This window comes from Cervus canadensis, chromosome 10, assembly GCF_019320065.1.
Source record: "Cervus canadensis isolate Bull #8, Minnesota chromosome 10, ASM1932006v1, whole genome shotgun sequence".
NCBI lineage: Eukaryota > Metazoa > Chordata > Mammalia > Artiodactyla > Cervidae > Cervus > Cervus canadensis.
This window is the reverse complement of record NC_057395.1, coordinates 79761224-79829415: the sequence shown is the minus strand read 5'-3', so window position 1 is coordinate 79829415 and position 68192 is coordinate 79761224. Positions and strand designations below refer to the sequence as shown.

The window sequence follows — 68192 nt, the reverse complement described above, 5'->3', positions numbered from 1 at the left end:
AACGGAGAGCCAAGGGCTGAGGGGAGAGCAAAACCATCCAAGCCAGCCCCCAAGCCCGCCCAGCACGGCCACGCACCACCCCTGCGTCATAGTGAGCTGCAAGGGTTACAGGTATGAATGCAAAGAACAGTCGAGAGAGAAGCGATAGCTCAGCCCTGCTTAATGGTTGTAAAGCCTCCAGAGGCATCATGACTAATCTCTGGAGAAACACAGGGTGATTAGCAAAGGATGAGACGGAAGACGGCACGGCAACCATCGCTGTGAGTCGGTGACAGCGCTTCAGTCTTTCTTGGAGCGAAACACTTCACAGACCCTGAGACTGAAGAGAGGAATAAGAGGAACTCCCCGAGGGTTCGGCCTATGAAACTTTGGTTTGGTCTTCCATGACTTCTAATCAAAAGAGTGGCCAGTGATACATTCTGGTGACATGGGTGTCCTAACAGCTCCTGGGGCAAGGGCTTGCTGCAGGGAGTCGATCTGGGGAAGTGGTCCCGGGGAAGGAAGGGCGGGGTTCAGAAAATTTAAAAAGGCGAGGATGGGAGGCGGTTCCGAGGGCTCGCCCTGAGCTGGTTACCCCGAGCGACCGGAGACGGTTTCTCCAGGAACTCTTTGGAGAAACTGCACCACGTGTCTCAGAATGTTCTCACCGCAGAGATGGCATTTCTCCGCTCATCCTTGTCTGGTCAAGGTTGCCCTGCGGTGTCCACTCCCTTGCCCTTTCGGGATTGTTCTTGCCTCCTCCTGCCTGCAGGAGCGCCCTGTACAGTCTGCGTGAGCGCTCAGTCACTTCCACTGTGGCCAGCTCTTTGTGACCCCGTGGACTGTACCCACCAGGCTCCTCTGTCCGCGGGACCTCCCAGGCAGGAAGACTGGAGTGGGTTGTCATTTCCTTCTCCAGGGGCTCTTCTCGACCCAGGGATCAAACCCGCGTCTCCTACATGTCCTGTGTTGGCAGGCGGGTTATTTACCACTAGTACCACCTGGGAAGCCATCAAACAGCATGAATCCTTATGTGGACTTGAAGCCCCATGAGGGCAGACACGATATGTTCTTTTTTTTCTTTTTATTGCTAATCATGCCTGAAGATTAGCACAGAGTTTGACCCCACAGATGACATTCCCGGGTCACGTGTGACCCATTTCACACCGGGCCTCTTGTTCAAAAGGTCCCCATGCTTGGTTCAATGCTCTACCCTTGCCATATTGAGATTCTTAATAATGATTTTTTAAAAACTTTTTATTTTTTATTGAAGTGTAACTAATTAATGGGCTTCCCTGGTGGCTCAGACCGTAAAGAGCCTGCCTGCAGTGCAGGAGACACAGGCTCGATCCCTGGGTCACAAAGACCTGGAGAAGGGAATGGCAACCCACTCCAGCATGCTTGCCTGGAGAATCCCATGGACGGAAGAGATTGGCAGGCCGCCGTCCACGGGGCTGCAGAGTCGGCACGGCTGAGTGACTGACATTTGTGACGCTCGCAGCCGATTAACAATGCTGTGATGGTTTCCGCCGAGGGGCAGAGGGACTCCACCACACACGCGTACCCGTTCTCCCCGTGAAGAGAGCCGAGCGCCGAAGAACTGATGCTTCTGAACTGTGGTGTGGAGAAGACTCTTGAGAGTCCCTTGGCCTGCAAGGAGATCCAACCAGTCCATCCTAAAGAGATCAGTCCTGGGTGCTCATTGGAAGGACTGATGCTGAAGCTGAAACTCCAATACTTTGGCCACCTCATGCAAAGAGCTGACTCATTGGAAAAGACCCTGATGCTGGGAGGGATTGGGGGCAGGAGGAGAAGGGGATGACAGAGGATGAGATGGTTGGATGGCATGACTGACTCGATGGACATGAGTTTGGGTAAACTCCGGGAGTTGGTGATGGACAGGGAGGCCTGGCGTGCTGTGGTTCATGGGGTCACAAAGAGTCAGGTACAACTGAGGGACTGAACTGAACTGAATTGATTCTCCCCCAAACTGCCCTCCCATCCAGGCTACCACATAACACTGGGCAGACTTATATGCTATGCAGTAGGTCCTTGTTGATTAACTGTAACAAATGAACTTACAAAACGGAAAGAGACTCACAGACTTATTAGAGAATGAACTTATGGTTGCCAGGAGGGGCAGAATGAGGGGAAGGGGTAGTGAGGGCGTTTAGGACGGACATGGACACACCGCTACATTTAGCATGGATAACCAACAAGGACCCAGTGCAGAGCATAGGTAACTCTGCTCAGAGTTACCTGTCAGCCTGGATGGGAGGGGGTTTGGGGCAGGATGGATACATGTCCGTGTACGGCAGAGTCCTTTTGCTAACCACCTGAAACTATCACAACATCATTAATCGGCGGTACCCCAATGCAAAATAAAATGTTAAAAACACATTATTACAAGTCTTAACATGGCAACAGCAGAGCACTGCAGCAAGTGTGGGCACCTTCTGAACGAGGCAGCCCAGAGCACGTGTGGCCCTGGGCGTCATCCACAGGGTCAAACCCAGGCGAAGTTTCAGGCATATGTCAGCTAAAAAACACATATGGCACCTGTCCTCATGGGGCTTCAAGTCCAGGCAAGGATTCATCCTGTTTATTTCATCAGTATCCTTTCCTGGGTACCTCTCACAGTCTGAGCGCCTCCTACGGTGAGTTTGATTCTAGTAATGACTTTTTTTTCATGCAGAAAACTCACTAGAACTTCCGGAGCCCAAATGAAGAAATGCTAGTCCGTTCCAGGGGAGGAGTGGAAGGGGCGGGCAGGCCTATGGCTGCGGCGAGGGGGGAGGGGGGCAGCTTGGAGGAGGGGGGTGCGTCTGTCTCCAGGAAGCAGCTTCGAAGGGCCCGTCAGTATCATCTTAGCATCAGCAGTCAACAACCGTCGATTTATACTCTGGTTTAATCCTAAATGCCGAGTGTTCTGAGGCTCCAAGGAGGCCCTAGCTCGTTGCACAGGACGCTCCCACCCCTGCTTATGGCCTCAGACCCGAGCGCCTGGACACAGCCACCACCGCGTCTGCGCAGGACTGCTGAACTCCTTCATGGAGTTGTTGTTGTTTAGTCGCTAAGTCACATCTGACTCTGCGACCCCCTGGGCTGTAGCCCGCCAGGCTCCTCTGTCAGTGGGATTTCCCAGGTAAGAATACTGGGGTGAGTTGCCATTTCCTTCTCCAGGGGAACTTCCCCACCCAGGGATGGGACCCACGTCTCCTGCATTGGCAGGCGGATTCTTTACCGCTGCGCCACCAGGGAAGCCCCAAATCCTTGATCCTCACGTGCTAATAGTTACAATATTCCTCAAGTTTTTCAGAGACGCCTCTCTACTGCTTCAGAGGCTTGTGGAGCTCCAGAATCTGCACAGGGATCCTGAGCGGCCAGAACCACAGCCCTGGCTAGCTCCCCTGAATTGGGAACAAAGGGCAGCCGCTGCCTCGGGCGTTGGAAGGGGCTGGGGGCAGGAAGTACCCGCGGGGGTTCAGGTGTTCTTAGGCGGGGACTTCCTGCTCCCGCCCCGACGAGGACGACACTGTTTGCACAAAGGGAAGGTGTATTTCCCGTCACTGGGTTGGCTGAATCGCCCATATCATGTTCTTACCTGTGGACGTTTTCACTTTTGCCTGTGTTGTAATGGGTTCAGTGAGTTAATGACTAAAATCGTAAGACTCCTCTGAAGATCTTAATTCTAAAGGAGTATCTTCATCTCCAGGAAATGCTAGAGCAATTCTATTTAAAATGTAACAAAGGAAGAGAGGGTACATTTGTACACTTAAGGTGCTAGCTCATGCAGGAGACTTAATAGACAAAGGTTTGATCCCTGGGTCGGGAAGATCCCCGGGAGGAGGGCATGGAAACCCACTCCAGTGTTCTTGCCTGCAGGATCCCATGGACAGAGGAATCTGGTGGGCTGCAGTCCATAGCGTTGCCAACCAAGAGTCAGACACAACTGAAGCGACTTAGCACACGTACATCCGATGCCCGGGTCTATTTTCCAAACGATTATATTTCTCCTCTAAGATGAAGACAAGGATTTTGACAGTCAAATGATGCACACATTTTCATTTTAGAGGAAAGCTGTTTTATTAAACTACTCATTTCATGCTTTAGACTGCAGACAAGATTTCAGAAAGTGTCAGTAGCCCTGTGGCCTAATCATGTTGCTGAATAGCAAAATGTCTGAGTCACTTATGTGGAAGACGCACCTGAGCACCTCTCTTTGTGACTCAAGTGGTTTTGAAATCAAGTCACAAGCTCGGGCATGAGAATAATATATTTATTTATGTTGGCAAGATGAACTGATTGTGAATGTTGTATATTAGAAGTAAAAGTGAATGGACAGACACTCCCAGCCCGTCAGGGGGACACTGTTAATGATGAAACACTCATTGATCACAAGTCTCAGAGCAGGGTGTGTGTGTGTGTGTGTGTGTGTGTGTGTGTGTGTGTTGGGGGGGTTGGTCATGGTGGTGGGAGGGATGGGTCGTCTTGTCCACTCCATAAAGTGCCTATGTATTTCAATAAAAAGTATTTTCCCTCCACTCCCATACCTTCAGATAGCTTTCCAAGTGTGAATTTAAAGTTTCTGCATTCTGGTGCTGCCTTGACCTTATGGAGGTGGAATTCTCATTGAATTCTATGAGTAGAGATTCTTCTGCCTCTGAAAACACCCTGTGACCTTCTAGGAATGCCTCAACTTGCCTTTGCTGAGGCTGCATAATTACAGAAGGGGCTTCCTTTGAGAAGACACTTGAGGGCGAAACCAATGCAGAATGAAATCAATAAGCCCTACCAGATTCCTTTCTGAGAGCTGATTTTGATAAAAGAAAGGGTCAGACAGCGAGTGTGCATTACATGTGATGAAACAAACGAAAACAGTGGAATCTGAAGCTGAGGAGCCTTTACTGCAGGTCCCTGCAAGGAGACAAGAGCCTCAAGCCCTAAAAAGCCTCAAGCTCCCCCAAGGGTTTTGGCAAAGCCTTTTTAAAAGCCAGTTGATGGGGGGTGGGGGAGGGGGGTCACAGGACACATGATCAGCTTGTGCACGGTTGGTTCTCCGACTGGTGATGGGAGGGAACAGGCGGCATCACAGGGGTTAACTTTATCAGTCCTTCGGCTCCAGGAGGCCTGGGGCTTTGTGCTCCTCAAGTAGTTAACATCTTCCACTGGGGCGTGGGAGGTTTCACATCTGCAAAACAACTCAGAAAGTGTGCACCAGATACTGCTATCTTGGTACTTCCCAGTACTTCCCGGAGGAGCTGAAGCAGAGGACGCAGGGGAGACCTGTCCCCCGACCCAGGGCGGCCCCGTGGGGCTCTGCTTGGCTAGTCTGATCACACATACCCGCTTTATCTCGGGTTTCTAGTAGGGAAGAGCTTCCCTGCTGATGACTTCTTTTCTAGTAGATTAGGGAACTGGACTTTCAGAAAGTCTTACACAGTTGAAAAGTGGCAGAACAAAGACCCAATCGGGCCCAATCCCGAGCCCACGTTTGTAACGACCTCTCAGCGGTGAAGAATCCGCCCGCCAGTTCGGGAGACGCTGGTTCCATCCCCGAGTCATTGAGAAGATCCCCTGGAGAAGGAAATGGAAACCTGCTCCAATATTCTTGCCTGGGAAGTCCCACGGACAGAGGAGTCTGGCAGGCTACAGTCCACAGGGTTGAAAAGAGTCGGACATGACTGAGCACCCACACACTCCGTCCATTCATGACTGTGTTTCCCTGAACTGCTCCAGGCCAGAAAGATTAATTCCTTTCCTAGTTCTGGATGATTTTTCTTGTTATTAACATTAGGAACATCTGATAGCAACATGATGTGTTGTGTAAGTGCACTAGTCAGTACTTCCTAAGACGCAAGAGGAGAAACCCTGGTCAGAATGGAATCAGCAAACATGAGGGGTGTGTGGTCAGGGGTGGGTGGTCCCAGGTGATGCCACCAAGACTTGACGGTCTTTCTCACACCTCCACTTAGCTCTGCTTTCCTGAGTTGGCTTTGCCCTTAAGGCACCTTCTCTATCTACATGGGGGGTGTGTGTTCCTGATCAGCCATGCGTGACACTTTGTGAGCCCATTGATTGTAGCCCGCTAGACTTCTCTGTCCACGGCATTTTCCAGGCAAGTATACTGGAATGGGCTGCCAAGTCCTTCTCCAGGGGATCTTCCCCACCCGGGGATTGAACCTGCATCTCCTGCACTGCAGCCAAATTCTTTCCACTGAGCCACCTGGGAAGCCCCACCTACAAGGTTCAGTTCAGTTCGGTTCAGTCGCTCAGTCGTGTCCAACTCTTTGCGACCCCATGGACTGCAGCACTCCAGGCCTCCCTGTCCATCACCAACTCCCGGAGCTTGCTCAAATTCACGTCTGTCTAGTTGGTGATGCCATCCAACCATCTCATCCTCTGTCATCCCCTTCTCCTCCCACCTTCAATCTTTCCCAGCATCAGGGTCTTTTCCAATGAGTCAGTTCCTTTTATCAGGTGGCCAAAGTATTGGAGTTTCAGCTTCAGCATCAGTCCTTCCAATGAATATTCAGAGTTGATTTCCTTTAGGATGGACTGGTTGGGTCTCCTTGCAGTCCAAGGGACTCTCAAGAGTCTTCTCCAACAACACAGTTTAAAAGCATCAATTCTTTGGCACTCAGTTTTCTTTACAGTCCAACTCTCACATCCATACATGACCACTGGGAAAACCATAGCTTTGTCCATAGGGACCTTTCCTGGCAAAGTAATGTCTCTGGCTTTTAGTAATGGCTTTACATGGTGGTGCTCAGCAAATCTGGGCTCTCAGTTACCTCTTCCATTGGATTCATCTCTTTCCCAGTTACTTCAGCAAAAGTCCCAGGGTTCACTAATTTGACTGACTTGAATCCTGGATGCACCCCTGATTGGTCATAAACCATACCGCCCCCCCAAGGGGATGAGATGAGCCCGTATAACCAGGAGACTGCTGGAGGAGAGACAGCCCTTCCGATGGAAGTCAGAAGACAGTCCGGATACTGGATTCCAAGCCCACAAATGCTCATCACGTTGATCCCATCTGTTTTGTTTTATTTTAAACACGCATCCTCAGAACAATTATACTTCTCAGGGCCTGGAGGACAGGCAGCCACATGTCTCTAAACTTATCAGTGCTCAAGAACATTTTGTGCAGTGTTTGGTTGATCAAATGACTCACAGATAACTTCCACATGCAACATTTGGGACCCTGAAAAAGTGACCAAAGTTCACCCCTTCCCAGTGATTACCTTACAGAAGCTGTTTCCACCTGTGAACTGGCGAAAGTATGGAAGTTAGCTCTAATACCATTATTCAGCTTAATTCTTATTGTAAGCAACTCTTGTATATTTACAGAATTTTAACTCTCACATCTGTGTCACCAAACAAACACCCTTGAAATAATAACACGCCTCTGTAATATCAGAGCATGGCAACCAGGAAGCATTGGATAATTGGGTTTGGAGAGGACAGTAGAAAATACTGTCCCTTTGTCTTTGGGGTGAATAAAAGATATGTGTGCTTCTGATCAGGATTCCTTCTGTGATTCTCTGCGTGGGTCTCCTTAAGCTGTTAGCTGTCAAGGGCCTGTCCCTGATACCCCAGATCTCAATGAGTCCAACTGCTTCTCATAATTTAAGTCTAGGCTCAAATGCTAGTTCCTTAGGAAGGCCTTTGCAGATAACTGAAGTATAATAACCATTTGTCGTTCTTGTTTAGTCACTAACTCTTGTCTGACTCTTTTGCAATCTCATGGAGGATATCCTGCTAGGCTCCTCTGTCCCTGGGATTTCCCAGGCAAGAATACTGGAGCGGGTTGCCATTTCCTCCTCCAGCGGTTCTTTCCGACTCAGGGATGGAACCTGCATCTCGTTGGCAGGTGGATTCTTTACCACTAGCACCACCTGGGAAGCCCATAATTACCATTTCATCTCCGTCCCATCTCCCTGCTTTATGCCTCTTTGAAATTGTTCTATTTCTTTGATTACACATGTGTTGTCTGTCATGTGAGCTCCAAGAAGTCAGAGGACTTGTCTGCGTTACGTGCCATCGTATCTCCAGTTCCAAGACTGGAGGTGCTCAGTAACCATTTACAGAATGACTCCACTTCCAGTGAATTCCATTCTATCTGAATTGAATAGAAAATCAAGAGATCAGTGGAAACATATACTAAATTATCTTTTCATGGAAAAGCCCATTATTTGGGAGGAACCTCAGTGATCATGTGCACATACAAGATCCGAGGCCCTTCTATCTGGGTCCCAGTGGGATTGGACCTTAGCTGACTTTCGCCTCCCATGCTATGAACAGAGTCGTTTGATAGCACCAGGAACCAGAATAAAAGAGTTGCTTAGCCACCCTCTGTCAGTGGGAGAACCAGGATGTGAGATCTAAATGGCGACAGCTATTTGGCATTTACTGCTACCCAAAGGCTACCTGAGTCCTCTGTTAGCTAGACTGCCCCCCACCCCAAAGATAAAAGGACACTTCTCTAGTTCCCTTGTTTTGGGATTGCTCGCCTGGCCCAATTCACAAACACTGACAAACAGTTGAATATCTCCTTCCATTCTTCCCAGAGTTGCCTCACCCGGACAGCACAGGTACTTTCCATCGTTCCATTTAAGGTGTGAGTGTCAAGTGGAAGTACACGTGTGGAGGTTCACATTAAAGCTTTGACAAACACAATCAGAGCAGGATAATCCTTCACCCGAATCAACAGCCACAGTGAAATGTGTCAAGGCAGGCTCCTGACAAACAGGAGTGAGACAGAATGGATTCTGGGTCCAAAATAATTAGCAATAATCATCCTGCCACGGAATTTCCCCAATTTTCACTCTGATGGAATTAGCCAAATTATATCATTCAAGAAAGCATAGAATGGGGAGCTATGTGATGATGTAATTTTAAAAGTTAATTACAAAACATACATGGTACTAATGGAATTTTTCAAAATCAGTGGGTTTTTTTTCATTAGCCAGCTTAATTTGACTCTAGAGCAGACAGATAAATCTAGATCTTCCTTCCAAAATTAGTAAGATTGTAATATTAATAATAATACCCTGGATATGTTCCAGTGTCTCCTAGTTTATAGTCTATGGGAACTTGAATAGAATTTGTATCCTACTGTTGTGTGAAAATTGTATACATTTTAATTGTGCTGAATTGGTTCATACTGTTTTTCAGTTCTACTGTATCCTATTTTTCTGTATATTTATTCTATTAATTTTTGAGAGTTTGATATTGAAACTCCAACTAAAAATCTTAATTTATCTACTTAAAAAATAATTGTAATATATAGCAGAACTATATGTAACTTTGTTCTGTTTTTTCCAAGTCTCCTGTAAATGTGTTGTCATACTTTCATAATTTAAAAAATAAAAAAAGAGAAAAATCATAATAATAATAGCTAATACTATTTACCAAGTAAAAAGTACTGTTCAAAATATTAACTCATTTAATTGGTGTTCTCCATTTTTAAGTGGAGATGCTCTAAAGAGGACACATCTTCTACATACAGATCTCAATTTCCTCAAACATTATTGAAAAAAAGAAAAAATGAAATAAAATATCTCTTTATATATAAGGTTTGTGATTAAACACAGGAACTGTTTCACCAGGATCACAGAATCAACCAAATTGAACACGAACAGCTGTAATACGACAAGGCATTTACTTGTTGTTATTTTGCAATACATTATTTGACAATTATTTATTGCGCACCATGACTAATTCAAGCATAGTTATGGCTTAAAGCTCAACATTCAGAAAACTAAGATCATGGCATCGGGTCCCATCACTTCATGGCAAGTAGATGGGGAAACAGTGTCAGACTTTATATTTTTGGGCTCCAAAATCACTGCAGATGGTGATTGCAACCATGAAATTAAAAGACGCTTACTCCTTGGAAGGAAAGTTATGACCAACCTAGACAGCATATTAAAAAGCAGAGACATTACTTTATCAACAAAGGTCTGTCTAGTCAAGGCTATGGTTTTTCCAGTGGTCATGTATGGATGTGAGAGTTGGACTGTGAAGAAAGGTGAGCCCTGAAGAATTGATGCTTTTAAACTGTGGTGTCGGAGAAGACTCTTGAGAGTCCCTTGGACTGCAAGGAGATCCAACCAGTCCATCCTGAATGAGATCAGTCCTGGGTGTTCATTGGAGGGACTGATGCTGAAGCTGAAACTCCAATACTTTGGCCACCTGATGGGAAGAGCTGACTCATTGGAAAAGACCCTGATGCTGGGAAAGATTGAGTGCAGGAGGAGAAGGGGACGACAGAGGATGAGATGGTTAGATGGCATCACCGACTCAATGGACATGGGTTTGGGTGGACTCCGGGAGTTTGTGATGGACAGGGGGGCCTGGCGTGCTGCAATTCATGGGGTCGCAAAGAGTCGGACACAACTGAGCGACTGAACTGATCTGAGCTGACGGCTACTAAGGATACAGTGGAGAACAAGACAGACGTCTTCCTGCCCTCAAGGACTCCCTGGAACAAGCTGGAACCCAAGTTACAAGACAAAACTACAATGTGACAATAACATATAAGAGCCACTATTATTATTCCCATTTTGCAGGTGAGGACAAGGTGAACTACCTCGGTAACATGTAGCAAAGTAGATTTGAACTCACGTCTGGCTTAACCACTGTAAGAAACAAGTTTACTTACACAAAATGGGAAATAATACTTACCTTACAAATGGTGTGGGTAGAGACACAAAAAATCTGGCAGACACATGTTAGCTCTTCAATAAATTATACTTTGTCATAATAGTAAAAATGACTCATAAACTTGAACACAAACCCTGTGTTTTTCATATCCTTAAAAATGGAGCTGCTCTTTTAATGAACTTTTACTAAAGTTCTCCCCATGTAACTGCATTTTTGGAGGCTTTAAGATACATTTTTCATAGTATAACTTTAACTTACCAACAGGGCTGAATTCTACTCAGAAATCATCAAGCATATACAGGAGTCAAATGGATGTCTGTGAAGACACTGGTTGATGGTGCTTCACCTGGTATTTCAAATATTCATCTTAACTTTCCTGAGACATAAGTAAAGTAACCCCCAGTTTGATGAATGAGGAAACTAGGCTCAGAGAGGTTGAGTAATTTGCCTAAGGCCACACAGGTAGTGAGCGGTAGAGCCTTGGCTTCAACCCAAGCTGTTGCGAGCCAAGCTATTCTTTCTGCCATATAGAACTGCTTCCTATGTGACACCCAAATAAAACCCTCTGTATCAGAAAACAAAGAATGTATTGACACAAATCCTTCTCATTTGGCAATGAGGAAATCATCAATAATCAATTGCCTATTATGTGCATAATGGATGCTGGCCAAAATAAACAACAGTGTGTCATTTGCTCTAGCAGAGACAAAAACAAGGAAACTGATGTCTGTAATTTCAACGACATTTTTCTGCCTTATTAGACAGAAAACCCAAGACCAATGCAACAGAGATTATGACCATGATTTGAGAGCCCAAACCTTGTTCATTCTTAATATTAACAACAAACATTTCAGAGCCTTTACTGTATGCTGGGGATTTTCGGAGCTTTGTCACCCTCAGAAGAACTCTTTACTAGGTAGGTACTCTCCATTATGAGCACTTTGAGATGAGGCATCTGAGCCCCGTGGCTCAGACGGCAAAGAACCGTCTACAGTGCGGGAGACCAGGGTTTGATCCCTGGGTCAGGAAGATCCCCTGGAGGAGGGCATGGCTACCTGCTCCAGTATTCCTGCCTGGGGAATCCCGTGGACGGAGGAGCTGGTGGGCTACAGGCCATGGGGTCGCCAAGCACTGGACACGACTGAGCGGCTCACACACACCCCTGAGCCTTAACTAAGATAAAAGTAAACAGTCTCCGGCCTGATCTGGCTCCTAAGTGACTGAGCGGGGTTTTGCACTCACCAGCATTTCTCTGCTAGTCCCCCTCAATTATACAGCTCCCTAAGTCAAAATTCCACTGTTAAGCTGAACACTAGGAATAAGGCCGGGGACATCTATGGTGCCTCTCTAGTGCGAGGTCTGCAAAAAGCAAAAGCAAGGCACACCACGGTGATATTGTAGGTAATGTTTACTGAGCATCGGTCTAAGAACTGTAGGTGTCTCATTCTCACAGCAACCCCACTGGATTGGCCCTTTTTATTACTGCTCTTTCCAGGAGGCTTGAGCTTTGCTGTGTGGTTGGTTCTCACACCGTCCGTTCGACAGATGTGGAAATTCAGTCCTTCCAGATTCCACAATCAGAAAGGAGATCTCGGAGCTGAGCCAGAGCTTTGAAGCACAGAACTGCGTATTAGCGTGTGATACAGTTGAGAGTTCTGTGATTCTCAGCACAGAGGACGCAGCCATCGCCTCACCCTCATCACACAACAAAGTCACACGCATGCGCACACACATACACACAGACTTTGTCATCTGCGGTCGCTTGGTGTGAGGGCTGGAGTATAATTATCCGTTCAGGACTCGGTAAGAGTTCCCAGAACAAAACAGAGGGCCCGGGCCTGTCTCGGTAATGATGGTGGGCATTTATGAGGCGCTCCAAGATCTCTCATTAGTGATTCCCAGCAGCATCCCTGCCGGGGTGACTCACCCGGGCCAAGCCAAGTGAGAGCGCGCCGCTGGGACCGGCTCAAAGGACTCGTTTTGCCCTGAGCTGCATCTCATCAAGGATGGGTAAGTGTGGATGTCAACAAAGGTTCAAAGAACCAGAACTGTTTCCTCTGCAATCCAGACTTTTTCCAATGGACAGGAGAAAACAATTTCCCCGAAATAGAAATTTTTTTGCGGCTATTATGAGGTCAAGGATTGCCTGCCCTTCTAAGCATCTACTCGGCACTTATAAAGCAAAATGATGCTAAACTCATGTGAAAACCCTAGCAAATCTGAAATGCTTTTCCTCCCTGCTTAAGCATACACGCAGAGAGAGAAAGAAAAGAAAAAACGGGGGGGGGGGGGGGGATGGGTAACGCAATTTAGCTGACAAAACAACAGGATTCAGCATTTCCTGACCACTTACTATGTGCAAGCATTGCGCCAGAAGCCAGGCACACAGTGGAGAACCAAATGGTTCTTCTTTTGGGGGCTATTTGTTTTATTTTACCACCACTGGCATATGAAGCAACATTTGCATCACACAGCCCTACATATACTGATCCCAACCACCTCTCTTTTGGAGATATTTGCATATAAGAAATATTTCCAATATTCTGAGAGATTACTGGTTCAAGAAAAGGTGATATAATATAGCATGTTGTATATGAATGTTCATAGTAAAGGCTACAATCAGAAAATTTTGACCTGACTCCTACAGGAGCCTAAGGTAAGGTCTGTGTCACAGGACAAATTATATAACTCTCTAAATTTCAAATTTCTTTATTCATTTAATTTTTGTCATTGGGCTGAAATAGGAAATTCTATGTAAAATGTTTAGCTTAGTGCCTGGCTAAGTCATATTAAAAAGCAGAGACATTACGTTGTCAACAAAAGTCCATCTAGTCAAAGCTATGGTTTTTCCAGTGGTCATGTATGGATGTGAGAGTTGGACTATAAAGAAAGCTGAGTGCCAAAGAATTGATGCTTTTGAACTGTGGTGTTGGAGAAGACTCTTGGGAGTCCCTTGGACTGCAAGGAGATCCAACCAGTCCTTCCTAAAGGAAACCAGTCCTGAATATTCATTGGAAGGACTGATGCTAAAGCTGAAACTCTAGTACTTCGGCCACCTGATGCAAAGAGCTGACTCATTTGAAAAGACCCTGATGCTGGGAAAGATTGAAGGGAGGAGGTGAAGGGGACGACAGAGGATGAGATGGTTGGATGGCATCACTGACTCAATGGACATGAGTTTGAGTAAACTCTGGGAGTTGGTGATGGACAGGGAGGCCTGGTGTGCTGCGATTCATGGGGTCACAAAGAGTCGGACACGACTGAGCGACTGAACTGAACTGAACTGAAGTCATAAACCCTTTGTTGTTGTTTAGTTGCTCAGTCGTGTCTGACTCTTTTCAACCCCATGGGCTGTGGCCCGCCAGGCTCCTCTGTCCTTGGGATTCTCCAGGCAAGAGTACTGGAGTGGGTTACCATTTCCTTCTCCAGGGGATCTTCCCCATCCAGGGATCAAACCCAGGTCTCCTGCATTTGCAGGTGGATTCTGTACCACTAAGCCTCCTGGGAAGCACATCATAAACCCTAGAAAGTACACTATGTAACATATGGTATACAAGATATACTATATTACATATAGTACATAATCTATAGCATGTGCTATATAATATGTGCTATATAGTATATATATATAGATAGCTATGTAGCTACATTATATATAAATTATATTCAGATATCATATTACTTATATTAACATGAGCAGTCACTAAACTGTAACCAAGACAAATCTGAAATGACGGAGTTCAAGTTCTAGTCCGACTGTAAAAGATTTCTGGAAACCAGCTAAAAGGTTACAATAAGCTTGAAACTTGCCAGGGAAGTTTAACACTAGGGATTTAAAAAAAAAAAAAATGCAGTCATGTAACTGAAAAGCCCTGAGAGGTAACAAAACTTCCCTCACTTCTTCCTTGGCGGTAGTTTTTGTACTGGATCAAAAGGGGGCAATACGAACCACTTTAAAGCAGTTCAGCAAACTTCTCTTCCTCGGTTAGTACAGAGTTCAACCCCTGCCGGCCACGAGGACTCTAGAAGTGGGCGTGTGTGTGTGCGCGCGCGCGCACGCGTGTGTGTCCCCGCGCTCGCTTAAGATCGACTTTGCAGGGATGGGTGAGGAAGGTGGGAACCGCGGCTCGAAGGTGCACAGGGAGGTCGGGGTCCAAAGAGTCGGAGGGGGAGACGGAGCCCCGCCTCAAGGGCAGGCCGCGCTTCTGCCGCCATCCCAAAACCTCCCGAAGAGGCGACGTCGGGTGGAGCGCCCCACGGACTATGTTGCAGGCGCTTCACTTGCCTTCATCCATTTCGTCTGCGTAACAAAACGGGGCAGTGGGGAGGAAATTTGCGAAACTCTGCGCCGAAGTTAAGACCCGAAAGTGAAATTACTTCCTCGGGTGCCTTTCACTAAGTCTCAAACCCTCCCCACCTCGGGAGGTGCAGAAACCCAAGCTTCCTCCAGAGGTCTGCCCGGGCTGGCAAAAACTGCTTTGAGGGGGCGCGCGGGTTCGCGGGTCCCGGCAGGCGCCCGGAGTCGCCCTGGCCGCACTCGGAGACCTCGGCCGCCCGGCCGCGCGGTTGTGCAAGCGCCGGGCGGCAGCCGCCGGGCGAGGGCGGGGAGGCGCGCAAGGCGCAGCCCCGGTGAACTCCAGTGAGCCAGCCTTCCCCGGGACTTATCTCCGGGGTGGAGTCTGCGGCGTTCCCGCCCGGAGAGCCGCGCACCGGTCACCCGAGGCCCGGACGCCCTCGCTCACCTCGCTGACTGCATCCTCTTCCCACCCCCAGCCACCCCGCCCATGGCCCCGCGCCGCTCCCGGCCTGGCCAGCCGCAACCCGGTCCGCCCCACCGAGCGCGCTCATTGGCCAGCCGGGGCGGCCGGCCTCCATAAATACATGGTCCCCGGGGATGGAGCGGGACCCGGGGAAAGCGCAGCGCCCGCAGCATCTCTTCCATCCTCCTGGACACCTCCATTTCGGCTCCAGAGCTGGAAGTAAGACTTAAAACCAACAGGCGAACTCACGTCCGTCTTCCTTCTTGCAAGAGACAGCCATCTCCCCACTGCGCTCCTCCAGCCCCGGTGGCCAGCGCTCGGTGGGCATCCGCTCCCTGAAACTGCAGCGCGGTGCCGCGTGGAGCATCCTCGCCCCGGGTCCTGACGGCTCCCTGTCCCCCTTCTGCCCTTCCCGCCGCACCTGCGGCTCCGCCTTGCCCCTCTTTCTCCGTATATCAAGCCCCTGCAGCTCCCGGCGCCTCTTTAACAACCTCGCCCTGCCGAGTGTCCACCTTCCCAGGTGCCCGGTGTCCCCCGCAGCCATGAGCTCACCCATTAGCAACAGCCGCTCCCTTGCCGCCTTCCTGCAGCAGCTTCGCAGCCTGGGGCAGCCACCCAGACCCGTGACATCGACGGCGTGCTCGCCCCGTCGGCCGAGGGAGGTGCCCCTCTGCCCTGTGATGGAACCGGGCGAGGCGCAGGACCCGGCCACCCTGCCCGGTCCCACCAAGTGGCCACTGCTGGGCAGCCTGCTGGAGATCCTCTGGAAAGGAGGCCTCAAGAAGCAGCACGACACGCTGGTAAGTGCCCCGTCGCGCCACCGGCTCCCCGGTGCCCTCTCTCCTCCGCGCCTCGCTCTCCAAACCCTCGCCGAGGCGCGCGGCGCGGTGCGCGCGGCTGTCCCGGCTGCAGCGGTCCGCGGTCGCGGAGAGGAGGGAGGCGGGAGGAGGGGCAGCGCTCCAGGGGATTTTTGCGCGCTGACCTCGCGCCCCGCCCGGCGCCTGCAGGTGGAGTACCACAAGAAGTACGGCAGGATTTTCCGCATGAAGTTGGGGTCCTTCGACTCGGTGCACCTGGGTTCCCCGTGCCTGCTGGAAGCGCTGTATCGCAGCGAGAGCGCGCACCCTCAGAGGCTGGAGATCAAACCTTGGAAGGCCTATCGCGACTATCGCGAGGAGGGCTACGGGCTGCTGATCCTGTAAGTCCAAGAGGCAGGATGGGGGCTGCCGGCTGGAAGTGGGGAGGGCGCGGGAGTTAGGGTTCCCTGGGGCTGGACCCGCCTGATGGAGCGAGAGCACGGAAGCCCCTACCTGCTGCGGTCGCGGGCTCTGGCGTGGACTCGAATGGGTTGACGGACCGCCGTGCTGCGCACGGGACGCTCGTGTTCTTTCTGACAAGTGGGCGCGCCAGCCCTTTCCCTCCAAGAAACGCCAGAAAGTTATGAAGACTGTGATGTCCGGACCCCTGGGCAAGATGAGACTGTCAAGTCAGCCTGCCAGGCAATCATGTTACACAAACAAAATTACCCCTTGAAATTCCGTGACCCTCTCTTGGTAGCCCAAAGCCAGACCTTGGTTTATAAATTTGAGGCGTTTTGTGCATGTACCTTTCAACCCAATTCAACGGGTTGAAAGAAGACAGAATTTTCCCTCACACAGTTCTGCGTTGCTGGTGAGGTGAGTAAGTGCCCACTCTTACTGATGGGAACTGAGGCCACTGGCCTTCCAGTTTAAGCCCCGCAAGGGCACCCCAGAAGCCCTGACTTCATTTTTCTGGCACAATCTTTGGCTCAGAGGAAAGGAGCTTATTCATCGTATTGTCAGACCAGCCCCCAATATTCCAATGCTAATATCCTCTGGCTATTTCTTGGCACGATTCTGTGTTCATTTGATTATATAGTTAATGCACTTACAGAGCTGGAGGGATCTCCGCTTCTTCATTCTTTTCCTTTCAATTTGCTCTAAATGTAATTCTGCTTCTCTTCCAGGGAAGGAGAAGACTGGCAGAGGGTCAGGAGTGCCTTTCAAAAGAAACTAATGAAACCAGTGGAAATTATGAAGCTGGATGACAAAATCAATGAGGTTTGCAGACTGGGGTTCACTTTCCTGGTTTTCCTGGGGATGGGGGGATGTTAGTGGAGCTTCAAGCCACAGCCGCAAAGTGCAGAGGAAAAAGCAGACAATCTGGATGAATCAGGACTCTTCTTTCTTCCTCATTCCTCGTCACTTCCTCCGCCTCCAGAACTTTAATTCTTCTTGCCTGTCTTTTAAAGTAGTGTCTCGGTGGCGGAGCAGTTAGGAGCATTGACTTCGACACTCTACAGTCTTGGATTTGAGAGCCAGTCCTGCACCCCCACCCCAGCTATGCAGCCTAACTGTACCATTTAACTTCCTCAGTCTCCCAGTCTATAAACTGGGAGCTCACAATTCCCACTCCATAGATTTCTGTGCATGCGTGCTAAACCACTTCCGTCATGTCCAGCTCTGCACGACCTATGGCCTGTGGCCTGCCAGGAGCCTCTGTCCATGGGGTTTTCTGGCAGGAGTACTGGAGCGCATTGCCGTAGCCTCGTCCAGGGGATCCTCCTGACCCGGGGATTAAATCTGTGTCTCTTAGGTTTCCTGCATTGGCAGTCTCTTGCACTTACCGCTAGCACCACCTGGGAAACCCCCATAACTTTCTGTGAGAATTAAATGAGATGATGCTATAAAATTCCTAGGTAGTGACATTTGAGCTGGGTTTTGCAGGATGAGTAAGAGTCTGCAAGCCAGAAAAGGTGGAGAAGGGCATTCAGGCAGATAGAAAAGCCTGCTGGCAATATGGAGGCATGAGATGGTATGTTCAGAGAATAATACATTTAGGGCAACTGAAGTGAAGCTTTGTCTGAAGTGATGCTGGGCAGAGGGCAGGTCTTAACAATATTTTTGTGCCGTGCTAAGGTATTTAGGCATTATCTTTTAGCCAACAGAGGGCCAAAGCGGGAAGGATTTAAGCAGATAGAGAACTCTTTTTACTCCTGTCCACTCTGGGTATTTATTTTGAACTGAACCCACACAGGATCATGTAGGTGAAAGATGACAAATTTAAACGCTTCCAGGAACCAAGTGATTAATATCAATGTGTAAGGCAGGCCCGGTAGGGATTTTAGCAAATGGAATAGTACACTCCCTTTCTAGAGGGGACAGCTGCCCCAGCTCTGGCAAATGCCTGCCACATGGAAATGTAGACCCAGTGTCACCAGATTCATTCATTATTATTCTTTGATGACTCAAGTGAGGTGAAAGTTGCTCAGTCGTGTCCAACTCTTTGCTATCCCAGGGACTATACAGTCCATGGAATTCTCCAGGCCAGAATATTGGAGTAGGTAGCCTTTCCCTTCTCCAGGAGTTCTGCCCAACCCAGGGATCGAACCCAGGTCTCCTGCATTGCAGGCGGATTCTTTACCAGCTGAGCCACCAGGGAAACCCAAGAATACTGGAGTGAGCAGCCTATCCCTTCTCCAGGGGATCTTCCTGATTCAGGAAACAAACCAGGGTCTCCTGCATTGCAAGTGGATTCTTTACCAGCTGAGCTACCAGGGAAGCCCCTTTGATGACTAGTGGAAATTAATATGTTCACATGAAATCTCTGGATTTTTTGATGGGAGCAAATTCAAAGTACTTTTTAATGTGCTGTGTGGGATACCACAACATGCCTATTAGTTTCATCTGTGGGTTTTCTAGTCACTTGTACCCTATTTCAGGGCTTCCCCGATGACTCAGTGATAAATCCACCTGCCAATACAGGAAGTGTGGATGCAATCCCTGGGTTGGGAAGGTGCCTGCAGAAGGAAATAGCAAAACCCACTGCAATATTCTTTACTGTCTGAGGCACCAGGGAAACCCCGTAGCCCACTCCAGTACTCTTGCCTGGAAAATCCCATGGACGGAGGAGCCTGGTAGGCTGCAGTCCATGGGGTGGCTAAGAGTCAGGCACGACTGAGCGACTTCACTTTCACTTTTCACTTTCATGCATTGGAGGAGGAAATGGCAACCCACTCCAGAGTTCTTGCCTGGAGAATCCCAGGGACGGCGGAGCCTGGTGGGCTGCCGTCTGTGGGGTCGCACAGAGTCGGACACGACTGAAGCGACTTAGCAGCAGCAGCAGCAGCAATATTCTTCACAGTCTGAGCCACCAGGGAAACCCCGTAACCCACTCCAGTATTCTTACCTGGAAATCCCATGGACAGAAGAGTCTGGCAGCCTACAGTCCATGGGGTCTCAAGAGTCAGACAAAACTTAGTGACTAACCAACAACAACAGCTTACCCTGTTCCAGACCCCAACGTGGCCACTTGTACGTGTCCAGGGGAGAGCGCCTCAGTCACTCTCCAAGCCTCAGTCTCCTCTGTTACTAGGAGATGGGAGTGTTGAGAGTACTTTCTGCATCATGACGTTGTTTGAGGATCAGCTGAGATAATACCCTTTGGACAGTGCTTGGGTCCATACGAGCCTCCTTAAATGCAAAGCATTAGTCATCTAAAATCCCGATTGTGGAAACTGGCATTTAGGAACCTTCCACGACTTGCCCAAGGTGACAGAGCTGTTTAGTGATGGCACTGTATCCAGAATTTACGGATTTCCTGGCTCTAAGCTTGAAGTGCTTAATACAACACCAACCAGTAAGGAGACGTCTGTGTGCCCAGCTCTGGAAGTGGAAACCTCAGGGCAGCCAGAATCCTTGACATGCTGCGCCCACAGAGACACTTGGCCAGTTAGTTCCTCCTTCGCGGTTTATTTTCCATTCTGATTAGAAGAAATGTTTTCCTTTTCTTAAATTTAGATCAAAAGCTGAAACTTAAGCTCCAGGAAGGCTTCAGGGAAAGCTCAAGAAATAACCCTGTACCAGGGTGTCGGGGCAGGACGTGAACACTCAAGGAGAATATATAATTAGTGATGATTCAGAATGAATAACATTATGGGCAGTGAATACACAAGGTCGGAAAACCCGGAGCTAGCTTACTGAACCTGAAACTTGTGTTTCCCTTCAGTGACTGAGATGTGTCTTTATTGATTTCTTTCTTTTAAGGTCTTGGCTGATTTTATGGGTAGAATAGATGAACTCTGTGATGAGAGAGGCCGCATTGAAGACTTATACACGGAGCTGAACAAATGGTCTTTTGAAAGTAAGTTGTCTTCAGATCTTGTCCGTTTGGTTTTGCAAGTGACTTTGAGGACCAAGGTAGCTCTGCTGACCACCCTTCTGTAATCACACCCTGTTGCCGACTAGGAAAGGCCGTAGCAGCCCTCTAGCTTTCAGGCCCTTCACGCTGCTATGCCCTCTGGATGGTTTATGGGGACGTTCAACAAACACTTAGTCAATACCTGCTAATGTGCCAGGCACTGTCCTGGGGATGTGGCAGTGAACGGGGAACTCAGATTTTAAAAGAGGTGACAACCAACCAGTACACATACTTTAATGTATCCTCTGCCAAGGAATAAGGGTGTCAGACAGAATGCGGCTTCCTGGTCAGGCAGGTCTGCTTGGTAAGGAGACGTTTGAGGTGAGGCCTGAAGGAGGATGAGGAGCACGCCACCAGCGTGTCTGTGGGGAGACTGTTCCGACCGTGGAGACAGCAGGTGCAAAGGCCCTGGGGTGGAAGCGTGAGCAGTGGCTCTGAGGAACTTCTGAGGATGCTGGCTGGAGTGGGTTATGGGGGCGGCGGGGGGCGTGCAGGGAGAGGAGCTGAGAGAGATTAAGCCTGAAAGCCCCCAAAGAACTTCTACTTTAGGACTTCCCTGGCGGTCCAGTGGCTAGGACCCCACACTCCCAACGCAGGGGACCCGGGCTCGGCCCCTGGTCAGCGACTGGAGCCCACATGCTGTGACTGAAGGAAAAAAAAGGTGATACGTGGCAACTAGGACCCAGGGGAGCCAAAGAAACAAAATACATTTAAAAAAAAGAACTGCTTCCAGTCAGAGGTGGAGCCATGGTTCATTCTGAACAGAAGGGAGCTGGGTCACTGGCTTTGAGGACCACGCTGGGAATAAAAGCAAAGCCCTCCCTTGATGTGCTCGCCTCCCGGTGGGGACAAAGCGGGGGAACAAGGCGCCTTCAGTGGAACGGGGAGCACCTGACTGAAGGGGCTCAGGGCTGGCGGAGGGTCCCAGAGGCTGTCCGCAGCTGAGTGTGGTCAGGGCTGCTGCAGGGAAGTGGGGCCGTCTCAGCCAAGGCCGGGGATGAGCAGGAATGCCCCAGGTGAACGTGTAGGAGGGGGGAGTGTTCCAGGTGGCAGGAGAAAGGAGGGGAAAGAAGGGAGTTCCGAGTGACCGAAGCGTGTCCTGCAAGGGACGCGGGCGGCACAGCAGGGGATGGGAGGAAGGCAGGGGCCCGCTCACAGCTGTCTGTGTAAACCGGGGGTGGGCTGTGGTTTTGAGCCCAGAGTCCCTGGGAGCGATCGTAGAGCGCTTTCAGCAGGAAGGTGCCACGGTCCGACTTGCTGGAAGGAAGCCTCGCCCTTGGCTGTCAGTGTGAGTGGCTGGAGAGGATCCCTCGTTCAGAGGCTTTTGTCCTGACCTGTCTCCCTGATCAGATCGACCTCGCCTTAAAGTCACGGGCAGTCATCTTAGCACACAAGAAAGCTCCATGCCAATAAGAAATCCACAGGAGGTGTTCAGGGAAAGAAAAGTCAAGAGAGGGGATGATTACAGAGGAGAGAAGCGTATGTTTTGGAAATTGTCCGCTGGAAATACTGAAATTAAGGAGTATCGGATGCACTTCTTTGCAAGTCAAGGAAAACCTGACCATGGTGGTTTACAAATCATTGTCCAGCGTTACGAGAAACCCTGAGGAGGCCAGTCCACGGCTGGCACTCAGCGGTGTCACTGGGGTCCAAGTCTGTTCTGTCTTCCTTCTCATTCATTCGGAGCGGGTTTGCAAAACGGCTCCTGCCTCTCCTGGTCTCACCTCTGCGTTCTTGGCGAAGGCAGGAAGGAAAGAGGGAAGAGCGAAGCTGGCTGCACCCGTCCCCTCTGCCAGGAACGCAGAAGTGCCTCCGGGAGGCCCAGTGGCTGCCTCGGGAAGCCTGGGAAGTCGGGGAGCGGGATTGTCTGAGATCAATGCTGCTTACTGCCTGAGGATGCATACACTGACAAGCGAAGTAAACCAGGGTTCTCTTAGGGAAGAAACAGGGAAGAGTGACCATGGGGCAGTCCTTAGCAGTGTCTGCTGCATATGGTGTCAAGGGTAAAGTGAGAAAAGCGAGGCATTACAGGAGAGGTTCACTCAGGTATAAAAATGGTTGTGTCTTCACAGTGGTTTTTCTGATCAGGAGGTTCTGCAGAGGACAAGTTTTTGGACCTGGAGATAATTTCTAGAAAGAGAAGAAAGTCATCAAGCCCCTTGGCCTGAGACTCTTTGCTTCTCTGTTCTTCGAAAAGACCTCACTTTTATGGGAGACAGGCTGAGCCTTTGGTAGCCTCTAATCATAGACTCCAGTGTCTCTGTGAGGGGGTAACAGTGTTGATTACTTTAAATAACAGGCATCTGCCTTGTGCTGTATGAGAAGAGATTCGGGCTCCTTCAGGAGAACGCAGGAGAGGAAGCTTTGAACTTCATCACGGCCATCAAAACAGTACGTGTCCCCTGGGGAGAGCATTTTCCTTATTAATTGTTTACAGAGCCCAACAAGCGTGCATCCCAATGTTTCCCACATATATTTTATTATAGTAGTTAAGTGTTCATCTTAAGGTATGTTGTGTATATTCATGAATGTATGTGCATATATTGTTGTTGTTGAGTTGCTAAGTTGTGTCTGACTCTTTTGCGACCCCATGGAGCCCACCAGGCTCCTCTGCCCATGGGATTTTCCAGGCAAGAATACTGGAGCGGGTTGCCATTTCCTTCTCCAGGGGATCTTCCCCACCCAGGAATCGAACCGCTGTCTCCTGCAGTGGAGGCAGATTCTTTACCGCTGAGCCACCAGGGAAGCACGCCTGCATATATGCACATGTAATAAAGAAGCATGTTAAATCACTGGCAGGCAAAGTGAAAGCAGAAGTTTCAATTAAAGGTCAGTTGATGAAAATAGTGTCTTAAAGAATCTGAAAATTTTCAGATTAAAAATTTTTGGATTGTTTAGGTTGTGTATGGAGGTCGTAGAGACTGTGAAACCGGTTTCAAGAATGACTAAAGTTTGGAAATTATTGGAAGTGGAAGTGGATATGAGGTCTATAGTTTGTTGTTTTTTTTCACATGTAGGTCATAAAATCAATTTTTTTCTACTTGCTATGTGGTTTGTGGAATCTTAATTCCCTGCCCAGGGACCAAACCTGGGCCACCACACTGTAAGCTCAAAGTGCTAACCACTCGACCACCAGGGACTTCCCGCAAGATCAAACTTTTTGTGAACCACATCCAGTGGGAAAGTGTCCCAAAGCCGATTTCCACGTGTCTTTAGCAGGTGGGGACTGGTGCCAGGAGCCCGGGGGCACCCCTGGGAGTCCAGCCTTCGGGGAGCAGAGGATGTGCTTGCGTAGGACACGTCACTCGTGGGCTGCAGGCTGTCTGTGAGACAGAGAGCAGGGGGCTGAAAGGCACTTGTGTCCCCACAGATGATGAGCATGTTTGGAAAGATGATGGTCACCCCAGTCGAGCTGCACAGGGGCCTCAACACCAGGGTCTGGCAGGCGCACACGCAGGCCTGGGACACCATCTTCAGATCGGGTAAGGCGGCCGCGGGGGCCCAGCCGCCCTGGCTCCGGGGATGCTGCCGGGGGTCTGGGTGATGGTCCTGGTCTCAGCGCCCCGCCGTGGCTGGAGCCGCTCCTGGTGGTTCTTTCAAACTTTGCAAACGCTTGACTCTGGGGATTGCCTTGGTGCAGATACATTCTAAGAGAAAGGCGGGAGGTAGTTTTCTGTAGTGTTTTTTGAGAAATCGGAGTGATTAAAAGCAAGAGCTTCGGAGTCAAAGATTCCTGAACTCAAGTTCCAGCTCAATCATTGGGCATAGTGGCTTTGCCAAATACACTCTTTTTCTTTAAAAAATTATTTTTAATATTTATTGATTTTTATTTATTTATTTGGATGCACTGGGTCTTAGTTGTGACATGTGGCATCTAGTTCCCTGATCAGGGATGGAACCCAAACCCCCTACATTGGGAGCCTGGAGTCTTAGCCACTGGACCACCAGGAAGTCCTCACTCTTTTTCATTCTCAGTTATCTTGTGTTTAAAATGGGCTAATAATAATAGTAGCATTAATAGTATCTGTAGTTAGTAGTATGGATCTCAGTGCAACTGTTTTTAAGTCTAATAAGGATAATGTGAAACCTAGCGTAGCACAATGTCTCAATGGATCAGAGCTACTTCTGGTATGGTGTGGAGGGAATATTTGGTGCTAAGAATTAATGTAGGATGACACACACACACACACATTCACACACACATACACAGATACACACATGCACACATACACACGCACACAGATACACACATACACACGCACATTCACACATACACACATGCACACACATGCACACATACATGCACACATGCATTCACACACATATTCACACATACACATTCACACAGACACACACATGCACACATGCACAGAGACACACACACATTCACAGATACACACATACACACACATGCACACATAACACATACATACACACATACACACACATACATGCACACATGCATTCACACACATACATATACACATACACACATATTCACACAAACACATTCACACAGACATATACACACTTCACACATACACACACACATACACACACATTCATTTAATTCTCACAAAAATCCTATAAGATGGGTCCTCTTATCAGACCCTCTTATCAGAAATGAGACACAAGGAAATTAATACCTTTATCAAGACTGCCTGCCAGGTGATGCCAGAGACAGGCTTTGAAGTCGGACAGAAGGACTCTGGAAGACTCGGCCCTCACTGCTGTGCCATTCACTAATTCTACCATTTCTGCCGTCATCACTGTGATTATTACTGTGATGGCGGCTTCCATAGTGGGTCGAAGGGAAGGAGATGTACGTCTAGAATGGACTTTGCGAACAGCAGAGACGTCCGCCGTTACTGCCGACAGGCGTGGGCTCCGCCCTGGGCCTGCAGGTGTGCGCGGCTGTTTGCTGCCAGGGGAGGGGGTTCTCCTCTCTGCTTTGGGAGCCAGGGCCCGCTGCCTCTGCCAGTGACTGTGAGTCCCGGTTCTGATCCCGAGAACGGACCCAAACCCCACCCCTGTCTCACGATGGCCTCTCCTGAACTCTCGGCGCCCCCTACTCGAAACACAACCACAGACCCAGCGTCGGCACCACAGGAGGCCTGCTGGAAACAGGCTTCCAGGCCCACCCTGGACCCCTGAATCAGAGTTTGCATTTTAAGAGGATTCCCAGGGGACCCTTGTGCTCACGTAGGCGTTGGTCAGTCCTTGGTGACTTAGCAACAAGGCAATATTAGCTTATCTAACAAATGGTCAGATTGCCCGCAAAGAGCCTTTGGACGTTGCAGGGAGAATTGGATCCTGGGTTCTGCTTCGTTCTTTTCCTCGTCCTGACTTTCAGCTGATTTCCTCCCCCCTTTTCTCTCCTCCACAGTCAAAGCTTGTGTGGACAACCGGTTAGAGAAATACTCTGAGCAGCCCAGCATGGATTTGCTTTGTGACATTTATCACCACAATCAGCTTTCAAAGAAAGAGCTGTACGCGGCCGTGACGGAGCTCCAGCTGGCTGCGGTGGAGACGGTAAGGGTGGGCCTGGCTTGGGTTTACTAAATCAACGGGCTGTAAAATCTTTTTCACGACAAATCGTACATGGTCATTCAATTCACCCATTCCATAAGGATGCGCTGAGCGTTAAAAGCTTCGCAGAAATAAAACGTTTACTCGAATGTGTGGGAGACCCCGTGCACAGCCTGTGTGCGTAAACATGTGATAGAAAAATTCATGCGCTTTAGAGACAAAAAGGGCTTCCCAGGTGGTGCTAGTGACAGTGCAGGAGATGTAAGTCGTGGGTTCGATCCCCGGGCCGGGAAGACCCCCTGGAGGAGGGCATGGCAACCCACTCCAGTATTCTTGCCTGGAGAGTCCCATGGACAGAGGGGCCGGGAGGGCTACAGTCCATGGGGTCGCAAAGAGTCGGACACGAGGGAAGCAACTTATCACACATGCAGGGAAAAAAATCCAGAGCAGAATATCAGTGTCATGAAAAATATGAAAGCTACTACAGGAATTCAGAAGCAGCAAAATTCTACACTGTAGCAAGGTGGATGATCTAGGTTTTTAAAAACTGGATATATTTTAGGTAGTTTTGCCTCTTACCAAAGTGCCTCACTGTGGTTGATATTTAGTCTAAAAATGCTGAAATAGTCTCTGCTAGTCCGATATTTGTTTTCCACTTAAAATTGTCAACAGAGGGAGCTTGAGAAAACTTGATCTCAATTTCAACGAAGCAGCTAATTTTATTTTATTTATTTATTAGGTTTTTTAAATACTCGTGTATTTTATTGTTGGCCGTGCTGGGCCTTGGCTGCTGCGCGGCTTTGCTCTGGTTGGAGCAGGGGCTCCTCACTTCGTCTCTAGTGGGGAACGCCGGCTCTTGTGCGTGGGATTTGGTGGTTGTAGCAGATGGGCATAGCTGCTCCTCGGCATGTGGAATCTGCCCAGACCAGCAGTCAAACCCGTGTCTCCCGCACTAGCAGATAGATTCTTAACCACTGGACCACAAGGGAATTCTGAAACAGCTAATGTTAAAAGCCAAAATTCTGTTCTTGCTATGGTTGATATTCTTGGTAGGTACACAGTACAGCCAAGCTCCAAACACAAATACTGACGGTATTCAGGTGAGTTTCAGTATCTCTGACTCATCTTCTGAGCCATCTTTGGAGGCGTAATATTAATATTCCTCAGTGGCCCAGCACCTCTCACACAACTGTCATCTCGGAGAAAAATGTATACCAGGTCATTTCTGTTCCATGTTCCATGGTGTCTCTGATCTGAACAAAAAGTAGGATTTTCTACATCAGGGAATAGCAAGGTTCTCATTTCTCCGCATGCTCCAGAAGACTGAAAAGTGGGAACTTCAGCTCATTTTCCCATTAGCTCTCTTACTCTGAGAGGCTCCTGAAAGTGATAACAGTGAAGCTTCCCCCTTATTCTTTTTTTCCATCTGGAATGTGAGTTCCATAGCAGCCATGACTTCGGTTTTTCCCCTGCTGTATTTCTAGGATGTGGAATAGAAGTTGGCACATAGTAGGTGTTCAGTAAATACTTGTTCAATAAATGAAAGCATTTAGGAACTATTGAGTATCTGCTATGTGTCAGCACTGTTCCGGGTACCTGAGAGACCACAAAGAACCAGTTCCCCTCGTGGAACTTCAATGCTGTGGGGAACCGACAATGGACATGTAAATGACCAGTGAGATAGCATCACTTCAGATAGTGGTCCAGGCCCTGGGGGAAGCCATCAGGGTGACGTCATTGAGAGGCAGGGGAGGTGGTCCCTCTCTGAGGATGTCATAATGGAGCTGACGCTGGAATAATGAGGAAACAACCAAGGGAAGAACTGGTGGAGGAACACTCCAAGTGGAGTAAACAGCACATGCAAAGGGCCTGGGGCAGAAAGAGGGTGGCCTGAAGAACTAGCGCATGGAGTCAGAGCTGACTTAGGAAAAGGCCATGGGCTCTGTTAGCCAGGAGCCTTAGTAAGATGGGGCGTCTCTGGCGGCTCAGATGTAAAGAATCTGCCTACAATGCGAGAGACCCAGATTCAATCCCTGGGTCTGGAAGAGCCCCTGGAGAAGGAAATGGCAACCCATTCCAGTATTCTTGCCTGGAGAATTCCATGGTCAAAGTAGCCTGGTGGGCTACAGTCCATGGGGTAGCAAAGAGTCAGACACCACTTAGCAACTAATACTTTTCACTTAGTAAGATGTTTGGATTATTACTCCTATGATGAAAAGCTCTTGGAGCATTTTAAACAGGGGAGTAACTTGATCAAATTGACGTTTGGTAAAGTGGTCTTCCCTGGTCGCTCAGTGGTAAAGAACTCACCTGCCAATTCAGAAGATGCAGGTTCAATCCCTGGGGCGGGAAGATCCCCTGAAGGAGGAAATGGCAACCCAGTCCAGTATTTTTGCCTGGAGAATCCCATGGACAGAGGAGCCTGTGAGGGCTACAGTCCCTGGGGTCGCAGAGAGTCAGACATGACTTAGCAAAACAACCAAGAGTGGGCTCTGGCTGGTGGATGGAGAGTGGACCCCACCGAGAGAGAGCGGAAGGGGGAAGGCCAGCGAGGAGACGGGTCTCCTCCGCGGAGGTCAGGCCAGGACACTTTGCGCCCCTGAGGTTTCTGAGGCCGCTTGCCCTGCGTCCAGCCCCTGCAGTTAGCCCCACAGGCCAGGGCTGTCCTTCAGGGCTCTGGTGAAAGCTGCAGTTATCCGCCTTTTGGGAACTCTGCTTGGTGCTTGCGGTAAGGGACCCGCTGATACGGGCCAATCTGTCTCTTTTTTCGTCCTGGCTATTCTGAACGTCGCATTTGGAAAATCAGAGAAATCTGAAAGTGTATCTAATTTGGTGGCTACGCCCTCTTCCTGTTTTGAAAATCGGCCTCTTGTAATAATGACATCCACGGTTTATTTGCAGCCGAGGCTGCCAGTCCTCTGACATGAAGAAGGCTTCTTGGAGGCATCTTCTTCCAAAAATAATAAATACCATCGGCTCCAAGTTGTCCTGCACTTTGCTCATTTGTGTGAGTGACACATAGCACTTAGCTAAAGCGTCCTTGTGTCTGCTGAGAGAGGACACAATGACCATTTTTATGGGGATATTTGGCTTAAATTAGCCAAGAATAGGCCTAAAAACAAATATATAAGACTACCAGTGGTGAGTATTGTGAAGCTAAAAGCTGCACTGGCTGTTTCTGCCAACAGTATTTTTTCTCTTCTCCTTGCCTTTGGAAAGAAAATAAAGGATGCCACTTAAAAGGCCATGAATGTCTTTGTCAGAATTGTGGCTGCTTCCTTGAAATACTCAACTTGATGCTAGAATTTCTTATTTTGGTGTTGGCTGCCTTCTACCAGGGCTCTTTGCTTGAGGCTGAAACTCTGAGTACATATAATGCCTTTTTATTTTATGGGAGCTTTTGAGGGTATGGCAAAAAAGGGGGGGGGGCTTTCTTTTAAATTCCAGAAATGCAGTTTCTTGTGCATTTGCAGTGAAACATTTTTTAAAAACCCATTTTTATTAGTAACACTCCTAGGATCTCCATCTGTCTCTCCCCACTCAATTTTGATATTATTTTTTAGATTAAACAATTAGCAAATTTTATTTTGAGATATTGTAGATTCACTTGCAGTCCTAAGCAACACTAGAGAGGATTCCTTCATCCTTCATCCAGCTCCCCCAATGGTGACATCTCATGTAAGACAAACTTACAACAACCTGAAGGTTGATATTTTACAATCACCTGGCTGACTTCTCATCTCCCGGTTGTACATGTCCTCATCTGTGTTCCATTTTTATACCGAGCTATATTTTGTGTCTTAATGCAGCTGTCTATTCAAAGAATTCTACTCTGATTCCCTCAGGAAATAAGCTGTTATTCATGGAAGTGTTTTATAAACTGAATCTGACTTTTCATATATGGTATTTGTTTGAGACACAGCCAAGAAGGATGTGTGAAAAAGCATCCCTCATGTTTTCACGACAAGGTGCTAGGCACCGCCTTTGGTTCAGCTGATACAAGTTTTAAGCCAGTTTATTTACAGAAAACTCAAGTTTATGTCCATTTGGCTTTCAGACGGCAAACAGCTTAATGTGGCTTCTCTACAATTTATCCCGTAATCCCCACGTGCAGCAAAAGCTTCTTAAGGAAATTCAGAGTGTGTTGCCTGAGAAGCAGTTGCCACGGGCAGAGGATTTGAGGAACATGCCATATTTAAAAGCCTGTCTGAAAGAATCTATGAGGTAAGAACACATGCCTAAGCTAATATGAATGTCAGAGGGCTGTTCTCGCCAACACACAATAAGGGACCCCCCTCCCGTAGTTGATTCATAAGCATTTAGCAAGCTACAAAAAAAAAAAAAAAAACCTCCAGGACCACACTCCTTTCCTATGACTCATTCCTTAAATCATTTGGGCAAATTCTATTAAATCTTGGAAACCCAGAGTCTGCCCCCTTTAAATCAGTAATAATAATACTTGAATGGATACTATAAGCAATAATTAAGATTAGGGGCACAAATGAAGAAGCGAGATGAAAGCTCAGCGAGGAGCCGTATTATTATACAAGACACAGAGACGTGCTGGTTTCTGAGCCTCTGTGTAAAATGGTCTTTGAAGATTCTTTTTCTGGAAAACAAAACTCATAACATCTTAGGATTAGAAGGAAATATCTTTAACTTTACGAAGGGTGGATAGAAGAAACCCAGGACAGACAGCAAGCTTGCGGGTGAGGCGTGTAAACATACACATTTGAAGTCTAGAGTGAAACGGGAAAATCACTGTTAACAGCTATGAAGTAAGCTTACACTTGGGGGTTTAACCAACACAATAAGGAATAAAAGCAAGAGGTAAATATTGGGAAGACAGAGAACTTCTTTGTAAAGAGTTGGAAGCATGTCCCCTTTATGAGAACTTAGGCAGTGATTGTTTATTTAGCCAGACTCTGAATTTCCTTGAGCTAAGACTTGGTCTGTGCCCACCTTGACATCTCTGATTTTGTATTTTCAGGCTTAACCCGAGTGTCCCCTTTACAACTCGGACTCTTGACAAGGCAATGGTTCTGGGGGAATATGCTTTACCCAAAGGAGTAAGTAAAATGTGTACAATCTATACCTTACAGAGCTTTGAGAGAAACCCTCTTCAAATATCCAGCAGATCTCCTGAAACATTTCTACTGGGAGAGCACTGATTTTGGAAAAATGTAGACTGCAGTAAACAGTTGATGTGTTATGTAGTCTAGTATTAGGAATAAGGGTTATGAAGACAGAGAGACCTGGATGCAAGTAGAGCCTTGAGTGAGTTACATAACTTGTCTGAGCCTCAGCTTTCTCATCTGTAAAATGGGAATATTAATAGAACTTACCACATGGGGTTGTTGTGAAAATGAGATGCAAAATTTTAAGGTTCTTGAAGTATTTATCGCCTGGCACTTTTCAAGCACTCAATATATGCTGGCACTCATTGTTGTTATGTATTTGTGGGTTACTTTCACATTTGTAAGGTGATGGCTTTTGTAAATTTTGCTATTCAAATGTTTAAGTGCTTTATGTTTCTGTATGATTTTAGACTGTGTTGGTTCTAAATACCCATGTGTTGGGATCCAATGAAGAAAACTTTGAGGAATCAAGTCAGTTTAGGCCTGAACGGTGGCTTCAGGACAAGAAAAAGATCAACCCTTTTGCCCATCTTCCATTTGGCGTTGGGAAAAGAATGTGCGTTGGTCGCCGGTTAGCTGAACTCCAGCTCCACCTGGCACTCTGCTGGGTAAGACCCTGGCAGCGTTTCGGCAGCTGGGCGCTGGGCTGCTCCTCAAGGCGGGGGCGGAGGGGCTAACTCCCCTTTCCTGTGTTCCTGTGTTTCAGATCGTCCGCAAATACGACATCGTGGCCACAGACCTCGAGCCTGTGGAGATGCTGCACTTGGGCATTCTGGTGCCCAGCCGGCAGCTCCCCATCGCTTTCTGCCAGCGATAAGAAGCCTCAGGTGGGCATCTGGGGTGCAGAGTGGCCAAGGGGTGAGCCGAGCTGGGGAGTCAGCCAGACGTGGGTTGGAGTCCCTGCTTGCCGGTGGTTCACCCGGTGACCTGAACAGTTACTGAACCTTTCTGCCTGAATTATTTTTTTCATTTGTTACATGGGGACCAAAATAGTATCCATCCAGAAAGTTGATATGAGTACAAAACACATAACCAGAGCCTAGCATCAAATGAGTACTCCAGAACGCAAGCCGCTTGTCGTGGGGTTTGCATGTGAATATCAGGGCGTGGGACTTCCCAGGTGGCACTCGTGGTGAAGAGCCCACCTGCCGATGCAGGAGACGTAAGGGGCACAAGTCCGATCCCTGGGTGGGAAGACCCCCTGGAGGAGGGCACGGCAGCCCACTCCAGTGTTCTGGCCTGGAGAGTCCCACGGACAGAGGGGCCTGGTGGGCTGCAGTCCATGGGGTTGCAGAGTCGGACAGGACTGAAGTGACTCACACACATGCACACGTCGGGGTTGGAGACAAACTTTTTCGGTAAAGGACCAGTTGGCAAGATTTTAGGCTTTGCAGGACACAGATGTCTTTCTCATAGCCACTTAACTCACCTTGGTACAGCCTTAGACAATTGGTCACTGAGTAGGGTTGGCTGGTTGTATTGGTTTTCTACTGCTGCTAGAAAATTACTAAAAAGAATTACTTACAAATTACTAAAACTTGTGTTATGTAGCATTTATGATTTTATCCTTCTGTAGGCCAGAAATCCAACACAGCTCTTGCCAGCCTTATTGCAAAGCGATCATTTCCTTCATGAATTAGTGTTTTCTGGTCTACTTATTTCCCCCTAATCCACAGTAAAATGAATTTTTAACTATTAAAATGATAAATAGTTAACCTGAGAAATCTCCAATATCAGCTTATGTGGAAATACGACATCTCTGACACACAGCTTTATAGAATTAGATGTCAGTGGTGAAACTCAACTCAATCACTCAGCCCTTTTAACGGCGTCACCTAGAACTTGCCTCAAGCTAGTTGCTATTTGCTAAGAGCAAGTTGAAGGGGACTTGCGGATAGGAGGATTATTTGGGAAACATGCGATTTCAGATGAATCTCTGAATGAGGCCCCGTGAATGCCTCCCTTAGTGTCTGATGCTGCTGCCGACAAGCGCTCAGTCGTGTCTGGCTTTGCGACCCCATGGACTATAGCCCACCAGGCTCTTCTGTCTGTGGGATTTTTCTAGGCAAGAATACTGAAACGGGTTGCCATTTCCTACTCCAGGGGATCTTCCCCACCCAGGGATCGAACCCATGTCTCTTACATCTCCTGCATTGGCAGACAGGTTTGTTTTTTTATAAACCACAAGTGCCACCTGGGCTGCCCCAGGTGCCTGATACCCTTAGGCAATTTGTCAGATTCTGAACATGGCAACAAGCAGAGCTGAGTCGCATAGGACCACAGAGGAATTCTAGCTTCATTGTGAAGCTCCCAGTCTTCAGCTTGGACACCATGCACGGTTACTCTGGTAAAACACAAGAGCCTAGGCCACTATTGGTGTTAGCCAATAGTTTATTTTTGCTAATCAGCCCTTTTGTTTAATTATACTGCTCTGATGTATAACTGGAGTATACTTTATATTTCAGATTTTTTTTTTTTAACCAAGAGCAAAAGCAGCAATTTTGACCCTCCTGTAAGAAGGAAGTTTTGGGCTTCTCACGACTGGAAAGCAAAGGTGGAAAACCAGAGCATGAAACGACACGTAAAGAACATTTGGGCTCAGACGTTTACACTCCGTCTTCTGTACCGTTGTCCCAGAAACTGTGCTGCCTGGGTCGCTGATGGTTCTAAGATTTTGCACCGGGCTCGGGGAAAGCAGACGGAGTGCTGGAAGGCCTGGCCCTCCGCAGGGAACGCACGCCGCACACACGGGACTCACGCAACGATGTCCGCACCACCCTGGCGGCGCAGGCTTGCCCATCTTGCTCTTTAGTCTTGCATCTTCCGCGACACGATGGAGCAGCTGGGTGCTTCTCTGATAGTCAGGCGGAAGTCATTACATGTTTCTAGCTCTGCCGTGTCAGACTCGCCGCTGGAATCCTCACTTCTCAAAGTTCACACTTCATAGTGAAAGATCTCCTATAGACGGATTGTCTGCGGCTCAGGGTAATATTGGCAATCCATTTATTGTAACTCTGCTTAATATAATGTTTGGGGAAATACTGCATAATAATGGAAGCAAAACTAAAAATTGGTTCATGTTATCTGGTCCCTATAAAACTTGTTTTTTTCTTATTTTGAAATAGAAACATTATTGAAAAATTAGAGAAAATCTCTATGCTAAGAACAACTTTAATGAAGTCAAACTCCTGTTCAAGGATCTGTTAATGGTTTACCATGCATCCTTGTGTTAAAGGATCATGAAATTATTTAATTATGACATTGCATCTATGTAATCTGTGATATTAAGGTGTGGATCAACAGTTTTTAAATTGTGTGTGTATTCTAATGACAATTTGCTTACATCATTTAAAAAATGTATATATATTATTTTATTTAGGATCTGAAGTTTATTTAGGGCAATGTTCTAAAGTTTAGTTATAGCTTAAAAATATTCAGTGATGTCCCCTGCCTTAATTTTCCCAGCTGTAGAATGGGTCAGTAGTAAAGTGTGCAGGCATTATAGATTATGTAACTCGTGTTATGTGATTTGAACTCCTTGGGAAATTGTGATTTCATATATGGAAAATACATACAGATTTAAGCAATACTTATAAAACTTCCTTAAAAATTACATTTACATACAGTTTATTTGCATGTTTTTACTACTACTTTTCCTAAAAGCATACTATATATTTCTGTATATTTGATAAATATTTCCCTTTTTAGGTTGTATCTTTAGACTATTTCAGAAGTGTACATTTATATCTTCATATATGAATGAATATGTAAATATCACTAAAATGGGTATAAGCTTCCTGTTGTGAAAGTTTTTAGAATTATAAATCCACATGTGTTGTCAGATTTCATCTGTATATCTTCTTTGAATTCTCTGAAAGTAAGAATAAAATCTTTAAAATACGGGAGAGATGTTTTCTCCTTCATTGCATGTCTTACAACCAAAGTTAAACATTCAAACTTTGTCTCACTAGAAAATTTTGTACAATATAACATTACAATAATATAGCAGTCTTACCAAAAGATGCTCATTTGAATGGCAAAGCAATTTTCGTATTTCTTGCTGCTTAAATTTTTTTTTTTTTTTTGCTTAAATATTTTTTCAAGTCTGTTTCCTTCTGCTGCCTCCTTCGTGGTGGGCCGCTGCAGAAACCGCCAGCCTGTCTGCACGCTCCTCCCTTCCAGGCTGTTCGTGTCTGTTGGCCGTGTGCTGGTCTTTCCAAAACCCAGGCCCGACTGTGTCCCGCCCTACTTCAGTGGCATTCCATCGCTCTTCCATGAAGACCCGAGTCCTTAAGCTGGACTCCAGTGTCTTGTGAAGCGCAGCCCACTGACCCCCAGGCCCCGAGCCGCACGGGCCCTCCCGGCCGCGCCCCCGACTCAGGGACGCGGACTTCGGCCAGGTCCTTCTGTTCTTCGCACGCTCTCTGCTGCCGGGGTTTGCACCTGCTGTCCTTCCGCCTTCCTCCCCTCTGGCACACTCATCATCCAAGCCCAGCCCAAGCTTCCTGGAGGAATTCTTCCTGGACAATTGATAACCCCAGGGCTACACTCACTGCTGTTTAGTCGCTCAGTCGTGTCTGACTCTTGTGACCCTGTGGACTGTAGCCCGCCAGGCTCCTCTGTCCACGGGATTCTCCAGGTAAGAATACTGGAGCGGGTTGCTGTTTCTTTCTCCAGGGGACCTTCCTGACCCAGAGATCACACCTGCGTCTCCTGCTTGACAGGCGGATTCTTTACCACTGAGCCACCTGGGAAGCCAATACATTCACTCTTAAGAATGTGCTAATATTACCTCTACTTTACAGATGTGGAGGAAACTGAGGCTCAGAGTTTAAAGAACTTTTGTCTTTTTACTGATTATATTAATGACACTCCTGAACTTCATGGGGACCAATACGTGTAGGCACATTTCCCCAGAGGCATCCTGCTGACATCCTCAACCAAGCCACACGGCCTCCTCTCCGAGGCCCGGCGGACGGGGGCGAGGCACCGCGCTCAGCCGGGTGAACGCAGCTCGGACCTGTGACGCCTGGCGTCACTCACCGTGCCGCTCAGCGCCTGTGGCCGAGTCGTGTGTCTCCTCCCGTCACTGTTCTGTCTCCCCCAAGTCTGCCTCAATTTTTAGCTTGAACAAAAATCTAATGGACGCTTAAGGGAAAGATTGAAGGCAGAAGGAGAAGAGGGCGGCAGAAGATGAGATGGTTGGGTAGCATCAGTGACTCAGTGGACACGAACTTGCGCAAACTCTGGAAGACGGTGAGAGACAGGGAGGCCTGGCGTGCTGCAGACCCTCGCAAAGAGCTGGACACAACTTAGTGACTGAACGGGATTCCCTGGTGGCTCAGACGGTAAAGCGTCTGCCTGACACGTGGGAGACCTGGGTTCAATCCCTGGGTCAGGAAGATCGCCTGGAGAAGCAAACGGCAACCCACTCCAGGATTCTTGCCTGGGAAATCCCATGGACAGAGGAGCCTGGCGGGCTGCAGTCCATGGGGTCACTAAGAGTCAGACATGACTGAGCGATTTCACTTTAGTGACTGAACAACGGCAAATGGGAAATCAGTTCATGATGATACACTGGGAATGCAATCCACTTGGCTTTTGTGATGGCCAGGTAATAGAGAGGGGCGGGGGGAGGGAAGAAGAGGGAAGGGAAAAAAGGGGAAGGAAGGGGACTTCTTTGTGGTCCAGTGGCTAAGACTCCATGCTCCCAGTGCAGCGGGTCCCAGGTTTGATCCCTCTTCAGGGAACTAGGTTCCACATGCTGCAAGTAAAGATTTCAAATGCCACAACTAAAAAAAGATCCCACATGCTAAAGCTAACACCCGGAACAGTTCACTTCAGTCGCTCAGTCATGTCCAACTCTTTGTGACCCCATGGGCAGCCGCACGCCAGGCCTCCCTGTCCATCACCAACTCCCGGAGTTTACTCCAACTCATGTCCACGGAGTCGGTGAGGCCATCCAACCATCTCATCCTCTGTCGTCCCCTTCTCCTCCCGCCTTCAATCTTTCCCAGCATCAGGGTCTTTTCAAATGAGTCAGCTCTTTGCATCAGGTGGCCAAATTATTGGAGTTTCATCTTCAGCATCAGTCCTTCCAGTGAATATTCAGGACTGATTTCCTTTAGGATGGACTGGTTGGATCCCCTTGCAGTCCAAGGGACTCTCAAGAGTCTTCTCCGACACCACAGTTCAAAAGCATCAATTCTTCGGTGCTCAGCTTTCTTTATAGTCCAACTCTCACATCCATACATGACCACTGGAAAAGTCATAGCCTTGACTAGACAGACCTTTGTTGGCAAAGTAATGTCTCTGCTTTTTAATATGCTGTCTAGGTTGGTCATAACTTTCCTTCCAAGGAGCAATCATCTTTTAATTTAATTGAAGCATCAATTAAATTGAAATTGAAATAAAATTTAAAAAGACCTGGCACAGCCAAATAAACCAAGTAAATATTTTAAAAAGGGGGAGAGGAAGGAGAGAATTGAGAGATCAAGGGGTTTCCTTGACATTTGTAGCCAAGATTCTGCACATAAGATTGGCACTGCTCCTCTGAATAACAGAAAATCATTTATTTTATTTATCGTTATTTAGGTCAACTATTACTTATAAGCAGGGCTTCTCAGGTGGCTCAGTGGTAAAGAACCTGGCTGGGAATGCAGGCGATGAGAGTTCAGGCCCTGGGCTGGGACGATCCCCTGGAGAAGGAAACGGCAACCCTCTGCGGTATTCATGGAAAGCCCACGGACGGAGGAACCTGATGGGCTACAGTCCCTGGGGTCACAGAAGAGTCAGACATGACCGAGTGACTAAAGAGTAACAACTACTTGTAAGCAGGTGGTGGGGTGGAGCTGCATTATGCGCACCTTTAACCCCGAGACTCAACCACCCTGGCTCAGAGCAGAGGGCTGATGAGGACAGAAGGGAAAACGAGTGATTGTGGTAGCCTCACTAGTGAGGGGACCCGGGGAGTGAGATCCAGCCCTTGTCTCACTCGCCCTGCACATCTCAAAGCGTGAGCACCTTGCTGCTCTCTGCACGGTTCCAGGTGTGGAGGGTGTGCATTTTTCACAGGCCTGTGAGCCTAGTCTCTAAGCCGTGTCTGATTCTCTGCGACTGCATGGACTGTAGCCCGCCAGGCCCTTCTGTCCGTGGGACTCTCCAGGCAAGAATACTGGAGTGGGTTGCCATTTCCTCCTCCAGGGGATCTTCCCGGCCCAGGGATCAAACTCGAGACTCCTGTGGCTCCTGCACTGCGGGCGGATTCTTAGCCACGGAGCCCCTGGAAAGCCCTTTTTCATAGGACGTAGCCCCGAGACACAAGCTAACCACTTCATGTTGCTTTCACCCTCTTCCAGCCCTGGAGGGAATGCTAACTGGGTGGATTGATGAGAGATGACTTTACGATGCACCATGGAGAAGGAAATGGCAACCCACTCCAGTATTCCAGCCTGGAGAATCCCACAGATGGAGGAGACTGGAGGGCTACAGTCCATGGGGTTCCAACGAGTTAGACATGACTGAGTGACTTCACTTTCCCTTGTGGATGGTTTAAGGGATGTGAAAGGCATCATAACTCTAAGCAATGCTTGCACTTCTTGGCTGACCTGAGAACTTGATTCACCAACATGCCTCTCCTCTAAAGAAACACAGTTCCCCGCCTTGTAAACCCCACCTTGCTAGCGGGAAAGACACAAATTTGCAGGGATTAACTTCAGCTGCACTTTCATCCTCTAGGCATCATCTCCTAGCTGTGTGACTTGACTTGACTCAGCTTCTCTGGGCCTCGGCTATTAAATAGAGACTGAAATACCTCATGTGTACATGTTCTTCTGGGAATAAGAAAAGTCGGCATATGCCTAGCTCAGTACTTGGCGCAGAGCAGGGGCAGTGTCAGAACTCATATTTCTGAATCAAAAGGCAAAAATGAAAAACAGCTCCCTTCATAAGGATTGCTGTTGTTTAGTCACTGAGTCACGTCTGACTCTCTGCAACCCCAGGGACTGTAACCCGCCAGGCTCCTCTGTCCATGGGATTTTCCAGGCAAGAATACTGGAGTGGGTTGCCATTCCCTTCTCTAGGGGATCTTCCCAACCCAGGGATCAAACCTACACCCCTGCATTGGCAGATGAATTCTTTACCCACTAAGCCCTCAGAGAAACCCTTACACCTCATTTTGAAAGTCCTTTTTGGAACTCCTAGGAACTGACTACACATTCCCTTTGGCCTTCCTGGAATCTCACTGGATTTCAGTAACAAACTAAAATGCACAAATATTTAATTAGGGCGATTAACATTTATTGTGTTCGAGGCCCTTTCCTGTACCTTGTCTCAACTAATCCTCAGATAGCCTTGCCAGGGAGCTAGGAATCTTCCCACGTTTTAATAAGCTTGGAGAATTCAAATATTTCACCCAGGGAAACACTGTAAGCAGAAAACTTAGACCCAAATCCCAACCTCTTTGACTCCACAGGCCTTACTCATTTCCCTACACTTTGTGGCATTCAGAGAACGTGGAAATGGGTGGGTCAAATTAATCTATCAGCATGTATTTGGCAAAGCCTATTGAACAACTTTGGTCGAAAGCCAAGGCTCCGTTTGTGGTTCAGCCTAGTTTGTTGAACTTTCTCTAATCGCCTGAATCGGACATTGACTCAAATGACATCATCACTTATGCTGTCCGTGATTGTTCCGTCCTGCAGAGCCTCCCTTTATCAGCAAAAAAATATTTGCAGAACGCTTAATCATCTGGATGCCTCGCACCTGGGCTTTCCAAGTAGCATCAACTCCCAAGTACCGATGCTGTAAAATTAAATAAAAGATTTGCACACTAGCTGTTTTTTCCTCCCAAATACATTTGCTTTAGTGCAAAAGGGCATCAGGTACTTTTTGCACTTTGAGCAGAAAGGTGAGATGAGGAGGAGGAAAGAAGTCTGGAAGTCAAAGTTAATATTAAGAACCAGCTGCACATACTTGAATGAGAAATGTTCTGCATTTTTTATGTGCACTTGTTTTCCTTTTAATCAGGTGATCTCTTCCTTTGGTTTGGATGCTTCTTTAGTCGTAATTTGCTCTGGTCTCTTCACAGCAGGTGACAGCTACCCGGGGCCAGTCCGTGTCCCCTGCTGCGTGCAGGCGCTGACTGGTGGGTGACGGTTGCCGGCAACACAGCAAGGAGAAGGGTTGGAAAGCCAAGTCCAGACACATAATTGTTAAGCATTAGTTGTTAAGCTTATATTATCAAATTATGTTATATTATCAAAGCTATGGTTTTCCAATAGTCATGTATGGATGTGAGAGTTCGCCAAAGAAATTATGTTGGAGAAGATTCTTGAGAGTCCCTTGGACTGCAAGGAGATCCAACCAGTCCATCCTAAAGGAGATCAGTCCTGGGTGTTCATTGGAGGGACTGATGTTGAAGCTGAAACTCCAGTACTTTGGCCACCTGATGTGAAGAGCTGACTCATTAGAAAAGACTCTGATGCTGGGAAAGATAGAAGGCAGGAGGAGAGGGGGACGACAGAGGATGAGATGGTTGGATGGCATCACTGACTCAATGGACATGAGTTTGAGCAAGCTCCAGGAGTTGGTGATGGACAGGGAGGCCTGGCGTGCTGCGGTCCATGGGGTCGCAGAGTCGGACACGGCTGAGCGGCTGAGCTGGACTGAGTCTGTATTTATTAAGCACCACCTATGTGCCTGGCGCCATATTCCCTAGTAGCTCAGCAGTAAATAACCTGCCTGCAATGCAGGAGACTTGCGTTCAATCCCTGGGTTGTGAAGATCCCCTGGAGGAGGAAATGGCAAGCCACATCAGTATTCCTGCCTGGGAATTCCATGAACAGAGGGGCATGGTGGGCTACAGTCCATGGGGTCTCAAAGAGTCAGACAGGACTTAGCAGCAACAATGTTGATTTTATTTTCACTGTTTATTAAGGGTGCTTATTTACCCCTTTTTCTTTTTTGTGTGTATTTCTATTATGGATCTTGGCTTGTGGATACCATGAGTTTAAAAAAAAATTTTTTTATTTGTCTGTGCCAGGTGTTATTTGCAGCCTGTGGGGTCTACTTCCCTGACCAGGGATTGAACTTGGTCCCATGCGTTGGGAGTGTGGCGTCTTAGTCACTGGACCACCAGGGAAGTCCCTACCATCAGGTTTTATATGGCAGCATATATGTGTACATGATTGTGTTATGTGGCTGGTCTCTTAATTTTAAGTACCTTTTTAACAACCCTGGATTTATCCTCTCCTCACCATTACTACTTTTAATACCATATTTAACATCTAATTGTTCTGTGTGCCCCTTAACTGCTTCTTGTGGATAGAAATGATTTTGTCTTCTCTTGTCTTTTAACCTTCCTGCAAGCCTTGTGTGTGGTGGGTCTTCTCCCTTTCCTGTATGTTTTCCTATCTTTACCTGGGAGCTTTTTCATTTCATCTTTTCTTGTCTCTAGTTGTGACCTTCTCTCCTTCTCTTAGAGAATTTCCTTTTTTCTTTCAATCTTACTTATTTATCAGCAGTGCCAGGTCTTGGCTGAGGCACACAGGACCCAGGCTGCAGCCTGAGCCCCCTGTATTGGGAGCACGGTGCCTTGGCCGCTGGACCACCGGGGACGGCCCCCTTTAACATTTCTCCTAAAGAGTGTGCTGGTGCTGAACTCTTTTAGCTTTTGCTTGTCTGTAAAATTTTTGATTTCTCCATCAAATCTGATCAAGAGCCTTGGCGAGGGGAGTATTCTTGTGGGGTAAGTTATTCCCTTTCATCTCCTTAAATAGCCCTTTTCATTCCCTTTAAATATATCATGCCATTCCTTTCTGGCCTGAAAAGTTTCTGCTGACAAATCCACTGTAGCCCCATGGAGTCTCTCGTCTGGTATTTGCTGCTTTTCCCTTGTTGTTTCAGTATTCACTCTTTTCTTTAACTGTCGTCTCCACGACAATGAGCCTCAGTGTCTCCAGCCTTGGAGAGGTGGCTTTTTGCAGGAGGCATCCTAGTATATAGCAGTGCCCACCCCTCTGTCGCCCCAGCTCTGTGCCCCAGCGGTTCCCCAGTGAGGGCTGCATGGAGGGCTGACTGTGCGGGTGGTCTGGGAGGCGTGGTTGACCCCCAGTCTGCAGGTTGCTGCTTGGTGGGCCCGGATCACAGAGCAGCTGCCTGCAGAATCCCAGGGACCCCTGGGCTTACACTGTCTCCCTGGCAGGCAGAGTGTCCAGGAAACTCTGGAGCTGCTGCCCACCCACTGGCGGGTGAAGGCAGGACTTGGGGTAAGTTCCAGACTGCCGGCAGGCAGAGCCGGGTCCTGGAGTCTGGTTGTGTGGCTCAGAGACCCCAGAGCTGGTGTCAGCTCACTGGCGGAGGGGCTAGTTCCTGACACGGTGGAGTATCGGGTCCGGGATATCCCCAAGCTTGTGTTTACCTACAAGGGGTCAGTGCCAGGGTTCAGCTCGACCCCCTAGCTGGGGGATAGTGGGTTCTTTCTTTTTTTTTCTTTTTTGAGCTTATGTGCACTAACGAATTTCACCTATTTGATTTTTTTTAATGTTTATTTATTTATTAGACCTCTGTGGCAGTGCAGTGGATAAGAATCTGCCTGACAATGCAGGGGACACGGGTTTGATCCCTGGTCTGGGAAGATCCGTCATGCCGCAGGGCAACTAGGCCCGTTCACTACAACTACTGAGCCTGCGCTCTAGAGCCGGGAGCCCCGAGGCCGCAGCCCGCACGCTAGAGCCTGCGCTCCGCCCCAGGAGAAGCCGCTGCAGGAAGAGGCCTGCGCGCTGCGACTCGAGAGCAGCCCCCTCGCTGAAACCAGAGAAGCCCGTGCAAAAAAAAACACAAAAAACAAAAGTCAGTGCAGCCAAAAAAGAAATGTATTGACGTACTGATCTCTCTGGCTGTCTGGGGCCTTGGTTGCTTCACGCGGGACCTTCAGCAGCGTGCACAGACCCTCTGCCCGTGGCCCGTGGGCTCCGAGCTCGGGGCTGCAGGAGTTGTGGCTCGCGGTGCTCTTTGGCGTGTGGGACCTTCGTTCCTCAACATGGCAAGACAGATTCTGCTGGGTTTTTTTAATTAATTAGTTAGGCCTGAGATCATAGTGTTTCTTGCGTCTGGCACCTGCCCCCTGGTGGCCGAGGCCGGCCGGGCACAAACAGCCAGCTCTCTGGAGGGCAGGGCCAGACGCGCGAGAGGGTTCTGGAACCGATGCCTGCACTCCGGGGGGGCGCAGCTGGCGCGAGGCCTTCGGGGGGCAGGGCTGTGGGCTCGGGGTCTCTAGGCAGCCCCCCTGCTGGGGGGAAGGGGGGGCGGGTCCCTGGCCAGTTACCACGCGGCCTGAGGCGTCCACGCTGTGCCCACGGGCGGTCCGGTGGACCCGGCCTTCCCCCGAGCAGGAGGGAGGACCCCGGCGCGGCGGCCAGCAAGCGGCACAGTCCACGGTCCCCAGGGTGCCCCCGCCGGTGTCCGTCAGCAGCTTCGGCCCACGGCCAGGGGCACGTGAGGGGCTGTGGGCCCTTTTATTGTTGCAAAACGTTTGAATCATATGCACCTGTTTTGTGTTTTTTTTAAGATATGTATTTAGTCAGTTTTGGCTGCGTTAGTTCTTAGCTGCATGAAGCTTGTGGGGTCTTCCGTTGCAGGGGGAGGGCTCCGTGGTCCTGGCGGCTCGGGGGTCCCCTGCGTGGGCAGGCAGAGTCTTCACCGCAGGACCACCAGGGAAGCCTCTGTTTCCCCCAGTCCTGGGGCGCTCCCAAAGTGAGGCCCTGCCTGCCTTCAAAGCTTAATGCTCCGAGGGCTCCTCTCCCCAGGGCAGGACCCTGGGCTGGAGGGCCCTGTGGGCTCCGAGCTCTGGCTCCCACGGGAGAACCCCCGCGGTGGAACCGCGCCCGCTTCGGGGGTCGTGCACCGACTTTAGTGCGGGTCTGCCCTCCTCGTCTGGCCGTGGCTGCTTCTTTATGTCTTTAGTTGTGGAAGATCTGTGCTGGCTCTGGCCTTTTTCTCTGATGACTGTTCTGCAGATGGGTGTGATTCTGGTGTGTCCGTGAGCGGAGCTGAGCTCAGGCTCTTTGCACGCTGCCCTCTCGGCCCCAGCCACTCAAGGGCGCAAACACAGCCTTCACAGATGGTGTGCAGGATGAATTTTGGAGGTCTGCACACAAGTAATCTTTATTACTGGTAATGTGTGCTTACAGTTCTCCTCCATAATACTACTACTTAAAAATTTCTAGGAGTACTATTAAATTTGCTTTTTAAGTAAGTTGATTTACATTTTATTTTTTAAAAAATCTTTTGGGTGCGACAGGAGGCAGGTGGGATCTTAGTTCCCCGAGCAGGGGTTTACATTTTAAAGGGGGCGGTGATAGGGAGTGATGTCAGGCAGCCAGCATGAAGATGTCCTGAGAGCGTGTGGAAATGAGGAACTGCTAGAATTTAATAACCCTGGAGGAAGGGGCGAGTGGATGCTCCATTTCACAGATGAGGAAACAGGCTTGGGGATTCGTAAATGCTTATGGTTCTTGGAACCCATGCAGTGGGGCCGGGGTTTGACCCGGAGAGGTTTGGCCGTGGAGCCCAGACACGGAGGTGGGCTCTGTGTTTCCCACCTCCTGAGTCACATCTTTAAATAGCCCCCCGGAAGTACGGGCCAGACCTGTGACTGGCTTCTGACAGACTGTGTCCAGGGTGCTGGGGTGTCACCCCGATTATGTCTTAAAGGACTGTCGCATCAGCCCTACCCACAGACTCCCCTCTGTTGGTTTTATGAGTGAGTGTCTGTGTTGGGGAGTCCACGGGGCAGAAAATGAGGGTCGCCTCCTGTTAAAAAGGAAAGTCCGAAAAGAAGTCTGCGTGCGTGCCGAGTCACTTCAGTCGTGCCTGGCTCTTTGTGACCCCAGGAACTACAGCCCACCAGGCTCCTCTGTCCGTGCGATTCTCCAGGCAAGAATGCTGAAGGGGGTTGCCGTGCCCTCCTCCAGGGGATCTTCCCGACCCAGGGATGGAATCCACTTCTCTTTTTGCATTGGCAGGTGGGTTCTTTAACATTAGCACCACCTGGGAAGCCCCCCTCAAGAAAAGAGCCTAGTAAGTCCCAAATTAACCATCAGAACAGTGTCATGCACTGATTTACCCAACAAATACCTATTGCATCCTATTAAACTGTATGCCTCTTAAGGATAAAGCAATTCTATTCTCACATTGCAAGAGTTGCTCCTTATTCCCTTCTGGAAGTTCTCTGCTCTTCATAGCATCATTCACTGCAGAGACAAGCTCATCCCACCTTGCAAGCTTGGATTGATTAGTTCTTTAACACCTAAATGGTAGGAAATTATCTGTCATCAGTGTTCTCCGAAACGTTCTGAGATTTTTAATTTCAGGTACCTTTCGGCTGTCGGAAAACCCCACATATGAGTTATCGTCTCATTGAAAATGAATAAATGAAAATAAGGCAGGAAACACGAACGTGAGTAAGAATGGAGGCACTGATGTTTTTGATTCATCAGCAAAGTGGATTCTGGTTTGCAGTAAAAAACAGAAGCAGATGATTAACTAAAATGAGCAACTAAAATCATAAGGCCACAAAGACTAGCTCAGAACTGCCTTCTAAAGACACGGTGTTGATTAGATCAGAACCATAGACCCAGCAGAATATGCTGCCGTTGTGGTCTTCATGAAATTCCTGAGACAAACTTCAGCTTTTTTTTTTTTTTCCTCAGAGTTTCTGGATAAAGGTGCTGAATCTGACTTTGGACAAACATCCGTTCAATCTGCCAATTTTTTCCATGGTTCACTAGCAAGTGACCTGCAAAAAAATTCACATTAAGGCTTTAAAAGTCTACAAGTACCGGAAGAGCTTAAAATAGTTAACTCATCAACTAGCATGGAATGAACTTAGGATAAGTTTGTCCAACATGTTCCTTGTTAGGACCAGAAAAATAAAAAAAATCAGAAAACTTCATTGGAGGAAAGGACAGTTCATATGTGGAGGTCAATATCAAACTTCCTTGGTAATGAATGACTCTGGTAGTTACTCATGTTCTGGCCGATCTGATGAAATCACATTTTATCCCTACACGTCTAAATGACTTTGTTCTAGAGATCCTGGAAGCTTGAAAATTACGCTTTTCTTCTAAAATAAACTGGGTAACTTGCTTTCTTTTCCTGTTTCCTAGAAGGCTTTAGATTATCAATACTTTAAAAGTTATAAAACCTATAAAACTACACAGGCGTGGGCAGGACTGGCTACATAATTTGCAGGATCCAGTGTCAACTAAAAATGAGGAACTTCTTGTTTAAAAAGATTTAAGAATTTCAAGATAGTGGCACAAGGCATTAGACCAAGTGCCCATCTAAGCTTGGGGTCCCATGTGCCTGCCCAGGGGAGGTCCCACACTTGTGGAGCCAGCCCTGACATGGGCAGGGAGGTGTTTGACCACTGCACCAATTGCTCTATTGATTATTGGTTTATTCAGATTTTCTTTCTCTTCTTGGGTCAGTTTAGGTCATTTACATTTCCCCCCACCCAAAGCTCGACTGAGGCTGGAGGAACCCTCCCAGGATGGCTCCCTCGTGGGGCAGCAAGTTGCTGGCCGTTTGGAGGGAGCCTTAGTCTTCACTAGGTGGACATCGCTACAGAGTTTCTCACATGGACTTAGAGCCCAGCTGACCCCTCCCAGCGAGAGCAAGGCAGAAGTCACACTTTTAGGACGAAAGCTTGGAAGTCCCACAAGTCGTTTCTGCAAAAGCCTGTTGGTTGTGGAGGTCTGCCCTGCTCAGTGAGGAGACCACATGAGAGGTGGACGCCGCTGGTGGGCACCTCGGAGGCTGGTATCACTGTCCTCTGCGTAGAGAAGCCAATGCCAATAACAGTGAGGGTCATGGACCGGAGGCTCACTGCGCGCCAGCAGCATAGTCCGCACTCCGTGTATATCACTAACTTATTTGGCTCTGCCACCCAGCTTATGGGACCTTGAGTTCCCTGACCAGGGAGAGAAGCCAGGCCCTCGGCAGTGAAAGCAGAGTCCTGACCACTGCACCACCAGGGAACTGCCACACGTCTTAAACGCATGGCAACAACAAGAAGTCGTTATGGTTACCAGCCACAGGGCACACATCAGCAAACAGGTTTGGATAAATTAAGTAACTTGTCTTCTCTTTTGTATAAAATACAGTATTTGTTTTTAAACAATTATCTAGACGCCCCCCCCCCCAAGTGAATCGGACTTCCCTGATGGCTCAGATAGTGAAGCATCCACCTGCAATATGGGAGTTCGATCCATGGGTTGGGAAGATCCCCTGGAGAAGGAAATGGCAACCCACTCCAGTGTTCTTGTCTGGAGAATCCCATGGACAGAGGAGCCTGGTGGGCTATAGCCCAAAGGGTCACAAAGAGTCGGGCACGACTGAGCGCCTAACACACACCCCGGTGAATCAGCGTTTCTCAGCAGCAGCGTTAGTGACATTAGGGCTAAATAACTGTTGCAGGGGTGCTGTCCTGCGCGCTGCAGAATGTTGAGTAGCGTCCTGGGTTCTCTACCTGCTAGATGCCAATGGCAACCTCTCTCAGTGGTGACCGCCAAAGATGTCACCAGACACTGCCCGATGTCCCCTGGGAGGTGAAATCACCCCAGCTGAGAACTATTGCTCATGCTAGAATTTTTCTCTGTTGAGATGTCATTTCAGTATGGTGCAAAATTTCAAGTGTTGGGTGCAAATTCCAGTCATTGAATTGAAAATGAAGAGAAGCATGCATTCATTTCACAAACATGTATTGTCTCCCTAGAGACCTGAACACACAGCTGTAAAAATGCCCGTACTGGCAGTCATGAACTATCCAAGATATGTAGGGATAAGTTATTAATTGTTAGAGATTAAAATCTGCACTATGGATTTGCAATTGAGCAAAGAATTGGCTTGTCAGGTCAGATGGGACTGACCAAATTAGGAACCACAGGAGCTACTGAGCTAATTGTAACAAAAGGGGCAGTTTACAGAATGCATTCCATTTACCCAATTCAGAAGGAATTCCACCTGTCTTTGAAGCAAACAGAGCTTAGGGAATGTGTAGATTTCCACACCAGTGTTGGAAATTGCCTTGGGAATCTATTCATTATCAATGTGTTTATCTTGCAATACAAACAGTTCCCAGGGATCTCGTATTAGCCCTCAGAAAGACAACTGAGAAAAATGATTTGTGATCATGACATTATTGCTCAAAATATGTTGATAATTTAGTTCTAAACATTGGCTTCAGGAGACACATTTGTCTCAACAAGTTAATACATTTTTATCTGCTATTGAATAATTAGGCCGCTGATTAATTGGGTACAAATGTTATACCTGCCACTAAGGCTCTTATTCATTGAACATATGGATGGAAATCCCTCAAGTTTCTAGCAGTTTCTAGCAACTTGTAGAAAGTTAAGCCATCAAACAGAATAAAAAGGGCTTCGCGTGCTCTAGCTGCTGACTTAAATTTTGCACACCGTGAGAGTTGGGGTTCAGGCAGACTTGCTCTTAGCTACTTTGTCAGAACCTGGCCTAGTGTCTGGTACATAGTAAGCGCTCAAAAACTTTCAGTTCAGTTCAGTTGCTCAGTTGTGTCTGACTCTTTGTGACCCCATGGATTGCAGCATGCCAGGCTTCCCTGTCCATCACCAACTCCCGGAGCTTGCTCAAACTCATGTCCATTGAAACCTTAGTTGAAACTCATGTCCAGCAAAACCTTAGTTGAAAAAAAATGAATGATCTTCAAAAGTTCGTTAACTTCATTTCCTAGAAGACTGTCAAGAAATGTCATTCTGGAATGGATTTGAAATCCCGTTTCTTATCCTCCACCATGTTCCAAATAATCTTTTAACACCTTCTGGTATAAATACCTGAACCACCAACTCATCCTTTGACTCGGAGCGCTGATTAGATTTCGCACTGGGGTTGAACTTAGATGTTCCTACTGAGCTGGCCCAGTGCTTGACTCATGGCTCATCTGAGGACAAACACCAAGCCTGCCAAATTTTACCGTGTTGAAGGAGAAATTTTTATGACAGGTCTGAATGTCTGGCATCCTGAATATGCATTACAGGGGGTCATCCAGACCACCAAGTCCACTGTCTCTTCCATCTAAACTGACTGCAGGCTGAACTTTGTGAAATATGTCAAAGAATAACTGCATTCTGCGGTAATAAAAAAGGAGTTAAGAGCAAGGACAGTGGCTGATAACATACACTGAAAATTTGTGTGACAATTATCATGGCTAAGTCTGTTTTTCTTTTCTGTTTGGAAGCCTTTCATTTATTTTTTCATCAGAACTTAGCTTATTTCCTTTATTTGAGCAGACGTGAATGTGTAATAAAATACAGTTTCTCAAATTAATAGTCACTGAATGCAGAGCGTTGCTTGTGTATGTGTGATAGGCGCAGACATGTGCCACAGAGATTGCTTACTTTTCACTCATCATGGGAGGCCACTTGCTTTAATGTTGGGCCGTGCCAGTTCCTACTGCACAACAGTGAGTCAGCTCTACTACAGGGCTCCCCGCCCTCTAGAGCCTGCCTCCCACCCATCCCGCCCCCATGTCAGTCATCACAGCACCGAGTTGAGTTCCCTGTGCCATACGGCAGTTTCCCACTAGCTGTCTATTTCTAAGTTTGTTTTAAAGCATCATCTCACTTTAGTTTTCATGTTGACCGTGAGCTGTGAGGTGGAATGGCCTCCAGTGTTCGGATGAGGACACAGAAGCTTGGCAAGGTTAAGAAATATGCCGCAGGTCACAGGGCCAAGGAGTGGTCAACCCGATCTTTGAGCCCAGCGTTCCTTGTGACCCCAGAGCACGGGTTCTCAATTTCTATGATTTATGTCTTCAAATGAGTATCTGAGAAAAAAAAACATCAAAACAGCAGACACCACATCAGTTTGCACTCATCCTTAGCAGGTACAGAGAGACAAGCTGCCCGTGTGGGGCCCCTGCTGCCCCACGTGAATCAGGATGGCCTGTGTGACTGGTCGGTGAAGTGGTGTGTGATTGCCACGGCTGGGTCAGAAAGGCATTGTGACCTTCACCTTGCACTCTCCTGGATCCCCCTCTCTGGGGGCAGCCAGCCACCACCTCACGAGGACGCTCAAGAAGTCCTGCGGAGCGGCCCACGGGACACAGAGCGGAAGCCTGCTGCCAACAGCCAGGACTGCCCACCGGGCCTGCGAGCAAGTCAGCTTGGAAGCGAGGCCCCCGCCCAATACGCCTCGGACAGCTTACAGTCATCTTGACTGCAGTCTTGCGAGACAGAACTGTCCAAGAACCCCTGCATTTGTTACACAGAAACAGCTAACTAACATAAAAGGGGAAGATGTTCTCAAGGGAGAGATTGTAACAGTGAACCGTGATACCTAAGATGGATAAGGAAGGAAGTGAAGAATCGTAGGCTGTGCAGTTGGATGGATATAACTGAACAAAGTCAAAACACCCTGTCACGGTGTACACCCAGGCCCTTACGCGCTCTGACATAATCTCTCGCTCACTAAGCATGTTCCACCCTGGTTCCACTGATGCCGGTGTTCCTTCAACAACCCAAACTCACTCCAGCCTGGGGACTTCTTGCAATTGCAGTTCTGTACCTGGTACCTTCTTCCTCCAGATCATAGCATGGCTGGTTCTTTCTCATTCTGAGTCTCAGCGTTAAAATAGCTTATTCAGAGAAAACCGACTCCTGTAATGACCCCCCTGCTCCCACTAAGCTATCCTGCAACATCACCCTATTTTATTTCCTTCATATCCCGTCGCCCTGTCTGAAATGATTCTATGTATTTGCTTGTCTGGTTACATGTCTCCTCAACAAGCGTGTGAGAGGGCGGGGGGCTGGAACTTTCCCGGCTGTCCAGGGGTGAAGGCCTCGCCTTCTAATGCCGGGGTGCCGGCTGACCCTTTGGCCACGGAGGGGTCACAAGACAAAACTGCTGGGTGGGTGAAAAGCAGCAGACGCGGAGGACAGCTTGCATTCTAACACAAACAGTGCCCGTTCCGACGACAGGGAGATGCTCGTCAGACGGGAACTGGGGACACTGGGCAAGCAGACAGGCGGGGCCCAGACAGCTTCCGCCGCGGAGGCATGCCTGACTCCCCTCCGGGAAGGACGCCAGGCTCTGCGGGAGCAGATCGCAGCTTCCGCCTGGAAACGGCGCTGCCGGCACCTTAACGAGGGTCCGCACGTGTCGGGGAGAAGGCGGGAAGGGGTCTCCCCCTTGACAAGCCCTCCGTCTGATCCGATCCGGAGAAACTTCGGGGGGACCTGCACTTGGTTCATCGTGACCTCTGTGGCCCCTGAATATGGGCACACAGCGAAGCCAGGGTTATCTGGGAAGCCGTTCCTCCAATTTCACAGAACACAGTGCAGCTTCAAAGACAATTCCACCAGAATGTGAGTGATCTCCTGTTCATTCGCTGCCACATATCATTTCACCTTCCAGCCTAACTGGACCCTCTGAACCTGATACTAACACGCTGTGGGCAGCTAGAGCCTCAGTAGCCTCCCCCAATTATGGATTTACAAGCTGTTGGCACAGCACATTCAGGCACTTTTTCACCGTTAAAGACAAACCCAGGGATGGAGTGGATTCTGCGCCCAGCTGTGTGTTGCTCAGCATCCACAGTGGGGCGGCTCAGGCTTCAGAGGCTCTGCAGCCCAGTGCCACGTCTGCATGAATCACTGTCCTCTCAGAGCGGAGCTCAGCGCACTGTAGGACCTTAAATTCATGGGCGATGTCCTCACCAAAGAAGTTAATTTCTGTCCTGAAAGGGAAACATTACCCTCTTTCAGATGGAAGGCATTAGTGTATGTTTTGAAAGCTGTTAGCACAGCAATAAGGAATTCATCTTCATAGTCAGGGACTGGGGTGATTAATAACCAATAATTCTTAATAAGAGTCTGATTTATTGATATGTGACAGCTGTCAGCCCACAGGCATTGTGTGTAGCAACTGGAATGTCTTCATTTCATTCCACCTGAAACACGACTCTCAGAATGGGCCCATGAGTCACTTGAGTGGTGTAACCAGCCTTAGAAATTGAAAACAGCAGACCCAAAAAGGAAATGAGAAGATATATCGACGATCCTTTTCTGACAAAAGATATACAGTATTTATGGGGCTTTCTTTATCCTTTCAAAAAAAATTTTGGTCTTTTTTTTTCTTACTACACAATGTAAGTAGTACATCATGATTCTTTTTGATCATCAAGACCAATAGGCATAGCCTGAAGAGATCATCTTATGCAAGTCTCTCCATTTAAAAATCAGAACTGTCCTCCTGAATCCATCTCCTTTCACTAGAAAAAAAAGTTCATGAAAGAGCTCTTTGGGATTTTCAGTGGAGGTTTAGGCCTTTTGTTAGGCTGAGGCAGGCTCCAAGGACAGGAGAGGAAGAGGGGGAGAGAAGTTCAAGAACAAAAAACTGGAAGAGAAGGCAGAGAACAGGAGAGGTGCCGAGCGGAAGCGAAAGCCAAAGAAGTCCGCGTGCCGAGCAGCGTGGGTCCCCCGGTGGGGAGAAGCCGTGTGGCGATGGCTGGGAAGGGGCTTGAGAAAGGGCGCCCCGCGTGGAGGCTTCGCTGGGGTCGCTCACACCGCCCTTTCCACTTCTTTGCTTCCCCAGCCGCATCCATTTCTGCCCTCCTCTCTCCTGGGAGGCTGAGCTCCGTGGTCCTCCAGATCCTTTGCCAGTGGCCGCATTTGGATGCGGCCAGCGGGAGCAAGTCTAAGCAGGAAATCAGAGGATGGGAAGTGAGACAGGCCAGAATGTCGCTTCTGTCACCCCTCAGGTCACGTGTCCGCCACCAGCTTCACCCCACAAGATGACATCTCCCTCTAGGGGGCCCAGCCTCACCATCAGCCTTCACTGGGCACCCGCAGGAAGCATCTCCTCTTCTTGCGCTCTCAGGCCAAGTCCTCAGCAGGGGCAGTGTTTCAGAAAGGTCTTTCAAGTCAACGAAAGAAATGAAAGAAACAAATGTTTGTAACCAGCGGTTACCAGGTGCTCCCAACACGAACTCATTTCCCCCTTAAAAAAAGAAAAGGACTAATTCCCCTTTTCCTACAGATAAAAGACATCATCATTACATACTAAGCACCAAGCTAACTTTTTTAAGTAAAGACAAAGCATTCCACCAGACAGAAGAACTTTAAGCCCTGACGAGATGACCTCTAAGAAGAAAGAAGTGATTGTTTTTTCTTTTTTAAAAAAACTTTTTATTTTGTATTGGGGGATAGATGATTAGGAAAGAATGTTGTGATTGCTTCAGGGGGCCAGCAGAGGAACTCACCCATACAAATACAGGTGTCCACTCTCCCCCAAACCCCCCACCCAGCTGCCACGTAACACAGCAGAGTCCCTGAGGCCCGCAGCAGGGCCTTGTTGGTTATCCATTAAATACAGCCTCGTGTCCCTGTCCATCCCGGACCCCCTAACTACCCCTCCCCCATCCTTCCTCTCCAGCACCCATAAGTTCATTTTCTAAGTCCGTGACTTTCTGTTTTGTAAGTTCATTTGTATCATTTTTTTTTTTAAGATTCCACATATAAGGGATGTCTTATTTCACCTTTTCTGTCTGACTTCACTCAGGTCCATCCATGTTGGTGCAAATGACACCATTTTCCTTTTTTATGATTGACTAACATTCCATTGTACATATGTACTGCATCTTCAGAAAGAACTAATTTTTTATTAGAAAATAAAAACATTTAGAAATAAGCCAAAGGAGTGTGAACTAGAGCCTCAGACGTAAAGGTGGCAACTAGATTCACTCTTCCACGAAGCTTAACTGGAATCTGAGGACAGTTCTCTGAACCACATGCCCAGACCAACGTGTGAACTCATTGCTTAAGCCAAGGAAGGAAGCAACCAAGAAATAGAACTCAAAAAATCGTGTTGAATTCCTCTGCCGAGCCTTGGATTGCCAAAATATTTAAACCAAGGATCTTTAGGCATCCTGGTGAGACATTTTTTCCCCCATATATTTTGACCCATAGCTCAATTGTAAACCCCCTGAGTTAAATTATGTCCCAGGAATGATTACGCCCAAGAGCAGTTGTGATAAAATTACTGGGTGAACTGATCAGGAAGTTTGTGTGCAGCAAATTAATAAAGTCAGAATGAGGAAAAGTGTCCACTGTGAATGGGGCCAAAATCCCTTCTTGGGAGCAGTTTATCATGAGCTATCTGACCTACTTTTCCCATCAGCCATGCCTTCCACTAAAATTGTATTTGAACTCTGGGGTTCACATCACAGACTTAGGACTAGTTTATTATCTCATAACTTTGAAGAAGACTAATAAAAATAACCAATTAAAAAAGTGGTCAACCCTAATTCCAAAACCTGACAAAGATGCCACAAAAAAAGAAAACTACAGGCCAATATCACTGATGAACATAGATGCAAAACTCCTTAACAAAATTCTAGCAAACAGAATCCAACAACATATTAAAAAAATCATACACCACGACCAAGTGGGCTTTAACCCAGGAATGCAAGGATTCTTCAATATCCGCAAATCAATCAATGTAATACACCACATTAACAAATTGAAAGATAAAAACCATATGATTATCTCAATAGATGCAGAGAAAGCCTTTGACAAAATTCAACACTCATTTATGATTAAAACTCTCCAAAAAGCAGGAATAGAAGGAACATACCTCAACATAATAAAAGCTATATATGACAAACCCACAGCAAGCATCACCCTCAATGGTGAAAAATTGAAAGCATTTCCCCTGAAATCAGGAACAAGACAAGGGTGCCCACTCTCACCACTACTATTCAACATAGTGTTGGAAGTTTTGGCCACAGCAATCAGAGCAGAAAAAGAAGTAAAAGGAATCCAGATAGGAAAAGAAGAAGTGAAAATCTCACTGTTTGCAGATGACATGATCCTCTACATAGAAAACCCTAAAGACTCTACCAGAAAATTTACTAGAGCTAATCAATGAATATAGTGAAGTTGGCAGGATATAAAATTAACACACAGAAATCCCTTGCATTCCTATATACTAACAATGAAAAAAACAGAAAGAGAAATTAAGGAAACAATACCATTCACCATTGCAACAAAAAGAATAAAATACTTAGGAGTATATCTACCTAAAGAAACAAAAGGCCTATACATAGAAAACTATAAAACACTGATGAAAGAAATCAAAGAGGACACAAACAGATGGAGAAAAATACTGTGTTCATGGATTGGAAGAATCAATATTGTCAAAATGGCTATTCTACCCAAAGCAATCTATAGATTCAATGCAATCCCTATCAAGCTACCAACGGTATTTTTCACAGAACTAGACCAAAGAATTTCACAATTTGTATGGAAATACAAAAACCTCGAATAGCCAAAGTAATCTTGAGAAAGAAGAATGGAACTGGAGGAATCAACCTGCCTGACTTCAGACTCTACTACAAAGCCACAGTCATCAAGACAGTGTGGTACTGGCACAAAGACAGAATATAGATCAATGGAACAGAATAGAAAGCCAGAGATAAATCCACGAACCTATGGACATTTTATCTTCAATAAAGGAGGCAAGAATATACAATGGAAAAAAGACAACCTCTTTAACAAGTGGTGCTGGGAAAACTGGTCAACCACTTGTAAAAGAATGAAACTAGAACACTTTCTAACACCATACACAAAAATAAACTCAAAATGGATTTAAGATCTAAATGTAAGACCAGAAACTATAAAACTCCTAGAGGAGAACATAGGCAAAACACTCTCCGACATAAATCACAGCAAGATCCTCTATGACCCACCTCCCAGAATATTGGAAATAAAAGCAAAACTAAACAAATGGGACCTAATGAAACTTAAAAAGCTTTTGCACAGCAAAGGAAACTATACGCAAGATGAAAAGACAGCCTTCAGAATGGGAGAAAAAATAGCAAATGAAGAAACAGACAAAGGATTAATCTCAAAAATATACAACAACTTCCTGTCAGCTAATTCCAGAAAAATAAATGACCCAATAAAAATGGCCCAGAGAAACTAACAGACATTTCTCCAAAGAAGACATACAGATGGCTAACAAAATGAAAAAGGTGCTCAAACATCACTCCATTATCAGAGAATATGCAAAATCCAACCACAATGAGCGTACCATTACACACCAGTCCAGGATGGCTTGCTATCAAAGTCTACAAGCAAATGCGGAGAGGCTGTGAGAAAGGGAACCCCCCCTCTTTACATCTGTTGGTGGAATGCCAAACTATACAGCCACTATGGAAAACAGTGTTGGAGATCCTTAAAAAACTGAAATAGAACTGCCATATGACCCCAGCATACCATTTCTGGCATACACGACTGAGGAAACCATATCTGAAATAAGAGACACATGCACCCCAGTGTTCATCGCAGCACTGTTTATAATAGCCAGGATATGGAAGCAACCTAGATGCCTATCAGCAGACGAATGGATAAGGAAGCCGTGGTACATATACACCATGGAATATTACTCAGCCGTCAAAAAGAATTCATTTGAACCAGTCCTAATGAGATGGATGAAACTGGAGCCCCTTATACAGAGTGAAGTAAGCCAGAAAGATAAAGAACATTACAGCATACTAACACATATATATGGAACTTAGAAAGATGGTAACGATAACCCTATATGCAAAACAGAAAAAGAGACACAGAAATACAGAACAGACTTTTGAACTCTGTGGGAGAATGTGAGGGTGGGATGTTTCAAAAGAACAGCATGTATACTATCTATGGTGAAACAGATCACCAGCCCAGGTGGGATGCATGAGACAAGTGCTCGGGCCTGGTGCACTGGGAAGACCCAGAGGAATCGGGTGGAGAGGGAGGTGGGAGGGGGGATCGGGATGGGGAAAAAGTGTAAATCTATGGCTGATTCATATCAATGTATGACAAAACCCACTGAAATGTTGTGAAGTAATTAGCCTCCAACTAATAAAAAAATTAAAAAAAAAAAAAAAAAAGTGGTCAATTGGCCAACAATAAGTGATGGAGAAAATGGAAGAGGAATTTGAAGAGAAATAAGATAACTAGTTTGGAAAACAATTTTATAAAGACTTAACATGCTTCTTAAGGGCTTTCCTGGTGGCTCAGTGGTAAAGAATTCACCTGCCAATGCAGGAGACACAAGAGATGTGGGTTCGATCCCTGGGTTGGGAAAATCCCCCGGAGAAGGAAATGGCAGCCTGCTCCAGTATTCTTGCCTGGAGAATCCCACGGACAGAGGGGCCTGGCAGGCACAGAGGCAACATGCTTCTCAGGGTTGAAGACCTTTATGTGTCAGACCCAGTAAGCATCACAAAGCTTTAAAAGATTCTGATTTGACAGTAACACTCTTTCTCTTGAAGAAAAGGCTAATGATAGCCCCCGACACACAAGAATCTCTGAGGCCTCTTTCCCAAATCCAGTCATCATCTGCAGCAAACCGAGCCTGTGCTATTTCTCACCATGTCTTGTGCTGTTTCTTGAACCCTGACTGGGATAATTACAGACTGTTATGGGAATGTCCTGAAACACCTCAAGGAAGGAATGTGTTGCATGTAAACTGGCTCCTCCGTGGAAATCCATATAAGTACATGGTGTCTGGTCCACGGAACATCAAGATTCCTTTGCTGTCTCCATCTCTCTTCTTCTGCACGTCTGGGCCAACTCTGCAATATTCGTGTGGGGACAGGAGTTCATTCTTAACCTAAGGATGATCAGTTCACAAGGTCAAAAGGGTGAGTGAGCCTCCCTCCCCTTCCCCTCAGCTACCAGCCTGTCAACAACTCAGGAGAGGCCGCCTCTTTGAAAGGCACCCCAGAGCACTCACCTCTGCCCCTGCCGAGCTGCTTCCTGTTGGGGACCCTGCCGAAGATGTGTTTCCTCCGCTCTCTCCTCTGAGTCTTGGACTTTTAAAGAAACAATTGTGTGTGCTCAAACGCTCAGTCACGTCCAACTCTTTGCGACCCCCTGGACTATAGCCTGCCAGGCCTTGGAATTCTCCAGGCAAGAATACTGGGCCAGGTTGCCATTTCCTTCTCCAGGGGATCTTCCCGACCCAGGGATGGAACCCAGGTCTCCTGTCTGGGTAGGCGGATTCTTTACCACTGTGCCAGCTGGGAAATCCTAGTGGCAACAATTAAAAGAATTCAATGTTTTCTGGGTCATGGAAATGAAAAGGCGCTAGTTTGAATTCTTTTTTCTCCTCTCTTCTTCAAATGTCATAATTCTTCCCAAATTCCATGCCGCTCAAAACATGACCAAGATACATTTTTCACATAAAGTGCGACATTGTTTCCTGATATGCCCAGCACAAACAGTTAACGCTTGGCTTGACGCACCTTACCACCAACTGCAACACACACAGACACCCACACACATCACACGTACATGTGTGTTTAGCCTCAGAAGAACGTCAAGGATGTGTTCACTTATTGATGAGATCATAAAACATATATTCCCCTAAAGGTTTTCATCTCAGCTACTTTAAGGCTGATGGGACTAGGATCTGATTTTTTTTTTTTCCACAACAACCTAAAAAAATAGTTGAGACCTGGAAAAAAATCGCGTCCTACCTATGAGAAAGAAATATCAAAATGACATGTAACAGACGTTTAATAAGTATCTAGAAAATATAAAACTATGTCAGTAACCAGCTGTTACTCAAGTTAGTACTGATACATATACATATGTGTGATAGTATATGCTTGTATGAGCATGCATCAGTGCTAACTTGATACATATATATATCTCTGTATAGTATGCACTTATATGACTATTTATGTGTATATAAAAATATGATTTAGTGTGGCATGTGCTGAAGTTGAATCTGTTATGGTATGTGGTAGAAAATTCCAGCTATAAGAAGACCCTCTCTTATTTTTCTAAATTTTTATTGAAGTATAGTTGATCTGCAGAGTTGTGTTGGTTTCAAGCATACAGCAAAGTCATTCGATTATACATATGTATGTCTCTGTTCTTTTTCAGGCTCTTTGCCCTTATAGTTTATTACAAAATACCGAGTACAGTGCTGTATGCTACATGGTTGGTCCCTGTTGGCCGTCTATTTCGTATATGATTGTGTGGATCCGTTAATCCCAAACTCTTCATTTACCCCCGCCCCACCTTTCTACTGTGGTAACTATAAACTTGTTTTCTATGTCTATGGAAGACCCTGACTTTGAAGAAAATAAATTTATGGGAGAAAAAAATGGGGTGGTGGGCAGACTCAAAGATTTACCTGCATTTTGGACCAGGCATCTAAAGAACAACCCAGAGCAATCATTTTCTGCTTCCTGTTCACACGTTTTTCGCATATTTCTTTTAATTAGCTGCCTGCCTGGCCTGTTTTTCGCAGCAATAGGCCCCCTGAACTCGTGCCCCGGGTATTTCGTGAGCTCTGAGTGACGGTCCCATTCTTCTCTAAACCCAAGTCTGATGCGCGTCTTCTAAGCCCTGCTGGGCTCCGCTCTGGCACCAGTGGAGGCGGAGACAGACCAACAGTGTCTCCTCGCCCAGCTCCCTGGCAAGAGGCAGCCTGGCTCCCCCGGTGAGGGTGAGGATCAGTGCCCGGGGAACCCGGTGACCTCCACTCCCCGACCTGGTCTGAGTGAGTCACACCCAGACCTGCCGTTGCTTCTCCTAGCTGGGTCTGGCGAGCCCGACAAACAGGCAGTTTGCCTTTTGATGTGTCCAGGCACAGGAGTGACTCAGCCCGGCCCTCTCCAGAGGGAGCGCGGAGAAGCTCTGGAGGGCAGGCAGCCTTTGTGAGGTCTCTGCTCCAGCCGGGATGAGGGCTCTTCAGTCACTCTCCCCCTCTTTCCCTGAAAGAACCGGAGGATGAATCACCAGCTTGAAGGAGCCTGTTCCTTCCTTCCTAATAAACAAAATTCAAACCTCCAAGCCCCATTAAACATTCCCTCTGACACGGCCTGAATCCCCACAGACGGAAGGCATCAGATGGCGAGGAGCGTGGTTTGCCCAGGTAAACACACCTTCCTTGTGGACTGCAGGTTGTTTTCCACACGGGGTTCTAAACCTGGGAGGTGGTGGAGGCAAGATCTGTGAACTCTGGGAAGACAGTCGCCATCTGGGTGGACGTGTGTGTGCGCGGATTTTTTGGGACGAGATTCACAGTGTTTCTTAAGTTTGTGCTCAGAACCAGGCACTGTCCTCAGCACTCATTTAACCCTCCCAACTCACTCAGGAGTTGCTGCTGCAATTTTCCTTATCCCCATCTTACGAATCTTAAATTAACCAACCAATAAAACCAACCAACAACCAGGAGTCAGACCCGGCACACCAGTTTCAGCACTGCAGCGCCTCCTGCAGTGAAACAGAGGTAAAGCAGCTGATGGGTCCTCTGGTTCCGGCTTCCCTGGGGCTCAGATGGTAAAGAATCCGCCTGCAGTGCGGGGACCCGGTGTTCAATCCCCGGGTTGGGAAGATCCCCTGGAGAAGGGAAAGGCAGCCCCCTCCAGTATTCTGGCCTGGAGAGTCCCGTGGACAGAGGAGTCTGGTGGCTATAGTGCATGGGGTCGCACACTTTCACTTAACTGAACCTAGTCTGAGTGGGAAACTGTGAAGAGAATTTAGACCCAACAAAGGAGAAATGGAAAGTGATCTGGGGGCTGTCTGTTGCTTAGGCTCCCAGGTTATTTAGCATACTTTCCTGGGCTTAGTAGGCAAAGCTTATGTAAAAATCTTACGAGCAACAGCTGCCTGCAAAATTCATCTAATATCCCCAGAAACCGGCTTTCCTTCCTTGGATCTTTGATGTCCCCAGACAAGATACTCTGTTTCCCCACTGTCATTTCACAGAGAATATATTCTCTAGGGACACACACAACTAGGGAGGTGGGTCTTCACAGGCACAACAAGTTCACATTGAATGAGATAAGCATTGTCCACAGTCCACTGTTTCTCTCTCCCAATGTAATGTGGGATACAAATTTATTCTTGGTTCCCAGGTAGTTCAATCAGTAAAGAATATGCCTACAATGCAGGAGAAAGTGAAAGTGAAAGTTGCTTTGTCGTGTCCAACTCTTTGCGACCCCCTACAGTCTATGGAATTCTCCAGGAATTCTCCATACTGGAGTGGATAGCCTTTCCCTTCTCCAGCGGATCTTCCCAACCCAGGGATCAAACCCAGGTCTCCCGCATTGCGGGCAGATTCTTTACCAGCTGAGCTATAAGGGAAGCCCACAATTGCAAGAGACCTGGGTTTAATCCCTGGGTCAGGCAGATTCCCTGGAGAATGAAATGGCACCCACTCCAGTATTCTTGCCTGGGAAATCCCATGGACAGAGGATCCTGGCGGGCTACAGTCCATGCGGCTGCAGAGTCAGATACCACTTAGAGAACAAACCACCACCATCTTGGTCACAGGCTCTGGTGGAAGGAGTCAGAGTCCTGTCTGTTATTTAATGGTTGGAGCAAGATGCCTGTAAAAAACATTAGCCATGGAAGTGTTAGTGGTCCTAGTACTATTTATACTACTTATGGACTTTGTTTATGGGCCAGATACTGTGCTAGAAGTGTGACATATTTTACATCATTTAATCTCCACAACTTTCCATGGGAGGTTCTCTTATCACCTATGTTTTGCTGATTAGAAACAGAAGTGGCCAGAAGTCAAGTAAGAAGCTGACTAGAGTCACACACGACAGAAATTCTGACTGTGAACTAAACCAACGTGACCAGTCACACGAGGCATCTGCGCACCACTGGGTCTGGAAGTGAGTGTCTGTATATGAGTGTTTATCTGTGTGTATGAGTGAGCATCTGTGTGTATGAGTGTGAATCTGTGTGTATGAGTGTGTATGTGTCTAACTGGTCACCCACATTTTCTTCGGTGAAAACTCACATTTCTATCTCCCATTCTTCAATTATAATGTATCTTTCCGAAATGGTTTGAAGCATAGAAACTAGTTTAGCATTTCTTTGATAGACCACGTCTGCTGAATGATTTTATTGATGAGTGTTTTAGAGTAAACACATTTGTTCACCAAAGGGGAAATATGATAATCTGGGGAAACTGCCTTGCCTTTAATGAAAGACTTAACCTGAAACTGAAATTCATGGGCTTATGACTCATCTCTGACTCACTCTCCGAGTCTGCTTGGAAATCCAGGAGAAACACTTACAGCCCAGCTGGGTGTCCCACGGCTGTTTTTCTGGTTGTTGCCTTAAAGATGCAAGGACGGAACCAAGAGACAGAATCAACAGTGCGTGAAAAATGCAACCAGCCTCGCAGGCCGTGTCTTGTTCCAAGTTCAGAGGTGGAGATGGTTCCAGTGGCTGCTTTCATGGAGGAAAGAGTAGTATTTGGATATTAATGGTTTACCAAGTTGTATTTTTTGTTCTATTTTTGAACTTTGCTAAGCAAAAACCCTGCACCTTCTGAACCTGGACTCTGAACATCCTCTCTCTAGTTTACTATAAAAAGAAGATTCTTTAATAAAAACTAGGGGTGGGATGAGAGTTTAAAACATTCTTTAATCTTAATAGCTTTCCTTGTGGTTCCTGAATTTATGGCTGAACAAGCACAAAGGGGTGAATGGTAGGCAGGAAACACAAGTAAAACATTGTCTTCACTTGAGGTCCTGATTCAGGATGAAGAATTAAGGAAATTATCACACCAAGGGTGCCTGACCTGAGTAAACAGGGCAGCCTTGGAAGAAAAACAACACTTGACAGGAAGTGAGGTGGGAGCTCTGCTGTCAGGAAATGTGTGGACTGCTGGAAGATTCTGCGGCCCAGGTCACCAACAGGCAGGCTCTTAGCCAACTGCGGGCCTCAGGAAGGTTCTGCTTGGCTTGTAGGGTGTCTTAAACTTTTGAATTCACCAACGATTTTTAAAAATCGGGAGGTTCCATTCTCCAAACCGGGACCTTCACTTCCGTTGGAAAGTAGTTCCCGCGCATCGCCGGCCGGCCTGGTAACTGAATCCCTGAGGAGGTCGGGTCCTCGCTGGTTCGCCCTGCGCTCCACCGTCTCCCCTGACCTCCCGCCGCCCGTTTCACGCACTGACACTCCCGCCCCACCTTCCACGCCCTGGGCATTGGCATGTGTTAAAGGACCAGGCACAAGCCCTTCTCTTCACTCCAGTCCCCACTCATGTGCCTCCAAAATGGAAAAGAAACAGTTGAAGAGGTAAAACTCTGCCTATAGATTTCTTCAGCTGTGAAATCCGGTGAGAGCAGAGCCCCACACCCAGCGCATCTCATGTCCTGAAGCGTGGCTCGGCGCCCCGAGCGTCTGCTCCTCCCTCTCCAGCAGTCCCCAGAGGAGAAAGATGCCTCCTCCTCTAGAATCAGCCTCATTTCCCTAGCTGTTAGCAACAAGCATCCTCACGGATGTGTGTCTCAACGGAAACCTCTGAAAAAGCGCCCTAGCTCTTGTGATGTTCTTCTCCATTGTTAAAAAGCAGGACTGCTTACAGCGTTGCTTCAGAGTCATAAAGCTTGGGGTTGTGTTTCCCTTTGAGCAGCTCCTCAGCACTCCCACTGTGGATGCAGGAACCTTCGGGCAACAAGGAGATGAGGCAGCGCCCCCAAAGGCCCTGCACCCCGACACAGAGAGTCTGCCCTCTCTTTCACGACTTTACAGACGTGTCCTAGGAGACAACCCGCAGCCTCCACGGTAGGCACTCCGACCCCAGGACGCTCAGCCTTTATCAAGCACTCGACGAGAGAAACAGGGGTTGCAGAGGCAGTGAGCTGCCCTTCTCATCTATTCCTCCAGATACAGGCTTCCTAGAAACGGAACTGAAAGCAGGAGGCAGCACAGTGGTGAGGGGCTCGGCTCCGCAGCCCAGAGACGAGCAGACAGACGGCGAGCACTGACCCCCGATCCATCTTTCAGTGGCTTCCCCGTCAGGGGGCAGGAGTATAAAATGACGCCCACCCAGCAGGAGGGCGGCGGGAGTTAAAAACAAGGAAGCATACCACGCGCTGCGCTCAGACCCTGGAATACGTCGATGATGACAACCATATTTACTGGAAACGGAGCGCCAGGCTCTGTTGCCCACTTTACCCCCTCACAGCGCACCACGGGGCTTGCAGGATCTTAGTTCCAGCCGGGGCTTGAACCTGCGCCCTCAGCAGTGAAAGCACAGAGTCCTGACCACCAGACGACCAGGGAACTGCATCATGCTTCTTCTTTAAATGAGAACCAATAATGGGCTCAGAGATGTTAAGTAACTTTCACAAGGTCACACAGCAGTGAAATGTTGGAGCCAGAATCTGAATCTAATGTGTGCCGTCCTAACCACACTACTGCCTACTTATTTAATGTTCATGAAAATATTGGAAGCTGGTGCTATCGATGGCTCCATTTTACAGATGGGCAAACTGAGGCACTGAACAGCTGAATAACTTGTCTCAGGTCACCTGGGTCAGGAGTCTCTTATCCGCTGTCCTGCACGCCAGGCACTACACAGAGCCCTCCACATATGGCTCTATTTGATCTCTGCAAACCATTTAAGAAAGGGATTATCACTCCGTGTTATAAATCAGGACACGGAGACTTGACGACATGGTGTAAGTTGCTTCTGGTTGTTATTGTTTGGTCTCTAAGTCGTGTCCAACTCTTTCGTGACTCCATGGACTGTAGCCTGCCAAGCTCCTCTGCCCACGGGATTCTCCAGGTAATAATAGCATTTCCTCCTCCAGGGTATGTTGCCTACCCGGGATCGAACCCCCGTCCCTTGCATCGCCTGCCCCGGCAGGCGGATTATCACTGAGCCACCTGGGAAGCCCTGTTTCCAGGCACACAGCAGTAAGACAGCATTCCTGCGATCCAGCTCTGGCTGCAGCTGGCCACAGAGCCCTCAGTGGCCACAAACCCAGTGGCTGCCTCCCCCGTCCCCCAGGCCCACATCACAAGTGGCCTCTTCTCTCCCTCCCCCAGGTCTCTCTTCCTCTTCAGTCTAAAAAGCTAGGGTTCTTTAGAGCTGGCCTCACGCTGGGACTAAACTTTAACCTCAGAAACTCATTTAAAGGTCACAGGTCCCGAACAGAGACCTGGAGGTCTGCCAGTGATTGCCAGCTGAACCTCGTCACCTCTAACTCATTGCAGTCACTGGGTTCACGCGTTACAAAACCCAGTGACATCTTCTGCTGGCCTAGGAGGCAAGCAAAAACTGCTCTCTCACCAAACAAGTAGAAAACTCAGAGAAAAAAGTTCACCCCTTTGAAAAGTCTTCATGTAAATGTAATTGGTCCCAGCTAAGGGACTGATCAGTTAGCTTTATAAACTTACCTAAAAGTAACAGTTTTCTCCCTAAAACTTGGAAAACCTCAGGAAGCTCCAAGGTAGATAGATACTCAGATTCTGTCTGTTTGCTTAGGGTTTGTTCAGGGAAGCAGAACCAGGGTGAGAGATCCAGAGGAGGGATTGCTTACAGGGTGGACCTTGTCCAGCAGTGGAAGCACAGTCAGGACTCTTCACTTCAGAGTCAGGGTTTCTTCACTTCCCTCTTCTAAAGCCTGTGCAGATTTCTCTTGCAGGCAACCCTGATTGTGTAATTGTATGAAAGAAACCTCTTGTTCACGGGCGATACTTGTTGAGGGTTTTAAAAATAAAATGGTGAGATGTCTGCAACGTGCTCTCAAATAAATAATTTTGCAGAAAAATAATGTTTGTATATACTATATTGTGCTTCCCAGGTGGTGCTAGTGGTAAAGAACCCGCCTGCCAATGCAGGAGATGTAAGAGAAGCGGGCTCGATCCCTGGGTTGGGAAGATCCCCTGGAGAAGGGTATGGCAACTTACTCCAGTATTCTTGGTTGGAGTATCCCGTGGACAGAAGAGCCTGGTGAGCTACAGTCCAAATTGCCGCAAAGAGTGGGACATGACTGAGCGACTTAGCACACATGCATATACTATATTACGGGCTTCCCAGGTGGCGCAGTGCTAAAGAATCTGCCTGCCAATGCAGGAGGTGCAAGAGACGTGGGTTCATTCCTCGGGTCAGGAAGATCCCCTGGAGAAGGAAATGGCAACCTGCTCCAGTATTCTTGCCAGGGTAATCCCATGGACAGGGGAGCCTGGCGGGCTACAGTCCGTGGAGTCGCAAAGAGTCGGACACGACTGAGCACAAACACACACACATTATATTAATGTACCCAGTACATGCGACATAATACACAGTGTATCTCAGAGACAGAAACAGTAAATGTGGCAAAATGTTAATCTGAAGAACGTGGGTGAAAGGTAAAAATGACATTCCTGGTGTTCATGAAACATCCTTTTCCAACATGTTTGCAGTTTGAGATTTTCAAAATAGAAAGTTGAAATTTTTTTCCAAAGTGCCTGAATGAATGCATGGACCAAGAAAATGCCACATCTACACACAGCGGAATATTATTTGGCCTTTAAAAAGAAGGAAATCCTGTGAAGTGCAAAAACACGGGTGAACCTTGAGCATACTGTGCTAAGTGAGAGAAGCCGCGACAGAAGGACAAATATCCACCTACATGATCCTCATGGGCAGGATCCAGCTGCATGACAGCTTTACCATAGCTCAGCTCACAGAGCGAAGGATAGAATCCTGCTGGTCAGCTGCTGAGAAGGGGCAGATACGGAGTCGCTGAAGGGTGTGTCCATTAAGATGAGTAACTTCTGTGAATGTGCCTACACCATGGGGTCTGGAGATAACAGAGGGAAGCGCTCACGTGACATGTTCTTATCGCAGTAAAATGCAAAAACAATTTTTTAACCCAACCCACCACAAAACCATCCACAAGAGTGGACTGTTTCTGAGTTGCCACCTGGCTTCCTGGGAGGATAAGCCCTTTGAGGAATACACTGGCCCTCCCTGTCTTTGCTGAGTCAGTTCAGGGTCAGACATTTCACCTTTCGCAGGGTGTGCTGAGCCCGTAACTTAGGAGATAATGTGTACAACGTTATCGGCTTTGGATTTAATCCACGTTATTGTAATGCACCGCTTTACTTACTCACACACACGTCCGTGGTCACCCGTGGGGTTTGTCCCCGTTGACACTGATCTCATCCATGAACTTGATGCCTCACTTGCCCCTGTTGTCAAGTCACACTTTAACCGGAAGGTCGCACACCTCCTTGGCCTCCCTGACCTCCCGCAGGAGGTCAGGAGTAACTGCCAGGCCTGAGTCTCTCTGTGCGTCTCGTCCTCCTGCGGACTGGCTACAGCGAATGGCGGAAACACTGCTGGCCCAGGGAGGCAGCGACGCTGTGGACCCGACCTGGGGGCTCGGCCATCCGGCCAGCCTGCGGCCCATCTCCCGGCGCGGTCCCAGGGCGGCAGGACACCCGCCGCCCACCCGAAGGCTCGCGCAGGGGACGCAGCCCCGGGACAGCCACAGTCAATGATTAACTCAACCCCGACCACAGCGCGCACTGCATGACCTCTCCTGCGAACCCAGCGGAAAACAAGTTCTAGCACTCAGAACTGAAATCCATCCACCCAAAACCTTTTACAGGGCCTTCAGAGCAGGAGGAAACGGCTGCTCTGAAAAACGCACATCTAAGCATAAGTGATAAACGCGTTTTACAGTCCCAACACTTTTATCACGAGGAGAGAGAACAGACAAAACAAGTAATGAAACATGATTTTTAAAATTCTGAAACATCTCAAGCATACAGAAAAGCATTCACCACCCAGCTTTGTCAGATCTTAATGTTAGAGTCGTTTAGACCCTAAGACTTTTCTGAGAAATAAAATAATACAGATAGAGTTGAATTGTTTCCCCTTCGGGCTCCGCCAGTGGCTCAGCGGTCGAGTCCGCTCGCAATGCAGAAGATGTGGGTTCTATCCCTGGGTCGGGAAGATCCCCTGGAGGAGGAAATGGCACCCCGCTCCGGTATTCTTGCCTGGAGAGTCCCGTGGACAGAGGAGCCTGGAGGGCTACAGTCCACCA

At 47.8% G+C, this 68192-nt stretch overlaps 1 protein-coding gene and 2 long non-coding RNA genes across 4 annotated transcripts; 2 read left to right on the top strand and 1 right to left on the bottom strand.

Annotated features, from left to right (window-relative positions):
* The first annotated feature begins 15566 nt into the window (after nt 1-15566).
* LOC122448475 (1,25-dihydroxyvitamin D(3) 24-hydroxylase, mitochondrial) lies at nt 15567-35186 on the top strand. 2 transcript variants are annotated; one of them, XM_043479798.1, is made up of 12 exons: nt 15567-16210; nt 16418-16608; nt 17398-17491; nt 20477-20573; nt 22930-23021; nt 24001-24112; nt 26017-26162; nt 30217-30383; nt 31150-31228; nt 31708-31905; nt 32004-32124; nt 33935-35186. In XM_043479798.1, the coding sequence occupies exons 1-11, from the start codon at nt 15953-15955 to the stop codon at nt 32112-32114; spliced, it is 1545 nt and encodes a 514-aa protein (XP_043335733.1). In that variant the 5' UTR covers nt 15567-15952; the 3' UTR covers nt 32115-32124; nt 33935-35186. The 2 variants fall into 2 exon arrangements, with proteins under 2 accessions (XP_043335733.1, XP_043335732.1); XM_043479797.1 differs by having other exon boundaries at nt 33763-35186.
* Nucleotides 35187-52893: 17707 nt separating this feature from the next.
* On the bottom strand, nt 52894-67662 carry LOC122448833. Its single transcript, XR_006271778.1, has 3 exons — nt 67255-67662; nt 53162-53251; nt 52894-53032 (listed from the first exon to the last, which is right to left on the bottom strand). It is a non-coding gene; the product is annotated as an uncharacterized LOC122448833 (long non-coding RNA).
* LOC122448834 lies at nt 59011-62904 on the top strand. Its single transcript, XR_006271779.1, has 3 exons — nt 59011-60274; nt 61905-62027; nt 62406-62904. It is a non-coding gene; the product is annotated as an uncharacterized LOC122448834 (long non-coding RNA).
* Nucleotides 67663-68192: the final 530 nt, after the last annotated feature.

What these genes read in the sequence shown, in the direction of transcription:
- LOC122448475 (XM_043479798.1), top strand. Translation starts at nt 15,953, where the DNA reads ATGAGCTCACCCATTAGCAACAGCCGCTCCCTTGCCGCCTTCCTGCAG. An exon ending in GGCTACGGGCTGCTGATCCT is followed by an intron (nt 16,609 to 17,397) that starts GTAAGTCCAAGA and finishes CTTCTCTTCCAG; the next exon opens with GGAAGGAGAAGACTGGCAGA. An exon ending in TGTCTGAAAGAATCTATGAG is followed by an intron (nt 30,384 to 31,149) that starts GTAAGAACACAT and finishes TTGTATTTTCAG; the next exon opens with GCTTAACCCGAGTGTCCCCT.